The sequence below is a fragment of the Papio anubis genome, chromosome 7 (genome assembly GCF_008728515.1).
Source record: "Papio anubis isolate 15944 chromosome 7, Panubis1.0, whole genome shotgun sequence".
Taxonomy (NCBI): domain Eukaryota; kingdom Metazoa; phylum Chordata; class Mammalia; order Primates; family Cercopithecidae; genus Papio; species Papio anubis.
Genome location: NC_044982.1, coordinates 81,125,136 through 81,197,224, shown reverse-complemented (window position 1 = coordinate 81,197,224; position 72,089 = coordinate 81,125,136).

The window sequence follows — 72,089 nt, the reverse complement described above, 5'->3', positions numbered from 1 at the left end:
GCTGTGCACAACCCACTTTATGATTAGATGGATCAGAAACACCCAGTTTATGATAGGCAGTTCAGATCACAGGGTGACTTGATGGCCCATAGTCAAACGTTCAGTTTCCACCAAAGCCCAGTAACAGGCGAAGAGCTGTCTCTCAAAAGGAGAGTAGTTGTCTACAGAAGATGGCAGGGACTTGCTCCAAAATCCTAGAGGCCTCCACTGTGATTCATCTATGGGAGCCTACCAAAGGCTCTAAACAGTATCCCTATCTGCCACTGACACCTCAAGCACCATTGGATCTGCTTGGTCATATGGCCCAAGTGACAGAGCAACTTGCACAGCAGCCTGGACCTGTTGCAGACCCTTCTCCTGTTCTGAACCCAATTCAAAACTGGCAGCCATTTGGGTCACTTGATAAATGGGCCAAAGTAACACCCAAATGAAGAATGTGTTGCCTCCAAAATCCAAATAGGCCCACTAGGCGTTGTGCCCCTTTCTTGGTTGCAAGAGGGGCCAAATGCAGCAACTTATCCTTTACTTTAGAAGGACTATCTCAACAGGCCCCACACCACTGGACCCCTAGAAATTTTACTGAGGTAGAAGGTCCCTGAATTTTAGTCAGATTTGTTTCCCATCCTCTGGCTTGGAAATGTCTCGCCAATAAGTTCAGTGTGTTTGCTACTTCTTGCTCACTGGATGCAATGAGCATAATGTCATCATGTAATGGACCAGTGTGATATCTTGCGGAAGTGAAAAGTGATCAAGTTTTCTCCAGATAAAATTATGACACGAAGCTGGAGAGTCTGTATACCCCTGAGGTAGGACAATGAAGATATATTGCTGGCCTTGCCAACTGAAGGCAAATTTCTTCTGGTGGACCTTATGGACAGGAATGGAGAAAAAGACATTTGCCAAGTCAATGGCTACATACCAGATAGCAGGAGATGTGTTAATTTGCTCAAGCAATGAAACCACGTCTGGTATAGCAGCCGCAATTGGAGTCACCACTTGGTTAAGCTTACAATAATCCACTGTCATTCTTCAAGATTCATTGGTCTTCTGCACAAATGGGAGAGTTGAATGGGAATGTGGTGGGAATCACCACCCCTGCATCATTCAAGTCCTTGATGGTGGCACTAATCTCCACAATACCTCCAGGGATGTGATACTGGTTTTGATTTACTGTTTTTCTAGGTAGGGGCAGCTTTACTGGCTTCCACTTTGCCCTTCCCACCATAATAGCCCTCACCCTACTAGTCAGGGAGCCAGTGTGTGGGTTCTGCCAGCTGGTAGGTATGTCTATGCCAATTATGCATTCTGGCACTGGGGAAATGACCACAGGATGAGTCCAGGGACCCACTGGACCCACTCTAAGTTGGACCTGAGCTAAAACTCCATAACTTACCTGACCCCCATAAGCCCCTACATTAACTGGAGGACTACAGTGACGTTTTTGGTCCCCTGGAATCAACATCAGCTCAGAGCCAGTGTCCAGTAGTCCCTGAAATATCTGATTATTTCCCTTTCCCCAGTGCACAGTTACCCTGGTAAAAGGCTAGAGGTCTCCTTGGGGAAGGAAGGGAGAAAGATTCACTGTATAAATTTTTGGTAGTGTAGTGGGGTCCTTCCTCCAGGGGACTTGGCCTCCCCTTCATTCAAGGGGTTCTGGGTCTGTAAACTGGCTCAAGTCTGGAAATTGATTGAAGGGCCGTGATTCTCTGTTTTCATAATTCAAGTTAGTCTTTTGTCCATTCAACCTAGAAGTTTTCTGTTTGTATAATTAAAGTAGGAATGCAGTAGGCTTCCTATCAATTTCATTCTAAGAACACTGATTAATTAGCCAATGCCAGAGCTCTACATGATTCTGACTGCCGCTTTGCCTCTGCTGTCCATTATGGTAGCTATGCCCACTTTGCCTTTGATGGTTGAATACTGTCACTTGGCCTCTGCCTCCTGGGGAGTCAATTATTTCTGTTGTATTTAAATTTTGTAGTTGAGTGATTGTGGTTCCCACCATTAGATCTGACATACAGAGAAGAACAATTATAGGGTTCTTCAAAGATGCAGGTGCTGTCCTCACAAATCTGTTTTGCAAGGCATTTGTCAAGAGTATATCTTCTGGACCCTCCCAGCTGGAATGAGTAGGTCTAAAGTGACTAATCCACTCCAACATCCCAATTTCTCTAAGCCTTTGGATCCTTTCCTCTACATTAAACCAAGGGATATTAGGCATTTCCAGCTCCCTCACAGTGGGCCATCTTTTAATCCATATTTCAGCCAACCAAGCAAATAAACAATTATAACCTTTTTTTTTAGCTCCCCAAGCTGCAACCTTAAAAGCAGACTCCCTACTTTTTGGGCTCCTTTTTGAGGGTAGCACACCTCCTCATGGGTCACACTCTCAACCTCACTTCTAGGGGCCAGCTGGGATTTTAGTCTAGTTATAGGTCTAAAAGGAAACAGAGGTGTTGGGGGTGGCTTCTGAGGAGAATCAACATTTTCCTGCCTGGCAACTGCCTCAGGGGAGGCCATTACTGTTGCCTCAGGCAGCACAGGCTCTATCTCCTTAGACAAAGGTAGAAAGACTGATGACAGCATGGGTCAGGGAGGGGATGTTGCCACTACTGGGGATGGGGAAGCTGTTCCACCTGGCAAAAACTTTAATCAGAGTTCATAAACTCAGTGTACCCAGCTTCATCAGGGTCCTCCCACACATCCCCATTCCAAGTTGCAGAGTCCCATTCTCTTCCAATCAATGTCCTCACTTTAACAGTAGACACCTGGTGAGGCTGTGCGTGCATCTTTTGTTGAAGGTCAGTCACTTGCATGACAAGAGCTTGTGTCTATTTTTCTACAATTTCAGCTCTCACTCAAGGCTCTACAGAAAATAAGACTCTCATGCAAGATAATCGTAGCAGATTTGAGGCTCAGTATCTGCTTCTGAAGCTGGGAGGCAGAATCCCTGAGTTCATCATTTTCTTTTCTCACTTTGTCCACTGAACTTAGGAACAACCAACCAGCTTCATTATATTTCTTGGTTCTCCACATGTGGTCAGAGATATTATGTAGAGGGTCACTAAACCCCTTGCCTCTCATGAGTGGTGAATCAGGAGTGTCAAATCGTTTATTTTGCATGAGTCTCTAAACAGTTTCCACCAAGGACTATCAGTGTTCTACATGCTATTAGAAGAAGAGTCCTCTGTTCCTGTGGAACCACTCCTGGTACCAAAATCGGTATTAGTCAGGGTTCTCTTAGAGGGACAGAACTAATATATATGTGTGTGTATGTGTGTATATATATATGTATATATATGTGTGTGTGTGTGTATATATGTGTGTGTGTATATATATGTGTGCATACACACACACACACACATGCACACAAAGGACAGTTTATTAAGTATTAACTTACATGATCACAAGGTCCCCCAATAGGCTCTCTGCAAGCTGAGGAGCAAGGAGAGCCAGTCTGAGTCCCAAAACTGAAGAATTTGGAGTCCAGTGTTCCAGAGCAGGAAGCATCCATGGGATGCATGGGAGAAAGATGTAGGCTGGGAGGCTAGGCCCATCTTGTTGCTTCCCATTTTTCTGCCTGCTTTATATTTGCTGGCAGCTGATTAGATGAGGTCTACCCGATTAAGGGTGGGTCTGCCTTCCTTAGCCCGTTGACTCAAATGTTAATCTCCATTGGCAACACTCTCACAGACACATCCAGGATCAATACTTGCATTTTTCAATCCAAGTTGACACTCAGTATTAACCATCATACTTGTCAACCATATAAACCACAAATTCAATGAAGTTTAATTCAACAAATATTTATTAAATATTATTATGCCCAGTGCATTCTGTTAGATACTATGGATTAATATAAAGAAGTCTTAGGTTTTGGTATTTTATTGGGAGAGACATATATAAAATACCATTTAATTCAGTTCAATTGAGTAAATTTTACTGTGAATGAACCATGTGGTAGGCACCGTTTGGTGATGGAGACACAAAAAGAGCCTATGTGCTTGAGAAATATATAGTCTAGCAAGGAGAAAACAGAAATCTGTGGAGAACATTGATTTTTCTCCATACATGGAGAAATGGTGGAGAACAGTAATTTGTGTCATGATTGCCATATCCATAAACATTGTAGACACACACACACACACACACACACACACAACTTCAGACATCACTATTGCAATTCAGACTAGGCTTCATCTTGTTACAGATTGGTGATAAACATACTAAGAGTAGGAGACAACATTTCATCTGAGCCTTGTGCTATGCCTAGGACTGCGCTGACTGGACAAGAGAGAGAACGACATTCTAAGTAGATTGAACTGCATGAGTTAATGTAAAAAGGCAGAAAATATATTCCAGCCTCAATGCATGTGGTCTGAAATTGGTGAAATGGTAGAGCAGCAGACTGCCAGAAATCTATTTAGACAAAGAATTCAGGAGACTCCTGGGAGATAACTCATCCCAAGACGAGAACATCAAATGGACAAGCTTGACTCAGGAATAAACCACTCCCTCAGTTATTAAAAACTGACTTTGAATGCAGTTTCATGGATTGCTCTTGTCAAGGATGAATCAGTAATAAAGCATTTGGAAAATGAAAATAAGTTTAATTGCTAAGATTGCAAGAGAGATCAGGCTTTAAAATTACTGACTCACAAACTTAAATCTAAAGTGATTCTTTAAAGAAAACACTCTTTACAAGATTACTAAGGTGACCATGTTTATTAGCCAACTCTTATCAAAATGCTGTGGAAAAAACAACTACAAAATCCACTGGGTTAACAAGCATATAAGTATGTTAGCTGAGGTGTATTAGTTCTAGTCAGAGTTTGACTTGTGGCTCCAACCTTACGATTGGTCTCAAGCCTACTCTAAGTGTCTTGCATCCTGAATTCCTTGGTCCAGTGGGCTAGCTGGTGCCTATTCTCAAGTGATGGCCGAAGCTCAGGGGTGAATAGATAAAGGTGATGTCTCTCAAGGAGTGAGACCTAAACTGGCAAGCTGTCACTTTCACTTACTTTCCATTGGTCAAAAAAAATTATGTGATGAAGCCCAAAACCAATGGTGTGGGGAAGCATACTCACCTCTACTGGGTGAGACTGCAAAGCTACATGTCAAAAAGCAAGGTTGGAGGGAGGGTAAAGAACTGAAAATATTCTGCTATGCTGACAGTTCATGGTGCAGAACAGTAAGTTTTGTCATGATTGCAGTATTCATAAACATTGTACACACACACACATATACCTTTCAGACATCGATACTACAAAAGTTAAAAATAACTTTGTTTTTGTTTGGGAGACAGTTATGGGAAAAGCTTAAGGTTTCACTTATTTTGGAGACTAGAACTAGACAAGGCAACCCTGTTCTTTTAATTTTTTTTTTTTTTTTTTTTTGCTTATTTGGGGATTATTGCTTGTTTTTCCTCACTGTGAGAGGTGATGGTCATGCTTCTCCATAAAGGTAACAGGTACCCTCTATTCTGCGTAAAGACCTCCTGCCTCAAGCTGACTTAGGGGTTGGGATAGTATAACATGATATGAGGTTGGAAAAAAAAATTGACTGGGATCAGGACGTAAATTATACATATATCAGGTTAAGGAGGTTGACTTTACCCTCTGAGGAGTCTTCAGAAAGCTTTGAATACATTGAATTTGAATATATAAGATTTATGTTGTAGAAATTTGACCCTCATGATAATTGAATAAAGACACAAGGAGAAACACATGAATAGAGACAAATGTAATTTGGTGCAAGGTAGACAATAATTATTATTTAAAAAATACAGCAGAGGGAGAACAGAGAGCAGAAAAATTAATTCTATCGGGGAGATTTTGGGAAGATCAATAAATAAGATAGGCATCAAAATGACTTTCACAAATGGAAAACAAGTAATAGGGGAGGGAAAGCAAACAAGAAAGACAGTAGAACATTCATTTATTTAGCAAATAGTTACTGAGTGCTACTGGGTTCCGGGTACTGTGCTAAATATTGGGGTGTAATTTTAGGCAAAACCAAAAATATTTTTTGCCGTTCAAGAGTTTATTTCTAGTGGAGTCAGACATCAGCCAGACAGTAACTAAAAATAAATGTAAAACTGCATATGTAGCAAGCCCTGTGAATGAGAGCTACACAATGCTAAGACTCTTCAACAAAGAGTTTTCTGTGGTAGGGTCAGGGAGATCAGGGAATTCTTCCATGAGGAAGCAACGCTTAAGCTGAGACCTGGAGGATTAAAAGGGGTTAATTAGGTAACCAGCGGAGGGATGGTGTCTGACAATGTGGAGAGCTTACTCTGTACCAGATGTTTACTAAATGCCTTACATATAACAAATCTTTTCATTTTCAGAATAACTCTATGATATAGACTGTTATTATCCCCATTTTGCAGATATTGAAACTATGGTTTTCAGAGAGTTAAAGGTTATACAGCTAGTATAGGGTACACCTGGCATTTGAACCCGTACATTCTGTTTCAGTGATTCTGTTATCTCTGTGTTTACTATACCATCTTTCCAGGTAAGGAGGAGAATTTTAGGCAGAAGAAATGACATGTTCCAAGGTCTAGAGGTAGAGTTCTAAAATGATATGAAATGAGGCCATGTCAAGCAAGCAAAGGTAGTAAGCAGCAGGGTGTAATGTGATCAGGCAGGAAAGGCAGATAAGGAGTACGGATACAAGCTCTGTAGTCCAACTGAAGGACTCTCCTTCCCTCTCCTCCTCCCTCCCTCCCTTCCTCCCTCCCTCCCTTCTTCCTCCCTCCCTCCCTTCTTCCTCCCTCCCTCCCTTCTTCCTCCCTTCCTCCTTCCTCCCTTCCTTCCTCTCTTTCTCTCTTTCTCTTTCTTTCTAAAGGAATTATAAGATATTGAAGCATTTTACACAGAGTTCACATTTTTAGATACTCATTTTGAAAATATTGTGGGGAGAGAGTGGGGGGAGCAGCAGAGATACAAATGGGCCATTTCAGGGCCATCACATCATGCCAAACAAGAAGTTACGGTAGTTTGTTGTGGGAAGTCAGGTACCCCAAAAGGAGGGACCAGCTGAAGCCATAGCAGAAGAACATAAACTGTGAAGATTTCATGGACATTTATTAGTTCCCCAAATTAATACTTTTATAATTTCTTATGCCTGTCTTTACTGCAATCCCTGAACATAAATTGTGAAGATTTCAAGGATATTTATCACTTCCCCAATCAATACTCTTATAATTTCCTATGCCCGTCTTTAATCTCTTAATCCTGTCATCTTTGTAAATTGAGGATGTATGTCACCTCAGGACCCTGTGATGATTGTGTTATCTGTACAAATTGTTTGTAAAACATGTGTGTTTGAGCAATATGAAATCTGGGCATCCTAGAAGAACAGGATAACAGCAATTTTCAGGGAAGAAGGGAGATAACCATAAGGTCTGACTGCCTGTGGGGCCAGGCAGAACAGTCATATTTCTCTTCTTGCAAAAGCAAATAGGAGAAATATTGCTGAATTCTTTTTCTCAGCAAGGAACAGTCCTGGGAAAATAATGCATTCCGTGGGAGGTCTCTAAAATGGCCACTCTGGGAGTGTCTGTCTTACCTACTTGTAGATAAGGGATGAAATACGCCCTGGTCTCCTGCAGTGCCTCCAGGCTTGCTAGGATTGGGAAATTTCAGCCTGGTGAAATTCTAGTCAGATTGATTGTCTGCTCTCCAATCCTGTTTCCTGTTAAGATGTTTATCAATGACAACTCGTGCAGAGTGGGACATGAAACCTCATCAGCAATTCTAATTTCACCTTGGCCTTGTGATCTTGCTCTGCCCCCATTTGCCTTGTGATACTTTATTGCCTTTTGAAGCATGTGATCTCTGTGACCCACTCCCTATTCGTACACCCCTCCCCTTTTGAATCCCCTAATAAAAACTTACTGGTTTTGCAGTTCAAGGGGCATCACGGAACCTGCCGACATGGGATGTCACCCCCAGAGACTCACTTGTAAAATTTCTCTCTTTTGTACTCTTTATTTCTCAGACCGGCTGACAGTTAGGGAAAATAGAAAATAACCCACGTTGAAATATTGGGGGCTGGTTTCCCCCAATAATAGTTTAGACAAGGCTGCTTCCGCAAAAAATGGGAGGTTGGCATGGATCTGAAAGCTTTTCAGCAGGTAAAATTGCAAGGACTTTGTGAATTGAATTTTAGAGAGGCAAAAGAAGTGTCAAGAATTACTTGGTTTCTGACTTGTACAACTGGGTGGACAGTGACACTACTGAGGACAGACTTGCTTAATGGATTATTTTTGGGACTAGGTTAAGTCCACTCTGGAATGTTTGAGGATTGAAATATAGGGAAAAAATGCAGTCTAGGATAACTAGCAGAGAAACTCCTGTTTGTCTATGACTTTTCGTCTTACTGTTGCAAACTAGTAGTTGTCAGTTGCCACAAAAATATAGATACAATTAAAAATAGAAAAAGAAATTCACTTTTTCTGGTGAACAAAATTAAATATAGGGACAAGAATTACCTTATTAAGTTCAGGATTATTCTCATATCCATTATACAATATATGGTTTTATTTACAATGTAAGTATAGAATATATAGATCATATAAATTGTATATAGATTTTTTTACATCAATGGTAGAAGAATAATAAAGCTGGATAATTGTAAGTAGTTTTGATTCAAGATGAGTTGTATTTTTTCATTGTCTAGAATCTAATAAAATAGAGGGCCCTAAGATTAGATCACAGCTCAAGAGATTAAAGTGTACTGCTTTGCCTTCAAGCTCAAATGCATTCAGATTGCCACAAACTATTTTTTCCCCCTTAAACAGAGTCATAGAAAACTAGCATTTATTTACTTATTTATTGGCAAAGAGTATTTTCTTTCCAAAAAAGACAAGAAAAAAATATTGCTAGCTCCTTTCCGTATGAAAATCAGATTGATTGAAAGCAATGCTTTGCCTTAAAGAACAGACCCACTCTGTTGCAAAATTTTAATTTAGCTTAAAAGTGCTATGAAATGCAATTGAACATTGCAAGCAAGTGGACTGGAATAGTACCTTCAGGTGATAAAAAGGGTAGTAAATGTATTTCAAAGTAAGGTTCAGATATAAAAGAAACTGCCTCACTAGAAGCTATTTTTAATTAATGCTTTACTTTTGGCTCACTTGTATAAGAGCTAATAAGGATATTTAAACCCATAAATTTAACTTTGCTTTTATGCCCTTTCTTGAGACATAAATTCTCATGAACTGTAAAGCACATATGGGAGGTTATTTTCAAACTCTTGATTACATTCATTGCAAGAACTTCACAGCTCAATCAAAAACATGGTCTAGGCAGTTTTTCAGTGAATTTGGGTCACACAGATAAGCAAGATACTTTAGACCACTGGTTCTCACAACAATGCCGTTATGATCCTGTATGGATTGTTTTAGAAATTTGTGGAAGTCTTCTTTTGAAAAGTGTCTGTTCATGTCCTTTGCCCTGGGTATATACCCAAAGGAATATAAATCATTCTATTATAAAGACATATGCACATGTATGTTCATTGTAGCACTATTTACAACAGCAAAAATGTGGAATCAGCCTAAATGCCTAGAAATGATAGATTGGATAAAGAAAATATGGTACATATACACCATGGAATACTATGCAGCCACATAAAAAGAATGAGATCATGTCCTTTCCAGGAACATGAATGGAGCTAGAGGCCATTACTTTTGGCAAACTAACACAAGAACAGAAAACCAAATACTTAATGTTCTTGCTTATAAGTGGGAGTTAAATAATGAGAATACATTGACACGTAGAGGGTAACAACACACACTGGGGGCTATTGGGGAATTGAGGGTGGGAAGAGAGATATGATCAGGGAAAGTAACTAATGGGTACCAGGCTTAATACCTGGGTGGTGAAATAATTTGTACAACAAACCCCCATGACAAAAATTTACCTATGTAACAAACCTGAACATGTACCCCTGAACTTAAAAATAAAAGTTAGAAAAAACAAATATGTGGAAGTATTTTGGGTTGTCACAATGACTGCAACAGTTTACTGCTGTTCAGTGGGTGGGATCAAGATGTTGACTATCCAGCCATGTGCAGGGCAGTTTTATACATCATGTAATTTTACCCTACATTGCAGAATTTCTGAATATTCTATTGGTCATTCACATAGGTGAGAACCTCCTTTACACTTATTTGAATCTAAAACCTAACTTGGTTTTACATATCAACACAAAGTTCTTTTTTTAGAGCTTTAATATACACTGAATATTTCAGAATCACAGTTGCAATGTATACTGAAGAAAAATTTTATATTATTTTACTTTCAATTTTACAAAGATGTGTTTTCCACTTTGATAAATCATGCCATCGATGGGAATGCCTGCTGCTTATAGTAGATACCTGAGTAACTAATACACTGCCTCTCATCAGTCTGCATTTACTGCTATTGTCCAGTTCATGGTGATTCTATATAGAGGTATAAGAATCTGACTTCTTCATTACGCCTTCCAGAGTAGGCGCAGTATTGCAAATGTAGCTACCTGATCACTTATATCTCTAAATACCAATTATTTTATTATTCATTGTTTAAAAAGTTTAATATATGTTTATATATATTTGGTAATCATAAATATAGACAACTTATATTATCTATGAGAGTGCTCATTACAAAATGTGTGTTATAAAGGGGGAGTTTTTGGTCTAAAAGGGTTGAGTTTTAACATTATACAAACATATATGTGACATATATCAATTTTAAAAGGCCAAAGAGAGATATTTGAGCCCGCTGCAGTCAGAGACTAGGTTATAGACAGTATAAATCAATACTTGAGCTTTGAATATGGGTATTTGATTGAAATATCAAATTGAAGTAAAAAATACTAGCAATTATTTACATTATACTACACATATATACATCAGAATATTTTGAAGGTGAGCACATATTTGGCAAATCATGCATAAATCTGTATGCATTTTAAATGAAGGCACTCAAATTTCTACCCTTAATTAGACACTGTATTTAAATTTGGTTTGGATAGTTGCTCTGTCTTATTTTTAAAGCACTCCATCTGGAGGTAAAATTAAACTAATTTATAAAAAAGTAGTGTTTGACATATTATATTGAAAATGTTAATATTTATTTCAAAAATGTACTATTAAGCACTTAGAATATTACAATTGACATAAACATTGCATGTACATACCAAGATGATATAGGCACACTCTTTTTAGCCAAATTGTTCAAGTCTTGACTTCATGACTTTGATGCTTTATATGTATTATTTATATATAAAACAACACATGACATAATATATTTTAGATGAGGGAGTAGATTTGGAATATCTAAGACAAAATCTCCATTTCTTATCACAGATTTTTCTTCATTTAACCTCATTAATAATCTCAATATACACTTTGCTCGCCTAAAAGATTCAGGTCATGAACAAATGGGTGAGACAAATAAACTCTAAAATTTGGGAGCTGAATTAATACGTTAAATTCTGCTAGAGCTAATATTCAGACTGAGAATACATATCTCACTATAAAGTAACATGTTACAATTATGTAAGAAAATATGCAGCTCTCAACTCTCATAATTCAACATTCTTATAATCAACATTGATATAATCAACATAAGCATCTCTATACTGCCTTATCTATACTAAATGCTGTACATCAGCTGGACAATACATTTTTAAATATATTACACAGAGGTGACCAGTCATCACGCCATCTTACTAACTGGTTCCTTTGCTTACTAGCTATGAAATCATATGCAAATGACTTTAACTTACTAAGCTTCAGTTTCAAATGGATAATTGTGGCAACTCGTAGTATTGCAGTGTTAAATGGAATAATGCATATAAAGATGTTTTATATAGTCCTTACATAAAAGAAACTCTTAGAAAATTTTAATACTAGGAATATTAACTATTGGTAGTAGCAAAGTTCACAACTATCTGAACATTTTACTTTATTTTCTTATTTTTTTAAGAAACATGAGGAATAATAAAAGTTAAGGTGATTATATTATTGCTAAAATGCTTAGTCTCACAAAATTAAAATAACGCAGAGTTGGAAATTATTAGTTAAAGGCCTAATGTGTCGAGTTGTTATTATTAAACTCACACTCATGAATCTAAGCTCAAGTTTACATACACTGAGTTTATATGTGAAGGAAAATAACAGAATTAGAGGTGATGTATGAAATATGGAGGCTATATATTAGAAAAATGGTTTTGGAAAAATGGTTTATTTTTATAGCAGTTTTTAGCTCTTGGAATAAAAGTTTTATTATTATATCTACAAAATGTTTTCACAGTAATTGTTTTGTGTTTTAAAGGAATATATGATATATGAAAATAAAGAAAAGTCTGTATAGTAAATTCTAATTACAAATTTTTCTTTTCCCTCCCTCCCTCCCTCCCTCTCTCTCTCTCTCTCTCTCTTTCTCTCTCTCTTTCTTTCTTTTCTTTTCTTTTCTTTTCTTTTCTTTTCTTTTCTTTTCTTTCTTTTTGAGACAGAGTCTTGCTCTGTTGCCCAGGTTGGAGAGCAGTGGTATGATCTCGGCTTACTGCAACCTCTGCCTCCCAGGTTCAAGCAATTCTCCTGCCTCAGCTTCCCAAGTAGCTGGGACTATAGGCCCGCACCACCATGCCTGGCTAATTTTTTTTTGTATTTTTAGTAGAGATGGGGTTTCACAGTGTTGGTCAGGCTGGTTGTAAACTCCTGATCTCAAATGATTCACCAGCCTCAGCCTCCCCAAGTGCTGGGATTACAGGCGTGAGCCACCATGCCCGACCTTATTTTCATTTTTAACTCATGGCTGTGCTCTAACAATAAAATTCTGTTGCTAGTAGATGTGAACATACAACAGGAACTGAGATAATATACTTGTGCTAATGTAATTTCTTTCCTTTAAAAAAATGAAAAAAGTTATTAATGTAACTATCTTCTTATATACTTGCTTCCCTTGCAGAGGATGCTGCATAGGACACCCTATTTCTCATAATCGTATAGCATATTTTTTGAAATTCTGTATTTTACATAATATATGGCTTTAAATTAAAAAAATAAATCTCTTTCTCAATTACTTGTATCTTCCTGAGGGTCAAAGATGAAATGTTTTTAAAGAATATTACCATTATATTTCAAAGCAGCACATTTTCCCCCAGGAGTTTGGTTCTACATGGTTTCCAATGTGCCAAATTTTAAAAATATTTGCATGTACATTCTATTGAAAACCTATTAAGTACCTCTCATATAGTGAAACTAAGAAATATTCTTATTCTTCAAGGCAAAATTGTTATGTGGTAATTTAAAAAATTGCTGAGAGTGATAGTAAGCAATTATGTATATTACCTACTCATTCTTTTCTTTGAGTGAAGGGACACAATTAATTTGGCTCACGGTCCCATTGATGATAATGTATATGGATCTAGAAAGTCAATGGTCAAGTTTTTTATATAAGTGAGCCTATTTCTAAAGGCGACAAGCTGATAGATGGACTTAAAATATAGAATGTCTAACAAAGAGGTGGAAGAACAAAAATTAGAGAAGTTAGTCATCTTCCGGGGATGAATAGCAGAGATCATATTGAAGTTGTCACTGACAATGTAATGATCAAATGCTTGCAGATACTTCATGGCACAGACATGATAAAATCTATATATTTAATTGGCTCTGGTTTTAGGAAGTAATTTCTAAGTTCTGTATTTTAAACCATAATTGACTTAGGCAATTCTATAGAATGTACTGTTTGTAAACTGTTGATGTTTTGGTAATAATTAAATTTCCTGAACTATTCTCTCCACTTTCTCTTCATCTATAAGTGTGTGGGACCTGGAAGCCAATGTCAGGATTCTGCCGAGAGGTGGGCATGTCAAATTTCAATTACCTATTCAGGAACAGGGGATGCAACCACGGGGTCTGCACATGGAGACATGGGGCACACTGCAAATTTAGGAAGAACCTGAGGTTAAAATTCCAGGTATCACCAATTACTGGTGTATCACCACAGGTATCACTACTTTGACTGGTGGACCGACCACCTTGGTGCTTTGAATCCCTATGGAAAGGCCAGGCAGGCTCACGCCTGTAATCTCAGCACTTTGGGAGGTTGAGGGCGGTGAATCCCTTGGGATCAGGAGTTCAAGACAAGCCTGACGAACATGGTGAAACCCCATCTCCATTAAAAATACAAAAATTAGCTGGGTGTGGTGGCATACACCTGTATTCTCAACTGCTTGGGAGGCTAAGGCATGAGAATTGCTTGAACCCAGGAGAATCACTTGAACCCAGGAGGCAGAGGTGGCAATGAGCCAAGATTGTGCCACTGCACTCCAGTTTGGGCAACAGAGGGACACTCTGTCTCAAAATAAATAAATAAATGAAACTAAAAAAGAATCCCTAGGAAATAGTTCATTGAGAGCCTGTATCTAGAGACCCCTGAAAGATCTTGGTATTTCCTTTCTCCTGTGTGTAGTCACTTAAGAAAATGGGGAGTGACTTTAGGGAAGAAAAGAAAAAAAAAAACAAAAAACAGTATGCATTTGTATAGTGTTACACAGCCCTTCCTCAAGGGCTTCTTCAAACTTTTCTTCAGATAATAAACTTGAAGTCCATGAACTGGCTTCATTGTGAAAACTGAATGGGAGGTTTTGGCTCTCCTGTGTGAATCTTAAAGTCCAGTTTCTAGCCCTAGGTTTTCTATTAAACACATCAGGTGACATTTTAGAACCTATCCATCTATTTCCTTCCTAGGGAAAACATAATCAGTTAAGGACTGTCAGATCTATGAGGGTCAAAACATTCAGACTACCACATTATCTCTACTTTCTGTTGCCCCTTATAGAAATTATGTTTACTTTGCTTCTCATGGCTAACTATTGCCATTTGGTCTTTGCCACTTGGAGATCCCATCAGCTCCACTAACTCCAGGGACTACATCTCACTAGTGACACATTCTTCTTTCATCCTGGCCTACACAGACAAACCCCATAGAACTTTCCAAAGATATTGGTACTCCTATCACTGATGTATTTTTTCAATATCTTAATAAAGTAAGTGTTTTATTTTTTTCCAGGAAGATATAGTGGTCATGGGGATGTGCAGTTTCACAAGACAAATTTACTGCAACATCCCTATCTTCTTATCTTTTGGTTTCCTTCCTCTACCTGGTGTTAAGAAAGCTATGGCTTCTCAACTTTATCAAACAAACTGTTACAGGTACTTCCAGCTGCTAGAGCTAGCACATGCCATCCAGGATCTCTGGCAATGCCCTCACCTGTAAATTTAAACTTAATATTAAATTCCATTCTCCTTGATTTAACATTCTTAGAGTCCGTTCACATGTATTTCTCAGATGTCTGCCAATATAAATTGGTATAACCTTGCAATTCCTTTGAGTATAAGTTATTTTCTCCTGCTCATGCTTTACAGTTTTCTTTCCAGAGCATGATGAGATCTGACTCTTATTTATTGGTCTAATGGCCATGAAGGATGATGGGTGGGACTAGGGAGAATGAGCATCCCTTTGTAGGATGGAACTGGAAAGTTAGGATCAAAGTCACATGTGAAAGAGTTATCTTGTCTCAGCAGCTTCTTCCTCACCCTGGACAGTGGCCTGGGCCTCTGAGCTCATGTAAGCATCCCTGTGCTTGGAAAGGGAGTCTTACTGCCTTGGGGTTCTAAATGGTTACCTAGATTGATGGGACCCTGAAATCTTTTGAAACAAAATCTAAAAGCCTGATTCCACTGGTACTGTCAAGGAAGATTTGTTCTTGTCTGCAACTAATTGGCTTTTAAACAGCTTTGTATGTAAAATTCATCACAGTTTTATTAGAATTTGGGAAATGCTGAATCAGGGAATTGTTTGAATAAGAATGATGTAAAGGATGCCATCACAGAAGGATAATATCATTATCATCAACTAATGGTCAGGTAGTCCTCAGTGAATTAAAAGTACTGAGGCTGGGCTCAAGGAATATACCAAGGTTGCCTGACTCAGACACTGACTGACTGTGACTTTGGGCAAATCATTTAATCTAAGCCCCAAGTATTTTTTATGTGAGATGGTAAAGTAATGCCACCTGACTACCCACAAGACAATTATTAGGATAAAATAAGGGTGAGGTTTGCTAGAATGGTACATAGTACAGGGCAAAGGATTTAAGGATAAAAGTGTGGATATCTACACACAAAAATCTGTTCTAATTCTTATTTTCTGTTGTGAGACAAGAATGAGATTGATATATGATTGCAGTGGTCATGTACTGACTTTATTTTATCTTGAGGAATACAGCTACCTGCTGAAGCATATGGGAATTTGTTATAATATTCTGTTTTTGTGTATGTATTGATTTTACATGATAATGTTAAGAAGTTAAACTATAGGTCCCTAATTTAGAATCATTCTATATTTGGAGTGGTATTAAGGAATAAAGCTTTTATTACAAAAGAAAGATGATTAGAAACAAATATGAAAAAAGTAAAAGTATAAGAAGGAAGGTGATGAAGATAATAATGGATCAAAAAGTAAGAGTTATGCTTGATGCTAGAAAGGAACTGAAAAGGGGCACATGAAATCTGTTTTTTTGTAAAGAAACAAAGGGTAGAAAATAGTAGTAAAAAGAAAATAGAGGAAATCAAAATACATTAAATACAATAATTTAGTGGATGGACCGGCAAGAGGCTCCCCATCCATGCCCAAGATTTCTGCTACCATATATGTGTGGACGAGTTTCAAATCTATGAGACTTTAACTTGGAGTAGGTTCCAGAAGCCTATGCCCAATGGGTTACTGGATATGTCTTCTTAAAGTCCTGCAGTCTTTCAAACTCAGCATGTCCAAAGCAGCAATTATTTCCAATTCCTCACTGCCCCCAAATCACACACACTTGCAGATGCACATGTGCGCACACACACATGCACACATACTCACTTGCTCTTCATTCTTATTCTGCTTGTCCTGGCTAATGCCGCCCAAGCATCCACCTACCCACACACTTTTTCTTCTCCATTCCTCCCCATATCCAATTGGGTATCAAGTCTTACTGCTTCTGCCTTCTGAACATATTTGTCATATTTGAACAAATTTGTCATATACTTAATTTGTATTCTTTTCAGATGTATTACAGAATGTTCCTAGCTGATCATCCTACCTGATCATCCTTTCAGTGCTGACTTTGTCTGAACTGTGGTCTTTCGAAAGCCCAGATCTGACAGTGCTTCACCCCTGCTTAAAAGTCAAACAGTTTTGTTTTACATATGAGGCCCCCTATGATCTATTCCTTGCCTGCCTATTTAGCATTATTAGGTGCTAATTCACACTTGCCACCTTTCTACTGGTATAAGACTAACTGCAGTTTTTCCAACAGGGCATGCATATTTACACTTAATGTGTTTTTGCACCTGCTTTTTTTCTCCACATGGAATGTTTTTCTGTCTAGTTGATGGACTTTTGGTCAATCTTTTAAGAGTAGGTTTAATAACCCCTTTCTCTGTGAAGCCTTCACTGACACACATACCATGATAACTCAAGCATAACATAATTAATATTCCCTTTAAGCCAACCATTGTCTCTTTTACATACCACTGATGTGATATCTGATGCCATGTGTTTTCACGTCTGTCTCATCTTATAGTCTGAACTTGTCGAGGTCAGAAATCTTGTTATGGATATTTCTGTATCCTCAAAGACCAGCTCAATACCTGGTATATAAAAGACTTTCATTAGGTGTTTAATGAGGAATGAATGTATACCTTAAATATCTGATCACTGGCGTTTGACATTAGCAGATCCTATTGATGTTTTTATGTCTTGAGTATAGTGCCATTTGTAATGAGTCCACATTGCTGCTTCAAGACTCCAATGCCACCTGCTTTCATCACTGGTTATCTCTGGCTGCAGTTGCTCCATGGCATAAATAACATATATTTCATGGACAACAAAGATATTTCAGAGTGAGTCCTCAAAGCCAAAGCCCTTTCACTGGTCGTCCTACCTGTCTTTGCGGTCACTGATTGGTGACTGTTTAGAGTTATTTCCAGATATGAATCCTGTGCCATTCTCACTTAGGAAGTGATATTTTGTTGTTTATCCTGGTTTTTGCTGAGGTAGGGGAAAATCTCATGTTTAGCAGAGAAAATGCAAGTACTATAGATAGCCAGAAGAGAGAAGACAGTCCTAGATCTAATAGTTTATAGTGCCTATTTCCCAGCTACCCTCTCCTGATAGTTGACCTCAGTTCTGGTGAAAATGTTTTGCTGCATTTTTCCAGTCCCATCATAAATGTTAATTTAATCATCAAACACCAGTGATGTCAGCATTGTCACTCATCCTGCTTAGGCTTAGGTGCTTTTTGAGTTACTTTTGTAGTGCTTTTTCAAATGGTAGGTAAAGTAATTGGGAAAGGGTTGCATTTACAAGTTAGCCATGCTCCCTCCCTATGCTTTGTCTGATTTGCATGTATTTGACTTGAAAGTCAAAAGTCAGTGTGCAGTGGTACTGCTATTCATTGGCTGTGATATCTATTTTAAGAGATACTCACACAGGGAGGGAGTATTTTGAAATAGAGCTATTTACCTTTAGTAGCTCTAATGTATGTGCTCATTAAGGGCATTTTCTCATTATTCAAAATGGGGCACTTGAATTGATAAACTGATGCTGCTTGGTTTGGATAATCAACTTCTGTGAACTGAGTGTGCAATACACTTAGCAAGCACAGTGTGGGAAACTAGAATTTTCAGGAATATGCTTCCTAGGTAACTAGTTTTCAAAGCAGAATCGCTATACTTCTTTAATAAAAATAAGACCATAAAGCATGTGAAACATACTAATATTTTAGTTGATGTATCCTTGCTTCTTGGAAACACATAGCTAAAATTTACCTTTAAAAGTAATCTTGTAAAGAATTCTGAGATGGAAAATCTGTAAATGTTTGAAGGGCATGGAGAATCTGAGATATTTCCTAGCCAAGACTTTAGATGAAAATCTAGAAAATTATGGTGGCCTTTTATAGCCTTCAAGCATATCTAAAGACATATTAAGCACACAGTGCTTTGATGAAGCAGGGGAAAAATGTAAAGTAATTTGTTGAGAAATCTTTTCTAACTCATGGATTGTGGTATTAAAAAGTGAGAATGGATTAATATTTATTGAAATCTCAAAGGAGTTTATAAAAATCCTGTGGGTCAATCGAGTGACAGCTATAAGATGCTGGTTTAAAGATGTGATTATTTCCTTAAAGATGTGATTATTTCCTTAAACAAGGGGATCTTTGGAAACAAAGGATTCTAGGACTCTTGGTGCCAACAGAGCTACTCTAATATTTATTTGAAACCCATCGACTGAACCTACCTTATACCACAATCAAACCCCCAAGGGCAACAAATAGGATAAAAGAAAAAAACACCCATCCAAAAGATAACAACTTCAAAGGCTGAAGGAACAGCAGCCCACAAAAATGAAGAAAAAACAGCACAAGAACTCTGACACTCAAAAAGTCAGAGTGCCTTCTTTTCTTTACACAACCACAATAGTTCTCCTGCAAGGGTTCTTAACTGGGCTGAGATGGCTGAAATGATAGAATTCAGAATATGGGTAGAAACAAAGGTCACTGAGATTCAGGAGAACATTGAAACCCAATCCAATAGTAACAAAGATCATAAGATTCAGGAAAAAATTGAATCCCAATTCTTAGGAAGACAAGAATCACCATAAAATGATACAGGAGCTGACAGACAAAATAGCCAGGATAGAAAAGAATGTAACTGACCTGATAAAACTGAAAAATGTACTATAAGAATTTTATAATGCAATTGCAGATATTAACAGCAGAATAACCAAGGTGAGGAAAGAGTCACAAAGCTTGAAGACTGTTTTTCTGAAATAAGACAATCAGACAATAATTGTAAAAAAGAATAAAAAGGAACAAATAAAACCTCCAAGAAATTGGGATTATGTACACATACTAAATCTATGACTCATTGATATCCCTGAAAGAGGTGAGGAGAATGGAAGCAACTTGGAAAATATATTTAAGGATATAATCCATGAAACTTCCCCAACCTTGCTAGAGAGGCCAAAATTCAAATTCAGGAAATGCGGAGAAACCCCACATGACACTTAACTAAAAGGTCACCGTCAAGACACATAATCATCAGATTCTCCAGAGTCAAAATGAAAGAAAAAATGTTAAAGGCAGCTGGAGAGAAAGGACAAGTCACCTACAAAGGCAAATCCATCAGATTAACAGCAGACTGCTCAGCAGAAATTCTACAAGCTGGAAGAGATTAGAGGCCTATATTCAACATTCTTAAAGGAAAGAAATTCCAATTACAAGTTTCATATCTAGTGAAATTAAGCTTCATAAGATATGAATTCATATCTAGTGAAATTAAGCTTCATAGGAGAAATATGATCCTTTTTAGACAAGCAAATGCTGAGGAAATTTGTTACCACCAGACCTGCCTTACAAGAGTTTCTGAAAGAAGCACTAAATATGAAAGGAAAGACCATTACCAGCCATTACAAAACCACACTTAAGTACACAGAACAGTGACACTATAAAGCAACCACACAAACAAGTTGGCATAATAAACAGCTAACAACATGATGACTGGATCAAATCCATACATACTAATACTAACCTGGCATGTAAATGGGCTAAATGCCCCAATTAAAAGGCACAGAGTGGAAAGCTAATTAAAGAAGCAAGACATAATGGTATGGCCTTCAAGAGACCCATCTCACCTTCAGTGACACCCATAGGCTCGAAATGAAAAATAATTTACCCAGGAATTGGAAAACAGAAAAAAGCAGGGGTTGCAATCCTAGTTTCTGATAAAACAAACATTAAACCAAGAAGGATCAAAAGAGACAAGTGAGTTACATAATGTTAAAGTATTCAATTTAACAAGAAGACATAACTATCATAAATACATATGTACCCAATATAGGAGCACCCGGATTCATAAAGCAAGTTCTTAGAGGCCTTCAAAGAGACCTAGACTCCCACACAATAATAGTGGGAGACTTCAACACCCTACTGACAGCATTAGACAGATCATTGAGGCAGAAAATTAACAGAGATATTCTGCACCTGCACTTAACACTGGACCAAAGGGATGTGATATACATCTACAGAACTCTCCACCCCAAAACAAAAGAATACATTCTTCTCATCACCACATGACACATACTCTAAAATTGACCACACAATGGAACATAAAACACTCCTCAGCAAATACAAAAGAACGAAAATCATATCAACCAGTCTCTCAGACCACAGCATAATAAAAATAAAAAGACCAAGAAAATAACTTAAAACTATACAATTACATGGAAATTTAACAACTTGCTCCTGAATGACTTTTGGGTAAATAATGAAATTAAGGCAGAAGTCAAGAAGTGCTTTGAAACTGATGAGAACAAAAACAAAATATATCAGATTCTATTGGACACAGCTAAGGCAGTGTTAAGAGGGAAATTTACAGCACTAAATGCCCACAGCACAAAGTTAGAAAGATCTCAAATTAACAAACTAACATCACAACAAAAAGTACTAGAGAAGCAAGAGCAAACCAACCCCAAAGCTAGCAGAAGACAAAAAAATAATTGAAGTCAGAGCTGAAATGAAAGCGATTGAGACACACAAAAAAACGTCTAAAATATCAACAAATCCCAGCTACTACAGAGGCTGAGGTAGGGGAAACGCTGAAACCCAGGAGGCAGAGTCTGCAGTGACCTGAGATCATGCCACTTCAGTCCAGCCTGGGCAACATAGCGAGACTGCATCTCAAAATAAATAAATAAATAAAATAACAAATCCATGAGTTTTTAAAAAATTAATAAGGTAAATAGATCACTAGCTAGACTAATAAGGAAGAAAAGAGAGAAGATCCAAACAAACACAATTTGAAATGACAAAGGGGATATTACCATTGATGCCACAGAAATACAAATATCCATCAGAGACTATGATGAATACCTCTATGCACACAAGCTAGAAAATCTAGAAGAAACTGATAAATTTCTGGACATGTACACCCCCCAAGACTAAACCAGGAAGAAATTAAATCACTGAACAGACCAATAATGAGCTCCAAAATTGAATCAGTAATACATAGCCTAACAATCATAAAAAAAACAAGCCCGGGACCAGATGGATTCACAGATGAACTCTACCAGATGTACAAAGAACAGCTCATACCATTGCTACTAAAACTATTAAAAAACAATGAGTAGAAAGGACTCCTTCGCAACTCATTCTATGAGACCAGCATCATCCTAATACCAAAACATGGCAGAGCCACAACAAAAAAAGAAAACTTCAGGCCAACATTCTTGATGAACTTTGATGTAAAAATACTCTACAAAATACTAGCAAATGAATCCACCAGCACATCAAAAACCTAATCCATGATGATCAATTAGGCTATATCCCTGGGATGCAAGGTTGGTTGAACACACTCATATCAATACATGTGATTTATCACATAAACAGAACTAAAAATAACCACATGATTATTTAAATAGATCCAGAGGGGCTTTAGATAAAATTCAACATCCCTCCATGTTAAAACCTTTTGATAAACTAGGTGTTGAAGGAACATACCTCAAAATAATAAGCATTATCTATGACAAAACTACAGTCAACATCATACTGAATGTGCAAAAGCTGGAAGCATCCCGCTTGAAAACTGGCACAGGACAAAGATGCTCTCTCTCACCACTCCTACTCAACATAGTAGTGGAAGTCCTGGCCAGAGCAAACAGGCAAGAGAAAGAAGTAAAGGGCATTCGAATAGGAAGACAGGAAGTCAAACTATCCCTGTCTGCAGATGACATAATTCTATATCTAGAAAACCCCATAGTTGAGAACAAAAAGTTCTGTAAGCTGAGAATCAACTTCAGCAAAGTCTTAGGATACAAAAATCAGTGCACAAAAATGACTAACATTCCTATACACCAACAACACCCAAGCAAACAGCCAAACAAACAATTTCATTCACAACTGCCACAAAAAGAGTAGAATACCTAGGAATGCAGCTAATTAGGGAGTTGGAAAATCTCCACTATGAGAAGTAACAAAACATTGCTCAAAGAAATTAGAGATGATACAAACAAATGGAAAAAAAAATTTATGCTCATGGATAGAAAGAAACAATTAAAATGGCCATACTATTCAAAGCAATGTATAGTTTAAATGTAATTCCTATCAGACTACCAATGTCATTCTTCTCAGAACTAGAAAAAAACTATTTTAAAGTTTGTATGGAACCAAAAAAAGACCAAAATACTGTTCAAACCAGAAATCCCATAACTGGGTGTATACCCAAAGGAATATAAATCATTCTATCATAAATACAGGTGTACTTGAATGTTCAATGCAGCACTATTTACAATAGAAAAGACATGAAATCAACCTAAGTACCCATAACAATAGACTTGATAAAGGTAATGTGGTACATATACACCATGGAATACAATGCAGCCATAAAAAGAATAAAATAATGTCTTTCGTGTGAACATGGATGGAGATGCAGGTCATTACTTTTGGCAAACTAACACAGGAACAGAAAACCAAATACTGCATGTTCTCACTTATAAGTGGGAGCTAAAGGATGACAACACATGGACACAAAGTGGGGAACAACAGACACCGGGGTCTACTTGAGGGTAGCGGTTGAGATGGGGGAGAGGATCAGAAAAAATAACTATTTGGTACGAGACTTAGTATCTGGGTGACAAAATAATCTGCACGACAAACTCCTGTGAGTTTACCTATATAACAAACCTGCACATGTATTCCTGAACCTAAAATAAAGGGATTTTTTTTTTTAATGAAGTGAGAAAGGTCAGGACCTTCAGATTATGAGACTGATGGATTTGTTAATAAACTTGACTTAATCATTTCCCATGTATACATGTATTAAAACATCATGTTATAGACCATAGATACATCCAAATTTTGTCAATTAAAAATAAATAATTTTAAAAAGATATGTATGTAAAAAGTGAGAATGCAGAGATGTTACTTATGAATCTTATTGAAAGAAAAAGACAAGAATTTATAGTGCATATTCAAATTATGTTTAATCTTTTCTAAGTAAGAAATCTTGATTCAGTCCCATAGAAGTTGTAGTAAAAGCTCAGTCTTATTACACTCTATTGTGTTAATAATATATTCTTGTACTATTTATGGTTTCATGATCCTGTCCAGAGAATTAGAATAACAGGATACTAGATCCAAGTTGAGACAGGATGGACTTCAGGATTCCTGGTGAGGAGCAAGTACAGAGATATTCCAGGAGCAAACCTAAAGAGAAAGCACTGTAGGACAAAAGCCAAGACATCCGTCCATAGGGGCTTGGCTGATTTCATAACGGGCCTGGGTCTTTGATACACATGAAGGGTGAGCAGTTAAGAATCTTAAACCGTCTCAGACAGCAGCCAAATGTGTAGGAGATGTATATAAATTGCATTTAAAAGATAATTCTTGAATATTTTATATGACAATGATTTCAACATCAAAAAAATAGAATATAAAGTTGTATATGCAACATGATCCAGATTTTACACACACACACACACACACACACACACACACACACACACACACACGTAGCCACAGGGGAAAAAACTAGAAACCATCTCTAGGTAGCATTATGGTTATTTTTTATGACTTCTTTGGCAGGTTCTGTGTCCCAAATATTCTATTACAAGCACACATTACTTTTGAAATCAATAATTAAAAAGTGCAAGCGTAGAAACTAATGGAAAAATATCAGACAGGAGACAGGACTAACACACAGCTCGCACTTGGATGGACAGAACAGCATGTGGAGACTCACACTTTTGTTCCAAGAACCAGTGCAAGAACATACCAGGAAAATGGAAAGAATTCGCAGTGCCTTTGAAAGAAGCAACTTGCCACTGCAAACTCTGCAAGAGAGCTAAAAAACTGAATTTCCAAAGTGTGTGTGAGAGAAAATTTGTCTCTGAACACACATCCCCACTGGAGAACCTGAAAATACAGATTGGGGAGAAGGATTTAACGTTACCTAGAGCTGAAACAGATTTAGGGGGGCAAGTGAAATATAAAAATAGAAGAAAAGGCAGGAAGATCACTGTAGGCACTCCCAGTTCCTAGTTCAAACCCAGAGAAGTCATTCCTGGCTTTATCACACAGGGGTCCCTGGGGAAAGCAGCCAGTGGAATAGCGGAGAGGGCCACAGGATGAAGGAATCTTCCAACTGAATTTTGTAATAATTTTGACGCTGCATGAACTTTCCTGAGCAGAATCTGGGAGGGCAAATTGGAAGTGCAGATACAAGAGTAGAAGCTACAGTCAATGGTACAGGCAGGCAGGGAGGAGTAAGGCCTGACAGCCCTACTTGTTTTCTCAGCAGGGAGGCTCGTAGCCTGGAACAAGATCTCAGACCTGCTCCCGGCCGCTTGGATATAAACTCAGTGCTGTTGTTGGGCACTGGGGGAATGAGACAGGCCTTGCTGGCCGGCTGAGAGCTGGGTGAAGCCTGTCACTTCTGGCTTTCCCTCAATTCCCTTACGACCTGTATGATGCAGTAGAGGGAGCCATAATTTTCCAGAAAACACAACTCCATTGGCCTGAGAACTACCTCTTCATCCCCAACAGTGGCTGCAGCAAGCCCCAGCCAAGGAGAGTCTGAGCTCAGACCCACCTAACCCTGCCCCCACCTGATAGTTTTTCTCTACCTTCCTAGCAGCTGAAGACAACAGACATAAATTCTTGGGAGCTCTATGGCTCCGCCCACCACCCGAGAAAACAAATACTTATCCTGGCCAATGTAGGGAAATATTATATCCTTCTTCCACTACTGTAGCTAGTGCTCTCTTGAAAGCACCACCTTCTGGTTGAAGGTCAACAAATTCTAGTCATTACAGCAACTCATAACAGAACAACCCTGCTTCAAAGAAGAAAAAAACAACACCGTGGCTAATCAGAGGTCCTGAGTCTGTTCATGTGATGAATTCACTGCTAGCATTACCAGCATTTGAGAAAACCAGCACATTAAACCAAACTACAACCAAGGACTCCCAGACAGTCCACTTTACTCACCTCTACCGAAGTAGGTGCTGGTATCCACAACTGGGAGACCTGAAAACAGATAAAATCACAGGACTCTTTGTAGCTGTTCCCCAGCACCAGCTCAGAGCCCAATAGCCCAGCTGGGTGGCTAGACCAGAAGAGCAGTAACAGTCACTGAAGTCTGGCTCTCAGGAAGCCCCATCCCTAGGGGAAGGGAAAGAGCACCAAATCAAGGGATCACCCTGTGGGACAAAAGAATCTGAACAGCAGTAATTGAGTTCCAGATCTTTCCACTGAACTGGTCTACGCAGATGAGAAGGAATCAGAAAAGTAATTCCGGTAATATAACAAAATATGACTCTACAACACCCCTGAAAAATCACACTAGTTCTCCAGCAATGGATCTAAACCAAGAAAAAATTTCTGAGTTGCCAGGTAAAGAATTCAGAAGATTGATTATTAAGCTATTCAACAAGGTACCAGAGAAAGGTATAAACCAACTTAAATAAATTTAAAAATATATAGGATATTGATTAAAAAGTCCATCAAAAAGTGGGCTAAGGACATGAATAGACAATTATCAAAACAAGATATACAAATGGCCAATAAACATATGAAAACATGCTCAACATCACTGATTATCAGGGAAATGCAAATTAAAACCACAATGTGATACTACCTTACTCCTGCAGAAGTGGTAATAATTAGAAGATCAAAAATAAGAGATGTTGGTGTGGACGTGGAGAAAAGGGAACACTTTTACAGTGCTGGTGGCAATGTAAACTTATACAACCACCATGGAAAACAGTATGGAGATGCCTTAAAGAACTAAAAGTACAACTACCATTTGATCCAGCAATCCCGCACTAGGAATCTACCAAGAGGAAAAGAAGTCATTATGTGAAAAAGACTCTTGCACATGCATGTTTATAGTAACACAATTCACGATTGCAAAAATATGGAGCCAGCCTAAATATCCATCAACCAATGAGTGAATAAATAAATAAATAAAATGTGGTATATATATATACCATGGAATACTATTCAGCCATAAAAAGGAATGAAATAATGGCATTCCCAGGAACCTGAATGGAGTTGGAGACCATTCTTCTTCTTCTTTTTTTTTAATACTTTAAGTTCTAGGGTACATTTGCACAACGTGCAGGTTTGTTACATATGTATACATGTGCCATGTTGGTGTACTGCACCCATTAACTCGTCATTTACATTAGGTATATCTTCTAATGCTATCCCTCCCCTCCTACCCCCTCCCTACAATATGCCCCAGTGTGTGATGTTCCCCTTCCTGTGTCCAAGTGATCTCATTGTTCAATTCCCACCTATGAGTGAGAACATGCGGTGTTTGGTTTTCTGTTCTTGCGATAGGTTGCTGAGAATGATGGTTTCCAGCTGCATCCATGTCCCTACAAAGGACACGAACTCATCATTTTTATGACTGAATAGTATTCCATGGTGTATATGTGCCACATTTTCTTAATCTCTCTGGCTGTCCTTAATATTTTTTCCTTCATTTCAACTTTGGTGAATCTGACAATTATGTGTCCTGGGGTTGCTCTTCTGGAGGAGTGCCTTTGTGGTGTTCTCTGTATTTCCTGAATTTGAATGTTGGCCTGCCTTACTAGGTTGGGGAAGTTCTCCTGGATGATATCCTGCAGTGTGTTTTCCAACTTGGTTCCATTTTCCCTGTCACTTTCAGGCACACTAATCAGATGTAGATTTGGTCTTTTCATAATCCCATGTTTCTTGGAGGCTTTGTTCATTTCTTTTTACTCTTTTTTCTCTACACATCTCGCTTCATTTCATTCATTTGATCTTCAATCACTGATACTCTTTCTTCCAGTTGATCAAGTCGGTTACTGAAGCTTGTGCATTTGTCATGTAGTTCTCGTGTCATGGTTTTCATCTCTATCAGTTCTTTTAAGATCTTTTCTGCATTGATTATTCTAGTTATCCATTCATCCATTCTTTTTTCAAGGTTTTTAGTTTCTTTGCACTGGTTACGTAGTTCCTCCTTTAGCTCTGAGAAGTTTGATCGACTGAAGACTTCTTCTCTCAACTCATCAAAGTCATTCTCTGTCTGACTTTGTTCTGTTGCTGAGCTGCATTCCTTTGGAGGGGGAGATGCGTTCTGATTTTTTGAATTTCCAGCTTTTCTGCACTGCTTTTTCCCCATCTTTGTGGTTTTCTCTGCTTTTGGTCTTTGATGATGGTGATGTACTGATGGGGTTTTGGTGTGGATGTTCTTTCTGTTTGTTAGTTTTCCTTCTAACAGTCAGGACCCTCTGCTGCAGGTCTTTTGGAGTTTGCTTGAGGTTCACTCCAGACCCTGTTTGCCTGGGTATTGGCAGCGGAGGCTGCAGAAGATAGAATATTGCTGAACAGCGAGAGTGTTGCTGTCTGATTCTTGCTCTGGAAGCTTTTTCTCAGGGGTGTACCCAGCCGTGTGAGGTGTGAGGTGTTGATCTGCACCTAATGGGGGATGTCTCCCAGTTAGGCTACTCAGGGTTCAGGGACCCACTTGAGCAGGCAGTCCCTTCTCAGATCTCAACCTCTGTGCTGGGAGAACCGCTGCTCTCTTCAAAGCTGTCAGACAGGGACTTTTACATCTGCAGAGGTTTCTGCTGCTTTTTGTTTAGCTATGCCCTGTCCCCAGAGGTGGAGTCTACAGAGGCAGGCAGGCCTCCTTGAGCTGCTCTGGGCTCTACCCAATTTGAGCTTCCTGGTGGCTTTCTTTACCTACTTAAGCCTCAGCAATGGTGGGTGCCCATCCTCCAGCCTCGCTGCTGCCTTGTGGTTAGATCTCAGACTGCTGTGCTAGCCATGAGGGAAGCTCCGTGGGCGTGGGACCCGCCGGGCCAGGTGTGGGATATAATCTCCTGGTGTGCTGTTTGCTAAGACCGTTGGTAAAGCAGTATTAGGGTGGGAGTTACCCGATTTTCCAGGTGTTGTGTGTCTCAATTTCCTTTGGCTAGCAAAAGGAATTCCCTTCCATCTTGTGCTTCCCAGGTGAGGGGATGCCTCGCTCTGCTTCAGCTCTTGCTGATCAGGTGCACCAGCAGACCAGCATCGACTGTATGACACACCCTAGTGAGATGAACCAGTACCTCAGTTGAAAATGCAGAAATCACCTGTCTTCTGTGTCGCTCATGCTGGGAGCTGGAGTCTGGAGCTGTTCCTATTCGGCCATCTTGGGTGCCCCCCTGGAGACCATTATTCTAAGTGAAGTAACTCAGGAATGGAAAACCAAATGTTGTATGCTCTCATTTATAGTTGGGAGCCAAGCTCTGAGGACACAAAGACATAAGAATGATATAATGGACTCTGGGGACTCAGGGGGAATGGTGGGAAAGGGGTGAAGGATAAAAGATTACACATTGGGTGCAGTATGCACTGCTTGGGTGATGGTGGCACCAAAATCTCAGAAATCACTGCTACAGAACTTATCCATGTAATCAAAAACCACCTGTTTCCCCAAAATGATTGAAATTAAAAAAAAAAAAGCACGGAAGCTGAAATATCTAACATTTTGTGACACCACGGTTTGTGAATTTTAGGGGATGGCTCAATAGAAGATATAGACAAAAGGAAATTTAATTAGAGAGCTGAAGAAAAAAGTATGAGTTGGAAGTAAAGTAAGGATGTCTCCTTATGAGAGATAAAATATTTGGTCATTTTGATGAGGACTTAATTACATAGAGGCTGTTAAAGAGGGTGATAGCTGCACGTTTGTGGCAGTGGGTTATGGCGATTCACTGTTAGTTAAGATTACAGGAGGAATAAACTGTTTAAATATGCCATGACTTTTTCCACAGGTAATGAAGGCAAATTATAATGCTACATAAAAAAAGCAAGTAGCATAATTTAAAAGTAATAGGAAGATAATATCAAGGTAGGTCACAAAATGGATATGACTCTCTTTGAAGGAATAGCCATACATATGAGCACTGAAATGAGAGATTAGGAGCAAGTTTATGTGAGAAGAACACACGTTTCCTACTGTGCAATTTTGCCGGATATTGGCTCTAATAATATTGAAACTAATGATGTACGATTTGACCCTAAAGTCCTACTTAAATGAGTAATATTTTCTTCCAAATCATGCAGCTAGCAATTTTCTCAAAATAGAAAACAACTCATTTTTGAAAAATATAAGAAAATTAACTTAGAGATAATTTAAATTCCAATGAGGAAAAATGAAAATTCAATAATGGAGAAAATACTGTTCTAACTTTGATAGGAAGAATTATGTTTCTTTTTTTCCCCAAGGAAGTTCCTCAGAAAAATATTTAAATGTGTTAAATTTTTGCTCTGGATATCTTCTTTTTTCAATCCCTTAGCTACTTGACAATCTTTAGTTTTTCTTCTTCCCTCTTGAGTGGTTTATCTTTTGTCTCATCTTTCTTAGTTCACTCTTTGGAAAATGTCTACTGTTATTTATAATACATCCTGAAATTAAGTTAATTATTTCAGTAATATTTACTCTTTAGTCCTCAAAACTAATTTTTAGAAGAAGTATGTGGACTTCGCTCCTCATATTTTAAGTCTTAGGCAAAAGGAGGCTTGGATATGCAATGGTAACAAGAAATTCCAAAATCTCAGAGGCTTGAAAGAACCAGGTTTATTTCTTGCTCACACTGCTGGTTGGTTCATTATGGGTTGACAGGGTATCTGCCCATTGTAATCAGAGTTGCAGGCTAACAGAAGCTCCATCTCAACACATGCTTCCATAATAAGGACAGGGAAAAGAAAATATACAGTGTGTTCTGTATTCTTTTCTGTGATGATTAGTCAGGTGGGACCATGAGAGAAGATGCCAGATAGGCTGAAGAGAACAAAGTTTATTATACGCACAGGTCCTAGCAACAGGAGGCATGGCATATCACCAGGGCCACATGTGCAAATACCAGGGTCAGTCTGGAGGCAGAAGGGATAGGCATGAGGGGAAGGAATAGGACACAGTCTTTATTGTAGTTTTAGACGAACAGCAAGGCAGGACAGGGTAGACAGCTTAGGACTGGCTAATTAAAAAAAAAAATCCAGTGAGCTCTAAGCTATAAGAGTGGTCCCTAGTTGCCTGGAACCTAGCCCTGGGATGGTTAAGGTAGAGGAATATTGGCCCTTGAGGTGCATGGAACAGATAAAGGAGGTATGCATCTGGATTGGTTAGGTTGCATGTTGAAGGCATGCTCCCACATAAGCCCCTTGCTGTCTCTAAGGATAGACTAGCCCTGGGAGAAGCAAACTTTCCAGCCAGAAAGGCTTTTAAGATGTCAAAACCTAATATACAGAAAATAAAAATATAAACAATACACAGGGAAATACACAATGGCTTTAAAAATTTCTGCTTGGAAGAGACCCACATTATTCTTCTCACTTTTAATGGCCCAAGCAAGTCACAAGGCCATGCACGAGTTCAAGTGAAAGAAGGATATCTTCCCCATGCATGTGGATATTGATGAACAACGAGTTTATCATACAGGGGAAGTTGTGTTTGTTGCAAGTGTTTTCACCTAATCCCTTGCTGTTTCTCCAGTGCAAGATTACCTGTTGCTTCAGTTAGACTGATCCCTTGAGCATAGACACAATGGGTGCTATTTTACCCAGCATGGCCTTAAGAATTTACGAGGCCCATTACTTCCCTAAGAACTTGGAAGAGTGAGAATATTTTTCCTTGTGGGACTTCAGTGGTTGATAGAAAGTTACTTGAATACTAGGCAGGATCTGTCCCTACTTTCATTTCTGACTTTATTTGAGTACTCGTTCTTGTTTTTATTTAGTCTAGCTAAAGTTTTGTTCATCTTGTCAATCTTTACAAAGAACAGGTTTTGATGCCATTAATACTCTCTTTTGTTTTCTATTCTCTAGTTCCTGTACCACCATTTTAATCTTTATTATTTCCTTCCTTCTTCTAGTCAAGTAAAATAAATATCTAATTATTGTTTTATTCATTTTTCTTTTAAATTTTGTAGAGAACAAAAAGAGGAGTTACATAACAAAAATGCAATGTTAGTGGTTTCAAAGTTTATTTATGTATTTACCTTTACCTAAGTTTTTTATTTATTCATATGGCTTCAAATTACTGTCTAATACTTCTTTAATTTCAGCCAGAAGGACCCCTTTTATCACTACTTAAAGGGAAAGTCTGCTATCAACAAACTCAATTAAGGTTTATTTGGGAATGTCTTAATTTTCTTTTTCATTTTTGAAGGACAGTTTTACTGAATATAAAATTTGTGATTGATATGGTTTTTTTTCAGTTTCAGCACCTTCAACATGTTATCCTAATGTCTCTCGTCTCCATGGTTTCCAAAGAGAAATCAGATGTAAATCTAATCAAGGACCCCTTACATGAGATGAATTGCTTCCCTCTTGCAGTTTCCAGGATTCTCTTTGTCTTTCAACAGCTATAATGTGTTTCAGTATGGACCTCTTAGAGTTTATTCTGCTTGGAGTTCATTCAGCTTCTTGAATATGTAGTTTTATACCTTTTATTAAGTTTGGAAAGTTTTTATTCATTGTTTTTTCAAATATTCTTTCCTTTTTTGTCTCTTCTCTTTTTCTTTCAAGACTCCCATTATATGTATGTTAGATATGCATTGGTAACAAGAAATTCTATACAATTGTTGATGTACTAAAGTTTTCTTTGACTCTGTTCAATTATTTTTCTTTTTGTCTCCCTGCTCCTCAGACTGAATAATTTCAATTGACATGTTATCAAGTTCACTGGTGGTTTTTTTTTTTTTACCTACTGAAATCTGCCGTTAGAACGTTCTCAGCTTTCCATTTCAGTTTATAGTACTTTTCAGCTTCAAATCTTCTGTGAGTTTTTTGTTAATGCTTTTAAAAATTTGAAGTTCTTTTTTCTTATGCCATTCTCTTGGTGTTTAATTTTTTATTCATGGTTTAATTTAACTCTTTGAACATGTTTCAAACAAAAGTTTTGAAGTTTTTGTCTAGTAATTCCAACATCTGTGTTTCTTTAGGAATTGTTTCTGTTAATTTCTTCTGTAAATGGGCCATACTTCCTTATTTCTTTGATGCTATTTTTCACTAAAAACTAGATGGTTTGTTTTTATAGTGTGGTAACTCTGGATATCAAATACTTCCCCCTCCTTGGAGTTTGTTCTTGTTGTCTGCTGTGTGCTGTAGCTATTCATTTATTGACTTGTCTAAACTATTTTTGTAAAATATGTATTTGCATGTGTAGTCTCTGAAGTCTCTGTTTCCTTAGCTTATGTTCAGCTTGTGTTTTGAGGGACTTTTCCCTGAATGCAAGGAAAAAAATTAGGAAAGGAAGCAGTGAAGGAAAGAAGAAAAATAGAAATAGTAAAATGAGAAAAATACTTAATTCTTGATAATTGGTTTTCTGTTGGGGCACCTTTTTAATACTTAACCAGGCTGTTTATAGCTCTGCCTTAGCCTTTACTTACCGATGGTGCTGAGTCTAGAGATCAGCCAGAGGTTAAAACTTAGGGTATTTTTAGGAATTTTCTGAGCATGCCTTCTGCTCTGGTCATGCATGGGGCTTTCTGAATTCCCCAGCAGACACGGATATTATTGAACCCTAATTTCTCAAACCCCAGGTTTTCCTATAAGCCTTTCAGCAATCTATTTTTTTGCTTCAAATGTAATGTTTGACTCCAGGTGATAACTGGCTGTTTGTTTGCCTTACGATGTCTTTAAGAAATTTCTCTTGCTTTTTCTACCCAGAATGAGTTCAAGTTAGGTAGAAGTGAGTCGAGTGCTTTGTCTCAGTCCTTCTGGTAGTTTCTCATAGCATCCAGACAGGTAAAAATAGAGAACAACATTTATTTGAAAATAAGGTCTGCTTGGCTTCCTCCATAAATAGAGACCACACAGGGGAACATATGTTATCATTTCCTTGACCGATGGTAAGTCAGGGTGGTTGATGGGGTTAAGAACATATTAAAATAGCAAAAGGCTTTAGTTTTAAACTTCCTTTATTTGTGTTAAAATTTGTACTCTGTAAACATTTGACTATGTTCGAGAGTATTTATGACGGTGATGCTGACAGATTTTGATTTATATTTTCATATTTCTGTGGAGGGCAGACACTTAGAGCTATCTAGCCCTCCATTATTGCTGATGTCTTACCCTTCACATGCCTTTATAAATGAGCATAAGACCTGCTGGGTTTGTAAACCAATAATAGTAACTTTTTAAATGCATTCTATGTGGTGGGTATATATAATATTACATAGTGGTTTAACTATTTAGAATCAATAAGATATGAGATGAATACACCCCACCAGCAACAAGCAAACAAACAAAGCTCATCAAAATTGTGCAAATATGTAAAATCTTCTCATCTCCCAGGGCTTTGCTCAGGACTTGTCAGCTCTTTTCTAGTTTTCCTCTGAATGCAGATCAGAAAGAGCAAATTAAAAGGTTCAGAACTGGAAGCCTTAATAAGTAGAAAAAATCTGCACTAATGGAAGAAGTGTATAGATAAGTTAAAAGCAGACATGGACTCAAAATAAAGGAATTTGTTCAATTTTGTATTTTAATTTTTAATTTTTGTGGGTACATAGTAGGTGTATAGACTCACATCAGGTTAAATGGGGTATCCATTGCTTCAAGCATTTATCCTTTGTGTTATAAAAATATCCTATTATATTCTTTCAGTTATTTTAATATGTACAATTACATTATTTTTGACTACAGTCGCCCTGTTGACCTGCTAGGTCTTACTAATTCTTTCTATTATTTTTTGGGTTAACCATTAACTACCCCAGTCTCTCCCACCCTCTACTATCCTTGTTAGCCTCTGGTAACCATCCTTCTACTCTCCATCTTGGTGAGTTATATTATTTTAATTTTTACTTCCCACAAATAAGTGAGAACATGCTAAGTTTGTCTTCTGTGCCTGGCATATTTCATTTAACATTATGGCCTCCAGTTTCATCCATGTTGCTGCAAATGACAGGATCTCATTCTTTTTTATGGCTGAATAGTACTCCATTGCATATATGTACCATACTTTCTTTATCAATTCATGTGTTTATGGAAACTTAGGTTGCATCCAAATCTTGCCTATTGTAAATAGTGCTGCAATAAACATGAGATTTCAAATATCTTTTTTACATACTGATTTCCTTTCTTTCGGGTATATACCTAGGAGTGGGATTGCTGAATCATATGGAAGCTCTGTTTTTAGTTTTTGGAATCTCCAAGCTGTAGTGGTTGTAATAATTTACATTACCACCAAGTGAATGAGGATTCCCTTTTCTTTACATCCTCACCAGTATTTGTTATTGCCTGACTTTTGGATAAAAGCCATTCTAATTGGGGTGAGAAGGTATTTCACTGTAGTTTTGATTTACATTTCTCTGATGATCAGTGATGTACAGTACCTTTTTATATACCTATTTGCCATTTGTATGCCTTCTTTTAAGAAATGCTCTATTCAGACATTTTGCCCATTTTTTAATGGGATTATTAGATTTATTCCTATAGAGTTGTTTGAGTTCCTTACATATTCTGGTTATTAAACCATTGTCAGATGGGTAGTTTGCAGAATTTTTTTTCCTATTTTGTGGGTTGTATCTTTACATTGTTGATTGTTTCCTTTGCTGTGCAGAAGACTTTTAACTTAATAGGATCCCATTCATCCATTTTTGCTTTGGTTGCGTATGCTTGTAAATCTTTGCCCAGTCCAATATCCTGGAGAGTTTCTCCAATATTTTCTTGAAGTAGTTTCATAGTTTGAGATCTTAGATTTAAGTCTTTAATCCATCTTGATTTGATTTTTGTATATGGTAAGGGATAGGGGTCTAATTTTATTCTTTTGCATATAGATACCCAGTTTTCCCAGCACTATTTATTGAAGAGACTGTCCATTGCCTAGTGTATATTCTTTGCACCTTTGCCAAAAACAAAATCACTGTAAATGTGTGGGTTTATCTTTGGGTTCTTTATTCTGTTACACTGATCCATGTTTCTGTTTTTATGCCAGTTCCAAGTTGTCTTGGTTACTATAACTCTGTACTATATCTTAAAGTCAGGTAATGTGATACTTTCAGTTTTGTTCTTTTTGCTTAAGCTAGCTTTGACTATTCTGCATCTTTTGTGGTTTTACATAAATTTTAGGGTTGTGTTTTCTATTTCTGTGAAGAGTGTCACAGATAGTACTTTGATAGAGATTGCATTAAATCTAAAGACTGTTTTGTATAGTATGAACATTTTAATAATATTAATTCTTCCAACCCATGACTATGGAATATCTTTTCGTGTGTCTTCTTCAAGGTCTTGCTTCAGTGTTTTATAGTTTTCATAGTAGAGATCTTTCAATTATTTGGTTAATTTCTAACCTGTTTTACCTTATTTGTTTCTGTTGTGAATATGATTACTTTCTTAATTGTTTTCTTCAGATTGTTTGCTGTTGGCATATAGAAATGCTCCTGATTTTTGTATGCTGATTTTGTATTCTGCAACTTCACTGAATTTGTTTATTAGTTCTAATAGCTTTTTGGTGGAGTCCCTAGGTTTTTCCAAATGTAAGATTATATAATCTATAAACAAGAATAATTTGACTTCTACTTTCCAATTTGGATGCCCCTTTTGTTTACTCTTGTCTGATTGCTGTAGCTAGAAATTCCAGTCCTGTGTTGAATAACTGTGGTGAAAGTGGGCATTCTTTCTTTGTCCCTGATCTTAGAGGAAAAGCTTTTATTTTTGTATCATTCAGTATGATACTAGCTATGCTTCTGTCATATATGGCTCTTATTATATTGAGGTATGTTCCTTCTATACCCATTTTTGAGGGTTTTTATGATGAAGGGATGCTCAATTTTATCAGATGTTTTTTCAGCATCAATTAAAATGATAATATGGTTTTTATCCTTCATTCTGTTGTTATAATGTATGACATTAATTGATTTGCATATGTTGAGCCATCCTTGCATCACCCACTTGGCCATGATAAATAAGTTTTTAATCTGTTGTTAAATTTGGTTTGCTAGTATTTTGTTGATAATTTGTGCATCAATATTTATCAGAGATGCTGGCTTATTGTTTAATTTTTATATATATTTTTGTCTGGTTTAACTATCAGGGTAATGCTGAACTTGTGTAATGAATTTGAAATGATTCCCTCTACTCTATTTCTCAGAACATTTTGAGTAGGATTGGTATTAGTTCTTTAAATGTTTGATGTCATCCATCAGTGAAGTGATCAGGTCTGGGCTTTATTTTATTTTTATGTTTTTGCTGGGAGACTTTTTATTACAGCATCGACCTCATTACTTTTTATTTATCTGTTTAGGTTTTGAATTTCTTTGTGTGTTCAATATTGGTAACTTGTGAGTGTCTAGAAATTTATTCATTTCTTCTAAATTTTCCAACTTACTGGCATATAGTTGTTCATAGTAGCCACTAATGATTCTCTGAAATTCTTAGGTATCAGTTGCAATGTCTTCTTTTTCATCTCTGATCTTGTTTATTTAGGACTTCTCTCCTTTTTTTTTCTTAGTCTGACTACATGTCAATTTTATTTATCTTTTCAAAACACCAGCTTTTTGTTTGTTGATCTTCTGCTTTTTTCTTCGTTTCAAATTTGTTTATTTCTTCTCTTACCTTTATAATTTGTTTCATTCTCCTAATTTTGGGTTTGCTTTGCTTTTGCTTTGCTAGTTCATTAACAGACATTCTTAGGTTGTTTATTTGACATTTTCTCTCTCTTTGATGTAGGCATTAATGGCTATAAACTTCCCTCTTAGTACTACTTGTATTATATCCCATAGGTTTTGGGATTTTGTGTTCCTATTATCATTTGTTTCAAGACAGTTTTCAATTTCATTCTTAATTTCTTCATCGAACTACTGATTATTCAGGAGCACATTGTGTAATTTCCATGTGTTTGTATAATTTTTAAAATTCTTTCTGTTATTGATTTCTAGTATTATTCCATTGTGGTCAGAGAAGATATTTGATATTTCAATATTTTGAATGCTTTTAGACTTGTTTTTTGACCTAGGATATGATCTATCCTTGAGAATGATCCATGTGCTAATGAAAATAATGTGTATTCTGCAGCTGTTGGATGAAATGTTGTGTAAATATCTATTAAGGCCATTTGGTCTATAGTACAGATTAATTGTGATATTTCTTTTTTTGATTTTCTGTCTGGGTGATCTGTTCAATGCTGAGAGTCGAGTGCTGAAGCCTCCAGCTATTATTGCATTGGGATAAATCTCTCTTTTTTGCTCTGAAACTGTTTGCTTTAATATATCTGTGTGCTCCAGTGTTGGGCGCACATATGTTTGCAGTTGTTACATTCTCTCTTGCTGAATTGACCCCTTTATCATTATATGATGACCTTCTTTGTCTCTTTTTATATATTTTTTTGTTTTAAAATCTATTTTTTTCTGATGAAAATATAGCTACTCCTACTCTTTTTTGTTGTTTGTTTCAGTTGATGTGGAGTATCTTTTTCCATCCCTTTGTTTTCAGTCTATGTGTGTCTTTATAAGTGAAGTATGTTTCTTGTGGGGAACAAATCATTGGGGCTTTTCTAAAAAATGTATTCAACCACTTTATGTCTTTTGATTGGAGAGTTGAGTTTAGTTACATTCAATGTTATTATTGATATGCAAGGATTTACTCCTGCCATTTTGTTATTCAGTTTCTCTTTTTTTTGTGGTCTTCTCTTCTTTCTTTCTTTCTTTCAATCCTTCCTGTCTTCCTTTTAGTGAAAGTGATTTTCCCTGGTGGTATGATTTTATTTCTTGCTTTTTTATTTTTTCTGTATGCATTGTATGAATTTTAATTAGAGATTACTGTGAGGCTTGCAAATAATACCTTATAATTCATTATTTTAAGCTGATAACGCTGTTTGCATAAACAAGCAAGGAAAGAGAAAACTAATAAAAATGCTACACCTTAACTTTGTCCCCTTTTGGCTTTTTAACTTTTTGCTCTTTTTATTTATATCTATTGCACTGTCATGAAAAACTGTTGTTGTTATTATTTTTAATTGGTTCATCATTTAGTCTTTCTTAAGATAAAAATAGTTTACACACCATAGTTACAGTGCTATAATATTCTGTAGTTTTCTGTGTACTTACTATTGCCAGTGAGTTTTGTATCTTCACATGATTTCTTCTTCCTTATTAATATCATTTTCTTTCTGATTGAAGAAGTCTCTTGAGAATTTTTTTGGACAGGTACTGTGTTAACGAAATCACTCAGTTTTTGTTTGTCTGGGAAAGTCTCTATTTCTCCTTCATGTTTGAAGAATATATTTTGCCAGATATACTATTCTAGGGTATAAGTGTTTTTTTTCAGCACTTTAAATATGTCATGCCACTCTCTCCTGGCCTCTAAGGTTTCCACTGAAAAGTCTGCTGCTAGATATACTGGAGTTCTATCATATGTTGTTTCTTTTCTGTTGATACTTTTAGAATCTTTTCTTTATCCTTGATCTTTGGGAGTTTGGTTATTGAATGCCTAGAGCTCATCTTTGGGTTAAATCTGCTTGTTGTTCTATAACCTTCCTGTACTTAAATATTGATCTCTTTCTCTAGGTTTGGGACATTTTCTGATATTGTGTCTTTGAATAAACTTTCCATCCCTATCTTCTTCTCTACTTCCTTTATAAGGCCTATGAGTCTTAGATTTGCCTTTCTGACATTATTTCCTAGGTCCTGAAGGCATGCTTCAGTTTTTAAATTTATTTTTCTTCTCCTACTGTATGTTTTCAAATAGCCTGCCTTCAAGCTTACCAATTTTTTTTTCTGCTTGATTAATTCTGCCATTAAGACTCTGATGCATTCTTTCTTATGCCAATTATATTTTTCAACTCCAGAATTTCTGCTTTATTCTTTTAAATTATTTCAATTTCTTTGTTAAATTTATGTGATAGAATTCTGAATTCCTTTCCTGTGTTATCTTGAATTTCTTTGAGTTTCCTCAAGAGAGCTATTTTTAATTCTTTCTCTGAAAGGTCACATATCTGTTTCTTCAGGATTAGTCCCTGGTGCATTAGTTAGTTCATTTAGTGAGGTCATGTTTTTCTGGGTGTTCTTGATGCTGCTGGGTGTTTACTTGTGTCTGGGCATTGAAGAGTTAGATATTTATTGTAGTCTTCACAGTCTGAACTTCTTTCTACCCATCTTTTTGGGAAAGGCTTTTCGGGTATTCAAAATGACTTGGCTGTTTCAATCTAAGCCATATCTCTATTAGGGTGCACCAAAACTCAGTAATGCTGTGGTTCTTGCAGACTCATAGAGGTACTACCTTGGTTATCTTGGATAATATCCAGAAGAAATATCTACGTTACCAGGAAAAGACTCTAGTTCTCTTCCCTTATTTTGTCCCAAACAAGCAGAGTCTCTCTCCCTGTTCTGAGCTGCCTGGAGCTGGCGGTGTGGTGTTACAAGTTCCCCTGTGGCCACCACCACTGACTGTGATGAATCAGACCTGAAGCCCACTACCTGTCCTTTGCCTATGTTTGTTAAGGCACTGGACCTCTACTATCACCAAGTGGTGAAGCTAGCCAGGCTTGTGTCCTCTGTTTCAGGGTAATGAGCTCTGTCAGGCCCTGAGTGGGTGTAGAAGTGCCATCCAGGAGCCAGGGACTGGAGTAAAAAACCTGGTGTTCTACTTTGCTGCAACTGAGCTGCCACTCAAACCATGAGATGCAGTCCTTCCCACTCTTCCTCCCCTTTCCACAGGCAGAGGAGGTTCACTCCATGGCCACTAGTGCCACAGGCCCATGGGGAGTACTGCCAGACTACCAGTGACGTTCCCTTCATGCCCAAGGGCTCTTCAGTCAACTTGCAGCAAATGCTGCCTGGTCTGGGACTCACTCTTCAGGGAAGTGGGCTTCCCTGTGGCCCAGAGAAGGTCCAGAAATGCCATCCAAGTGTCAAGGCCTGGAATCAGGGACCCCAATAGCCCTTGTGGTCCTCACAACCCTGAGACTGAGCTAGTACCTAAGATGCAAGACAAAGTTCCTTTTCTTTTTCTTCCTCTTTTCTCAAGCAGAAGGAGTCTCTCCCCATAGCTAACATACCTTGGAATGTGCTGAGTCTCAGTTGAAGCCAGCAAGTCTCAGAATCTCAACCAAGTCCCATGGTGTACTACCTAGGTATTGCTGCTGGTTATTCAGGGTTCAAGGGGTCTTTAGTCAGAAGGTGATGGGTCATCCCAGGGCTGGGTGATTCCCTTCAAGGCAGTGGGTTTCCTTTTGGCCTAGGATGTGTCTAGAAGTGTTATCTGGGAGTTAAGGCCTGGAATGGGGGACTCATGACTCTGATTGTTGCCTTATCTTACTGTTGCTGAGCTGGTATCCAAGATGCAAGACAAATATCCTCATCATTCTCCTCTCTCCTCTCCTCAAGTGAAAGAAAGGGATCTCTTTTGGAGTCATGAGCTGTGCAGCCTGAGGTTGGGGGGTGGGTGAAACCCTGGCAGGTGTCTGAGTAGGTCTCATGCCACTAAAGTCCACTAGTTCTGAGCCCAGTTCAGCACTAGAACTCACCTAGAAGTTGCATTCCTTGTGGCCTAAGGTACCTTTCAAATTTATTTATAGTCCCTGAGCAATTTAGCCCACAGTGGCAAGGCTTACTGGAACTCAATTTCTGACCACTGGGATGTACAATTTCCCTCTTGATAGGCCTGGTTTAAATAATCCTTCTGTGAACAGGCATAAACTGAAGTCACCCAGGTTTTGCTTTCTGCTGTGACAAGGCAGCACTGAGTTTAATGTAATGTCTCACAATTGCTACTCTTTTCCTCTCCCAAGAGCACAAATTATCTGTGCTGTGTGGCTGTTGCCAGGAGATGGGGGAAGGGTGGCATTGGTGATTTGAGACTCTTTCCTACCATCTTCAATACCTCTTTCATCAATATGAAGTTAAAACCAGGTACTGTGAGTGCTTACCTGATTTTTTGGTTCTTATAAAGGTACTTTTGTGTGTGTGTGTAGATAGTTGCTAAATTGGTGTTTTTGCAGGGGGAATAATTGGTGTAGCCTTCTATTCATGCATCTTGCTGTGTCTCCCTTTTCAAGATACAGATATTTGGGTGGTACATGTAATAGATGAGTGAAAAATCAGTTGCCATCAATGATATTATTGTACAGTAGGGCTCAACTAAAAATTGAACAACTGATATGTTTTGCAATGTGAGATCTCGCAGTAATAAGTATAGACTAACGATGATAACAATAATAATAGCTAATGGTTTGATGTTCACTCTGTTCTAGACTGTGATCTAAGAGTTCTATATCTATAAACCTATGTAATCATCATCAGGTGTACTGTTAGTAGCCCCTGTTTACAGTGAATGCACAGACATGTCACAAGGTCACATAGCAATGTCAGAGAATGGCCGAGAAGGGTTTCAGACCCAGGCTTTAGAGCCCATGATTCCAAACATTTCAGTATGTCAATAAACATGGAATTTGAAATCTGTGATTATTATACCAATGACTGCCAAGATCATAGTATATCCAATTCTCAAATGAATTATACCTCCATTTATCTCTTGGTCCCTTTCCCTTTTCTCACTGCCACAGAAAAATTATAATTTTTAATAGTTATTAATAATAAAATTTTATCCTTAGTATTATACTTAGATAGACCTCCTGGAACCTCACCTCCACTCCAACACAATGCTTGAACATAGCCCATTTTATGCAGAGTGAGGTTACCAATAGACTGGGAAGATTAGCTCTGAATACAAAAAAGAGGTGAAGGGTGGTTTCTGGGTCAATTGCATGGAGTATTCCAGAAAGTTAGAAACAAATCATAGTAGGTTATTCAAAGTCCTAAGTTATAATCTTACACCATTTAATCAAGCTGTTCATTTGTGCAGGTTACTAAACCTCTTCTCTGATATTTCCTCAACAGTAAAATGAGGATGCTAATACTTAACTAGTGACTTAATTATTCATTTTATAAACATATTTTCAGCATCTACTATGTCCAGGAGTACATTAAACCAATCATATTTGGGCCCTCACTCAACTTACAGTCCAGTTGAGAAGACAGAAAAAGTGTAAGCAAATCAGTAATTTCAAAGAATGATAAGTACTCTGAAAGAAATTCAAGAACAATGGGATGAAGTGACTAGTGGGTGAGGTCAGGGATAACTTATTAGTTAAATGAAATTTGAACTGATAAATAAATGATGTGATGGAACTGATACAATAACGATGAGAGAGAAGACAGCAGAAACAGAAGGAATAGCCTGAGGAAAAGCATCAAGGTGGGGATGCACTTTACACACAGAAAATACAAAAATAGGCCAGATAACTCAGATGACATGACCCAGAGGGAGTAGCAAGGGTGGTGAGGTTGAAGAGAAAGCCAGAGCCAAACCATATTAGTTGGAAATTAGGATAACATTTGCTGTGAAATCATGATATTCATCATTGTTTCCAGAACATGGTAAATTTATCAACAATTTTATATAAAATTTATCTTGGAGAAGATGGGTTAAAGGTGGGTTGCACTAGCCTTCCTTATATGTGGTTATCCTCTGTGTAGCATCAGAGGTTATTTTCTTGGCAGTTCCTATGTCTCTGCACATTGACTGTTGTTGCTACTACCTATGCTATCATGCTTATTTGGTATAATTCCCATTTTAGTACTTCACAGAAATTATATAATCTTAATGCTGGAAGGCTTCTAGGGATCAGGTCGGCCAATGTCTTAATTTTACAGATGTGGAGACAGAGACCCAAAAGAGAAAAAGTTTTCAGTTTTCAATGCTTTTTGCAGAGCCTCTGCAGTCTCTATGAGAGTTTTTTTCTTCTGTTTATGAACGTTTAAATCCTTCAGTACTTCTGTGCCTTTAATGGTTCTGGTCATTTCCACATCCCCACGGCAAGCATCCTGAATACTGATTCTTTCAGATATTTCGCAAACTCACTTCCCATTTTAGATAGGACTACAAGAGCAATTTCTCCCTAACAACTTATTATTGTACCTGCTTCTGTTCAAATTTAGTTAATTTTCTCATGAATAGTAAAATTTCCAGCACCTTAAGCCAGCTCCTTTTTTTCCTTCTCTCCTTCATGTTATGGCTGCTTAGTGAAGGCAGAACCTATTTTTTTTGTAGAGACCTGTGGATTTATCAATTGTCTGCAGGAAAAGTTCTTATTCACATTGCTCCTTTTGCCTGAGCTATAAGTTGTTGTAAATATCTAAAGTCTCTGGCCTGGGTGGGAAAATAAAGTGATCTTTTCTCATTTGTTCGGTCTGACTCCAGCAGTTTGCAGATTTGAAGTGAAACATTGCTTAACTTGTTCCCAATTTTATTTGACATTGCCAGAAAGGCAGAGTTCAGGCAGGTATTTTCCATTATCATTCTTTCTTGGCTTGTACCATTTCTGGTTGTGTTGAAGGAGGTTGATAGACACCAGCATAATATCTCACAAATGGAACTGTTGTTGAGAGACTGTTTCTATGTGTGGCACTGGGCTCATTCTACCTGAGTAAATGTTTCTAAACCACCTGCTTCAGGCCTGATCCTCATATTTGTCAAGTAGAAAGTATTGTTCTACTAGCTCTGGATCTGAACTCAACTTTTAAGAACTTCTTGAAAAAAGGAAATCAAGACTCTAGACATGACATGATATCTAGTTCACTTATTTATTAAAAATAAAACTTTATAGAAAGTTTGCAAACAAGTAAATTATATAGAATAGGGAACACATGATGGACCTATGTAGAAAACCAATTGACTTGGGTACAACTTCCCAAATAATACACAGTGTCCCTTTGCATCTTTTCTTTATTGTTATTATTATTGTTGAACTTTAAGTTCTGGGGTACATGTGCAGAACATGCAGATTTGTTAAATATGTATACACGTGCCATGGTGGTTTTCTGCACCCATCAACCCATCATCTACATTAGTTATTTCTCCTAATGCTATCCCTTCCCTAGCCCCCCAAACCCTGACAGGTCCCAGTATGTGATGTTCCCCTCCCTGTGTCCATGCGTTCTCATTGTTCAACTCCCACTTATGAGTGAAAACATGTGGTGTTTGGTTTTCTGTTCTTGTGTTAGTTTGCTGAGAATGATGGTTTCCAGCTTCATCCATGACCTGCAAAGGACATGAACTCATCCTTTTGTATGACTGCATAGTATTCCAGAAAGAATACATAGTATTACAGAAAGAAAGAAAATGTGCCACATTTTCTTTATCCAGTCTATCACTGATGGGCATTTGGGTTGGTTCCAGCTTTTTGCTATTGTGAAAAGTGCCACAATAAATATGTGTATATGTGTCTTTATAGTAGAATGACTTATAATCCTTTAGCTATATACATAGTAATGGGATTGCTGGGTCAAATGGTATTTTTGGTTCTAGATCCTTGAGGAATCACCATACTATTTTCCACAACGGTTGTACTAATTCACACTTCCACCAATAGTGTAAAAGCATTCCTAGTTCTCTACATCCTCTCCAGCATCTGTTGTTTCCTGAGTTTTTAATGATTGCCATTCTAACTGGCGTGAGATGGTATCTCATTGTGGTTTTGATTTGCATTTCTCTAATGACCAGTAATGATGAGCTTTTTTTCATATGTTTGTTGGCTGCATAAATGTTTTCTTTTGAGAAGTGTCTCTTAATATCCTTCACCCACTTTTTGATTTTTTTTTTTTAATTTGGTTAAGTTCTTTGTAGATTCTGGATATTAGCCCTTTGTCAGATGAATGGATTGCAAAAATTTTCTCCTGCTCTGTAGGTTACCTGTTCACTCTGATGATAGTTTCTTTTAGTGTGCAGAAGCTCTTTAGTTTAATTAGATCCCATTTGTCAATTTTGGCTTGTGTTACCATTGCTTTTGGTGTTTTAGTCATGAAGTCTTTGCCCATGCCTATGTCCTGAATGGTATTGCCTAGGTTTTCTCCTGGGTTTGATGGTTTTAGGTCTTACATTTAAGTCTTTAATGCATATTGAATTAATTTTTGTGTAAGCTGTAAGGAAGGGGTCCAGTTTCAGTTTTCTGCATATGGCTAGCCAGTTTTTCCAATGCCACTTATTAAATATGGAATCCTTTTACCATTGCTTGTTTCTGTCAGATTTGTCAAAGATCAGATGGTTGTAGATGTGTGGCATTATTTCTGAGGCCTCTGTTTTGTTCCATTTGTCTATATATCTGTTTTGGTACCAGTACCATGACATTGTGGTTACTGTAGCCTTGTAGTATTATTTGAAGTCAGGTAGTGTGATGCTTCTAGCTTTGTTCTTTTTGCTTAGGATTGTCTTGGCTATACAGGCTCTTTTTTCATTCCATATGAAATTTAAAGTAGATTTTTTCAATTCTGTGAAGAAAGCCAATGGTAGCTTGATGGGGATAGCATTGAATCTATAAATTACTTTGGGCAGTATGGCCATTTTCACAATAACGATTCTTCCAATCCATGAGCATGGAATGTTTTTTCATTTGTTTGTGTCCTCTCTCATTTCCTTGAGCAGTGGTTTGTAGTTCTCCTTGAAGAGGGCCTTCACAGCTCTTGTACAAACTACCATCAGAGAATACTATAAACACCTCTATGTAAATAAACTAGAAAATCTAGAAGAAATGGATAAGTTCCTGGACACATACACCCTCCCAAGTCTAAACTGGGAAGAAGTCAAATCCCTGAATAAACCAATAAGAAGTTCTGAAATTGAGGCAGTGATTAATAGCCTACCAACCAAAAAAAGTTCAGGACCAGACGGATTTATGACTGAATTCTACCAGAGGTACAAAGAGGAACAAAGAGCTGGTACCATTCCTTCTGAAACTATTCTAAACAATAAAAAAAGAAGGAATTCTCCCTAACTCATTTTATGAGGTCAGCATTACCCTGACACCAAAACCTCACAGAGACACAACAAGAAAAGAAAATTTCAGGCCAATATCCCTGATGAACATCGATGCAAAAATCCTCAATAAAATACTGGCAAACTGAATCCAGCAGCCCATCAAAAAGCTTATTCACCACGATCAAGTCAGTAGCATCCCTTGATGCAAGGCTGGTTCAACATATGCAAATAAATAAACATAATCCATGACATAAACAGAATCAATGACAAAAAACACACGATTATCTCAATAGATGCAGAAAAGGCCTTCGACAAAATTCAACAGCACTTCATGCTAAAAACTCTCAATAAACTTGGTATTGATGGAAGGTATCTCAAAATAATAATAGCTATTTATGATAAACCCACAGCCAATGCCATACTGAGAGGGCAAAAACTGCAAGCATGCCCTTCAAAAACCAGCACAAGACAAGGATGCCTTCTTACCACTCCTATTCAACATAGTATTGGCAGTTCTGGCCAGGGCAATCAGTCAAGAGAAAGAAAGGGTATTCAAATAGCAAAAGAGGAAGTCAAATTGTCCATGTTTGCAGATGACATGATTGTACATTTAGAAAACCCCATCATCTCGGCCCCAAATCTCCTTAAGCTGATAAGCAATTTCAGCAACCTCTCAGGATACAAAATCAATGTGCAAAAATCACAGGTATTCCTACACATCAATGACAGACAAACAGAGGGCCAAATCATGAGTGAACTCCTGTTCACAATTGCTACAAAGAGAATAAAACACCTAGGTATACAACCTTTGTATCTTTTCTCTGCATCTTTTGTTTTAGTATCTGTAGGACTTGGAATAAGAAATGTTTATTTAGGAGGGGCTTCAAGATGGCTGACTAGATGTATCTGGTACTCACCTCTTGTATAGAGGGGAACCAAAATAGCAAGTAGATCTTCAAACTTCAAATAGACCATCTAAGAAAGAACACTGGAAATCAACAAAATGATGAGAAGTCCTAACAGCAAGAAAGGAGATGGAAACAAGGCAGCCTGTTTGACCAGGATCCACTGGGCATCTGAAGTGGCTCCCTAATAAGGGGGAAAAGTAAGTGAAAATCCCCCAGCAGTCCATGTTCCTGCATGAACTCCTATAATATACACTGTTGGAGAGCCCGTCAACCCTCTTGAGCCTCTAGGGAACTGCCTGGAGACTTGGAAAAAGCTTTGCTCCAAAGAGAGAGCTCACACTGGATCTCACAAACCCCTAAATCCTGAGCTGCTGCAGCACAGCACCATTTTGAAAGCACAGCCCCTGGCAGCCTACATCCTGCCCTGCTGCCAGGGTCAAGGAAGGAGCCATGGGCAGCAATCTCATTTCCCCCTACCCCCAGCAGAATGGCAGCCATTACATTTCACATGCCCTAAGGACAAATTCCACTGCCTGTGCAACACCAAGACTGCAGGCTACTACAGGGCTGAGGAGCAGCTGCCTGCCTATGGCTGCACCCAGGGATAACATCCCTCCTATATCTAATAGCAGGGCTGCAGTGCAGCTGTGACCACCCCTACCTGAGCATTCCACTGGTTTCCTGGGGATCACCCCATTCTTATCACAAGGAGCACCTGCATGGACCATGAGGGAGCTTGAAGGCAGGTCTGCCCAGCTTTGCTCCACTGCCTCCAGTACCTGAGCACACTATCCAGGGGTCTTGCAATTACCCTCACACACTGTCGAGGGGCTTGGGGAATCACTCAACCGAGTTTACTACCAGTGGCACCTGAGCACTCCTCCCAAGGTTTGAAATCAGACCCACTCAACCTGCCACTACCCCCATAGCTGGCACCCACCCACATGCACCACCTATAGGTTAGAGGAATGGCCCACCCAACACATTACAGTCACTGCCAACATCAGTGTGGGCTGCTTGGGTCCCTCAGGGTTGTTCCACTACTGTTACTGTCATTGCCCATGCCATGCTTGTTGCCCAGGGGCTTGAGAAACCGCTCACCTATTTGACCCACCATATCCAATTTTTGTACCAAAACAAAACAAACAAAACAAAACAAAAAACCTACCTGGGGGCTTAAGAACTGACCTGTCTATACCCACTAATACAAATACCAGGGCATACACTGCCCTGGGTCCCATGAAAAGGCACTCTCAGTCCACAGCTGCCATTCTTGGGGCCTGAAGACTGGCCCACTCAGCATCCCAGTCCCCAGAAAAAATTCATCACAGCCTCCACTAACAATCATACCCTAAGGCACTAAGGAAATCACAGACACCACTGACACTGTTTACAGCTAAAAAAAACAGAGACTACACTACTGAACACACCCATAATAAAAACCAAAATGCCCTACCCATCTATCACTATAGATATATCTTCAGGAAAATTTCTTCCCCTATGACAGAAAATTTAAAAAATTGGAAGAAGTTACTGTTAGAGCAGATGCACAGGTATCAATTTAAGGAAACAAGAAACATGATAAAGCAAGAATATATGACATCTCCAAAGGAAACTAATAATTCTCCAGTAAGAGATCACAACTAAAAAGACATTTAGAAAACCCTGAGGAAATAATTTGAAATATTAGTACTAAAGAAACTCAGTGAGATACAAGAGAATTCTGGAAAAACAATGCAAAGAAACCAGAAAACCAATTTGGGATATGAATGAGAAATTTATCAAAGAGATAAATATAAAAATGAACCAAACAGAAATTGTGGAACTAAATAACTCATTGAATAAAATACAAAATACATTTGAAAACTTCAACAACAGACTAGATTAAGCAGATAAAGAATCTCAGAACTTGAAGACAGGTCTTTTGAAATAACCAAGTCATATAAAAAATAAAAAAATAAAAAAAGAATGAGCAAAGTATTCATGACATCTAGACATATGGGACACTATAAAGTGATGAAATATTAAAAATTTTGACATCCGAAAAGGTGAATAGACAACAAAAGGGTTAGAAAAACTATGTAACAAATAATAGCTAAAAACTTCCCAAGTCTAGCAAGAGATTTAGACACCCAGAACAAGATTTCCAAATAGATACAATGTAAAAGGTCTTCTCCATGGCACATTATAGTCAGTGTCAAAAGTCAATGACAAATAGAAAATTCTAAAACAGTAATCAAAAAGTATCTGTCACCTATAAAGGAATCCTTATCAGCAACAGCGAATTTCTCAGCAGACACTTTAGATGCCAGGAAAGAATGAGATGATATATTCAAAGTGCTGAAGGAAAAACAAAATAAAACCAAAAAAACACTGTCAGCTAACTTACTCTCTTCCCCCTTAGAAGACACAGAATGGCTAAATAAATTTTTAAAAATTACCTAACTGTATTCTGTCTACCAGAAACTCATCTCACCTATAAAAACACATATAGAAAAATAATGAGACAGAAATAGATATTTCATGCAAATGGAAGCCAAATGTGAGCAGGAATAGCTATATTTATGTCAGATAAAACAGATTTTAAGTCAAAATAGTAAAAAGAGACAAGGTCATTATACAATGATAAAGGAATCAATTCAACAAGAGAATATAATTCTGAACATATATGTACCCAACATTGAAGCACTCAGATATATAAAGCAAATATTATTAGATCTAAAGCAAGAGATATATTCCAATACAAGAGTATTTGGGGACTTCAACACTTCACTTTCAGCATTAGACAGCTCACTCAGACGGAAACATTGCACTTAAATTGCACATTAGATCAAATTGTACCTAACTGATATTTATAGAATATTTTATCCAACAGCTGCAGAATATGTATTCTTCTCTTCAGCACACAGAAATTTCTCCAGGATAGACCGTATGTCAAAACACAAAACAAGTCTCAACAAATTTTTTACAGTTAAAATCATATCAGGTATCTTCTCAGACCATAGTGAAAAAAAATTATAAATCAATACTGAGAAAAATTTTGAAAATTATAAGCACATGGAAATTAAACACTATACTTCTGAATGACCATAGGGTCAAGAAATAAGGAGGAAATAAGAAAACTTGAAACAAACAAAAATGAAGATGCAACACACTAAAAACCTATGCAATACAACAAAATCACTGCTAAAGAAGAAGTTTATAGTAATAAACACATATCAAAAAAATAGAAATATTTTAAATAAACAACTTAAGGATGCACCTCAAGGAATTAGAGAAGCAAAAACAAATCAAACTCAAAAATTAATAGAAGGAAAAAATAATAAAGACCACAGCAGAACTAAACAAAATAGAGACTAAAAAAAGTACAAAGAATCAATGAAATAAAAGGTGTTTTTTGAAAAGATAAATACAATTGATGAACACTTGCTACAATAATCACAAAACAGAGATACCCAAATAAAACCAGAAATGAAAAAAGGAAACATTCCAACTAATACCATCAAAATACAAAATACCTTCAAAGATTGTGATAAACAACTGTACACTAACTAGAAAACCTATAAGAAATGGATAAATCCCTAGACACATATAACCTGCCAAAATTGAATTAGAAAGAAATAGAAAACCTGAACAGACCAATAATGAATAATGAGATGGAATCAGTAATCATCTCCCAAAAAAGAAAAGTCCGGGGCCAGGTGGCTTTACTGACAAATTCTACTAAACTTTCAAAGAAGATCTAACACCAGTTCTCCTTAAATTAGTCCAAAACAATTGAAGATGAGGAGTTTCTCCCTCGCTGATTCTATATGGCCAGCATTATCTTGTGTCTTGGTTTATTTGTATTGCTATAAAGTATTATCTGAAGCTGAAGCTATGTAATTTAGAAAGAAAAGAGCTTTATTTAACTCATCATTTTGCAAGTTGTACAAAAAGCATGACACCAGTATCTGCTTCTGGTAAGGACCTTAGACTGCTTTGGCACATGACAGATGGTGAAGGGGAGCCAGAATATCACATGGCAAGAGAGGGAGAAAGAATGACAAGGGAGAGTGGTGCCGGGCTATTTTTATACAATCAGTTTTCACAGGAAGTAAAAGAGTGAGAAGTCACTCATTATGGTAAATATGGCACAAAGCCGTTCATGAGAGATCTATCCCCATGATCCAACCACCTCTCACTAGGTTCCTCCCTAAACATTGAGGATTAAATTTCAACATGAGATATTTGTGGAGGGACAAATATCCAAATTATATTACTCTGCTACCAAAACCAGACAAAGGATACAACAACAACAACAACAACAAGAAAACTAATATCCCTGGCTAACATAGCCTCAAAAATTCTCAACAAAATATTGCATCCAACAACATATCAATAAAATAATACACCATGATCAAGTGGGACTTATCCCAGGGGTTCAAGGATAGTTCAACACATGCAGATGAATAAATGTGATATATCATTACACAATGAAGGACAAAAACCACTATGATCATCCTAAAAGATGTAGAAAAAGCATTTGGTAAAATTCAACATCTTTTTATTATAAAAGTCTCAACAAACTAGGCAAAGAAGGAACATATCTCAATATGATAAAGACCATATATGACAAACAATGGCTAACATCATACTTGCTGCAAAAAGTTGAAAGCCTTTCTCCTAAGAACTGGATCAAGACTAGAATGCTTGCTTTTATCACAACTATTCAACAAAGTACTGGAAATCCAAGCCAGAGCATCAGGCAAGAAATAAATAAATAAATAAAAGTTGTCCAAATTGGAAAAGAGAAAGTCAAATTGTCACTTTTTACTGATGATTTAAACTAAACACCGCATGTTCTCACTCATAGGTGGGAACCGAACAAAGAGATCACTTGGACTCCAGAAGGGGAACATCACACACTGGGGCCTATTACGGGGAGGGGGGAGTGGGGAGGAATTGCATTGGGAGTTATACCTGATGTAAATGACAAGTTGATGGGTGCAGCACACCAACATGGCACAAGTATACATGTGTAACAAACCTGCACGTTATGCACATGTACCCTAGAACTTAAAAGTATAATAATAAAAAAATTTTTTAAAAAAATATTATATCTAGAAAAACCTAAAGGCATTTCCAAAAAAAGCCTCTTAGGTCTAATAAATAAATTTAGTAAAGTTGCAAGACACAAAATCAACATGCAAAAATCAGTAGCATTTATATATACCAATAATAAACTATCTGAGAAAGAAATCAAGAAGACAATCCCATTTACAATAACTACAAATAGTAAAATTAAATGCCTAGGAGTACATTTAACAAAGGAAGTGAAATACAAAGAAAACTACAAAACACTAACAAAAGAAATTGAATAAGACATAAATGGAAAAAATCCCATGTTTATGAATTAGAATAAATACTGCTAAAATGATCATGCTGCTTAAAGAAATCTACACAGTCAATATAATTTCTACCAAAATAGCAATGTCATTTTTCACAAAATAGAAAAAACAATCCTTAAATTTGTATAGAACCAAAAAAGAGCCTGAATAGCCAAAACAATATGGGCACTGTATTAATCCATTTTCTCTCTGCTAATAAAGACATACCCGAGGCTGGGTAATTTATACAGGATAAAGATTTAATGGACTCACAGTTCCACATGGCTGGGGAGGCCTCACAATCACGGCAGACAACAAGGAGGAGCAAGTCATGTCTTATGTGGATGGCAGCAGGCAAAGAGAGAGCGAGCAGGGAAACTTCCCCTTCTAAAGCTATCAGATCTTGTGAGACTTATTCACTACTACGAGAACAGCATGGCAAAGACCTGCTCCCATGATTCAATTAACTCCCACTGGGTCCCTCCAACAATACGTGGGAATTCAAGATGAGATTTGGGTGAGGACACAGTCAAACTGTATCAGGTACAAAGAACAAAGCTGGAGGCATCATCACACTACCTGATTTGAAAATACGTTTCAAGGCTATAATTAACCAAAACAACATGGTATTGACTGCCCCCCCACAGCAAAGAAAACCCACAAAAAACAAACAAAAAAAACCCAGACACGTAGAATGATAGAACAAAATAGAGAATCCAGAAATAACTTCATTGATTGCTCTTACAGCAGACTGTTTTTCGACAAAAACATCAAGAACCTACATCAGGGAAAGGACATACTCTACAATAAATGTTGCTGGGGAAAATTGGACATCCATATGCAGGAGAATGAAACTGGCCCCCATTTCTCATAACCTAAAAAAAAAAGATGGACTAAAGACTTAAATATAAGATTTTATAAAACTATAAGCCACTAGATGAAATCATAGGGAAAACACATTTTAGGATATTGGTCTAGGCAAAGATTTTATGGATAAGACCTCAAAAGCACAGAAAACAAAAACAAAAGACAAATGGGACTAAATTAAACTATTAACTTGGTGCAAAAGTAATTGCAGTTTATACTGTTACGTTTAATGGCAAAAACCACAATTTCTTTTGCACCGACCTAAGATAAAGCTTATGCAAATAAAATTAGTCAAAAGAGTGAAGAGACAGTCTGTCGAATGGGAGAAAATATTTGCAAACTATGCATCTGACAAGGAATTTTTATCCAGAATACACAATAAATTCAAACAATGCAACAGAAAAAAAAAGAATTCAATTAAAAAATGGGCAAAGGACATGAGACATTTCTGAAAAGAGGACATACAAAGGCAAGCAGGTGTATGAAAAAAATGTTCAACATCAGTAATCATCAGAGAAATGCAAATCAAAGCTACAATGAGTTATCACCTTACCCCAGTTGGAATGGCTGTTATTTGAAAGTCAAAAAACTACAGTTGCTATTGAGAATGTGGAGAAAAGTGAACTCATGCACTGTTGGTAGGATTGTAAATTAGTACAGCCACTTTGGAAAACAGTATGTAAATTTCTCCAAAACTAAAAATACCATAAGATTCAGTAATCCCACTATTGAGCATTTATCCAAAGAAAAAGAAATGAGTATATCAAAGGGATGCTTGCACTACCATGTTTATTGCAGCACTATTCACAATTGCAAAGATATGGAATCAATCTAAGTGTCTATCAACAGATGAATGGATAAATACAATGTGCTATACACACACAGTGGAATACTATTTGGCCATAACAAAATGAAATTCTGTCATTTACAGCAAAACAGATGGAACTGGAGATTATTATGTTAAATGACATAAGTTAGGCAGAGAAAGACAAATTTCCTCCATGTTCTTATTCAAATGTAGGTGCTGAAAAAAATTGACCTCATCAAGGCACAGATTAGAATGATAGAAACTACAGGCTGGGAAGGGTGTGTGGGTTGCGCTGGGTGTTGGCGATAGAGACTGGTCAATGGCTACAAATATACAGTTAGATAGAAGGTATAAGTTCTAATGTTTGAAAACAGCAGGATGACAATGGTTAGCAGCAATGTATTGTATATTTCACAGCAGCGTGAAGAGAAATCTTGAATTGTTCCCAACACATAAAAATGATAATTACTCAAGATGATAGATTTGCCAAATACACTGACATTATCATTACACATTCTATGCATGCGAGAAATATCACATGTACCCAGTAAATACGTAAAATATTTGTATCAATAAAAACTATTATATTGTATTGATATATGTATCAATAAAAATAAACTTATCAAATAAAAAAATAATAATTTATTTGGATTAGTTAATTATGAATCAAAACATTAATTCATCAGATCATCAGATCATCTCTTTTTTAATTAACTAATTTCTTTTTAACATTTAACAAGTCATTTATTGGAAATTTTTTTAATACTTTAAGTTCTGAGATACATGTGCAGAACATGCAGGTTTTAAAAATAGGTATACATGTGCCATGTTGTTTTGCTGCACCCATCAACTCATCATCAACATTAGGTATTTCTCCTAATGCTATCCCTCACCTAGCCCCCCACACCTCGACAGGCCCTGGTGTGTGATGTTCCCCTCCCTGTGTCCAGGTGTTCTCATTGTTCAACACTCACTTGTGAGTGAGAACATGCAGTGTTTGGCTTTTTGCTCCTGTGTTAGTTTGCTGAGAATGATGGTTTCCAGCTTCATCCATGTCCCTGCAAAGGACATGAACTCATCCTTTTGTATGACTGCATAGTATTCCATGGTGTATATGTGCCACATTGTCTTTATTCAGTCTATCATTGATGGGCATTTGGGTTGGTTCCATCTCTTTGGTATTGTGAAAAATGCTGCAGTAAACATATGTGTACATGTGTCTTTACAGTAGAATAATTTACAATCCTTTGGGAATATACCCAGTAATGGGATTGAAGGGTTAAGTGGTATTTCTGGTTCTAGATCCTTGAGGAATCACCACCCTGTCTTCCACAATGGTTGAACTAATTTACACTTCCACCAACAGTGAAAAAGTGTTCCTATTTCTCCACATCCTCTCCAGCGTCTTTTGTTTCCTGACTTTTTAATGATCACCATTCTAACTGGCATGAGATGGTATCTCATTGAGGTTTTGATTTGCATTTCTCTAATGAGCAGTGATGATTAGCTTTTTGTTTCATGTTTGCTGGCTGCATAAATGTCTTCTTTTGAGAAATGTCTGTTCATATCCTTTGCCTACTTTTTGATGAGGTTGTTTGTTTTCTTCTTGTAAATTTGTTCAGTTCCTTGTAGATTCTGGAATTAGCCCTTTGTCAGATGGAAAGATTGCAAAAAAATTTTCTCCCGTTCTGTAGTTTACCTGTTCACTCTGATAATAGTTTCTTTTGCTGTCCAGAAGCTCTTTAGTTTAATTAGGTCTTATTTGTCAATTTTGACTTTTATTGCCATTGCTTTTGATGTTTTAGTCATGAAGTTTTCACTCATGCATATGTCCTGAATGGTATTGCCTTGGATTTATTCTAGGGCTTTTATGGTTTTAGGTCTAAGTTTACATATCTTATCCATCTTGAGTTAATTTTTGTATAAAGTGTAAGGAAGGGGTCCAGTTTCTGTTTTCTGCATATGACTAATCAGTTTTCCCAACACCATTTATTAAATAGGGAATCCTTTTCCCATAGCTTGTTTTTGTCAGGTTTGTCAAAGATCAGATGGTTGTAGATGTGTGGCATTATTTCTGAGGACTCTGTTCTGTTCCATTGGTGTATATATCTGTTTTGGTACCAGTACCATGCTGTTTTGGTCACTGTAGCCTTGTAATATAGTTTGAAGTCAGGTAGAATGATGCCTCCAGCTTTGTTCTTTTGCTTAGGATTGTCTTGGCTATACAGGCTCTTTTTTTGGTTCTATGTGAAATTTAAAGTATTTTTTTCTAATTCTGTGAAGAAAGTCAGTAGTAGCTTGATGGTGATAGCACTGAGTCTATAAATTACTTTGGGCAGTATGGCCATTTTCACAATACTGATTCTTCCAATCCATGAGCATGGAATGTTTTTCCATTTGTTTGTGTCCTCTCTCATTTCCTTGAGCAGTGGTTTGTAGTTCTCCTTGAAGTGGTCCTTCACATCCCCTGGAAGTTGTATTCCTAGGTATTTTATTCTCTTTGCAGCAATTGTGAAATGGAGTTCACTCATAATTTGGCTCTCTGTTTGTCTATTATTGATGTATAGAAATGCTTGTGATTTTTGCAAATGGAATGTGTATCCTGAGACTTTGCTGAAGTTGCCTATCAGCTTAAGAAGATTTTGGGCTGAGATGAAGGGTTTTCTAAATACACAATCATGTCAACTGCAAATAGAGACACTTTGACTTCCTCTCTTCCTACTTGAATACGCTTTATTTCTTTCTCTTGCCTGATTTCCCTGGCCAGAACTTCCGATGCTATGTTGAATAGGAATGGTGAGAGAGGGCATCCTTGTCTGGTGCCGGTTTTCAAAAGGAATGCTTCCAGTTTTTGCACATTTGGTATGATATTGGCCATGAGCTCGTCATAAATAGCTCTTCTTACTTTGAGGTATGTTTCATCAGTACCTAGTTTATTGGCAGTTTTTCACATGAAAGTCAGTTGAATTTTATCAAAGGGCTTTTCTGCATCTATTGAGATAATCATGTAGTTTTTGTCATTGGTCTGTTTATGTGATGAATTACATTTATTGATTTGCATATGTTGAACCAGGCTTGCATCCCAGGGATGAAGCCAACTTGATCGTGATGGATAAACTTTTTGATATTTTGATGGATTCTGTTTGCCAGTATTTTATTGAGGATTTTCACATTGAGGTTCATCAAGGATATTGGTCTGAAATTTTCTGTTTTTGTTGTGTTTCTGTCAGATTTTGGTATCTGGATGATTCCTCACAAAATGGGTTAGGGAGGATTCCCTCTTTTTCTGTTGTTTGGAAGAGTTTCAGAAGGAATGGTACCATTTCCTCTTTGTACCTCTGGTAGAGTTGGGCTGTGAATCCATCTAATCCTGGGCTTTAATTTTGGTTGGTAGGCTATTAAATACTGCCGCAATTTCAGAACATGTTATTGGCCTATTCAAGGATTTAACTTCTTCCTGGTTTAGACTTGGGAGGGTGTGTGTGTCCAGAAATTTATCCATTTTTTATGGATTTTCTAGTTTATTTGCATAGAGGTGTTTATAGTATTCTCTGATGGTAATTTGTATTTCTGTGGGATCAGTGGTGATATCCTCTTTATCATTTTTTATTGCATCTATTCGATTCTTCTCTCGTTTCTTTTTTATTAGGTCTGGCTACTGGTCTATTTTGTTGATCTTTTCAAAGAATCGGATCCTGGATTCATTGATTTTTTGAAGGGTGTTTCATGTATATCTCTCCTTCTGTTCTGCTCTGATCTTAGTTGTTTCTTGTCTTCTGATAGCTTTTGAATTTGCTTGCTCTTGCTTCTTTATTTCTTTTAATTGTGATGTTAGGGTGCTGATTTTAGATCTTTTCTGCTTTCTCTTGTGGGCATTTAGTGCTATAAATTTCCCTCTAAAAACTGCTTTAGCTGTGTCCGAGATTCTGGTACATTGTGTTTTTGTTCTCAATGGTTTCTAAGAACTTATTTATTTCTGTCTGAATTTCGTTATTTACCCAGTAGTCATTCAGGAGCAGGTTGTTCAGTTTCCATGTAGTTGTGAGGTTTTGAGTGAGTTCCTTAATCCTAAGCTCGAATTTGATTGCACTGTGGTCTGAGAGACTGTTTGTTATGATTTCTGTTCTTTTACATTTGGCCTTCAGACATTTTTAAGTTTTTCTTTTAATTTCTTCATTGATGCATTGGTTGTTCAAGAGTCTGTTGTCTAACTTCCATGTGTTTGTGAAGTTTTTGAAGTTCCTTCTGTTATTGAGTTCTAGTTTTATACCATTATAGTAAGAAAAAGTATTTGATATTGTTTCAATCTTCTTGAATTTGTTAAGACTTGTTTGTGACCTAACATATAATCTGTGTGTAGAATATTCCATGTACTGTTGAGAAGGATGTGCATTCTGCAGCTGTTGAATGGAATATTCTGTATGGTCTGTTAGGTTCATTTGGTCTGGAAGAGTGCTTAAGTTCAATGTTTCTTCATTGATTTTCCTCTGGATGGCCTGTTTGTTGCTGAAAATGGGGTGTCAAAGTCCCCTGCTACTATATTGCAGTCTCTGTCTTCAGATCTATTAATATTTGCTTTATATATTAAGGTGCTCTGGTGTTGGATGCATATATGTTTTAAAGTGTTATATCCTCTTGCTGAATTGACACCTTTATTATTATATGATCTTGTCTCTTTTTGCTGATTTTGACTTAAAATCTATTTTGTCTGATGTAAGTATAGCCATTCCTGCCCTATTTTGGTTCAATTTGCATAAAATATCTTTTTACATTCCTCCACTTTCAGTCTATTTGTGTCCTTGAAGGTGAAGTGAGTTTCTTAGAGGCAGGTGGCTTATGGTTGGGTCTTTTTTGTTTTGTTTTTTTTTTATCCATTCAGCCACTCCACGTTGTTTGATTAAATAATTTAATCCATTTACATTCAAAATAATTATTGATAGACAAAAGACAATGTTTCTACTTTGTTAATTGTTTTCTATTTGTTTTGTGGATTTTTTTTTTTTTGTTACTTTCTTCTTTTGTGGCTAAGTGATTTTCTCTAGTGGTGTGTTTTCATTGCTTTATTTTTATTTTTTGTGTATGTACTATAGGTTTTTTCTTTGTGGTTAGCATGAGGCTTAAAAGTCATCTTAATAAATAGATTATTTTAAGCTTATAACAACTTAAGCTTTTTTTTTTATCTTAAGCTTTGATCACAAAATACTTTATAATTTTACTCCATATCCTCACCAACATTTTAATTTTTGATGTTACATTTACATCTTTTATATTGCATATCTCTTAACAAATTACTCTAGCTATTATTTTTCATAGTTTTGTCTTTCACTATTTATACTAAAGATATAAATGATTCATACACTATCATTACAGTATTAAAATATTGCAAATTTGACTGTGTACTTACTTTTACTAGTGAATTTTATACATTCAGCTATTATCTTACTCATTAACACCCTTCCTCAGCTTGAAAACTCCCTTCAGCATTTCTTTTTTTTTTTTGAGATGGAGTCTCTCTCTGTCACCCAGGCTGGAGTGCAGTTACCCGGTGGCTCACTGCAACTGCACCTCCCGGGTTCAAGCGATTCTCCTGTCTCAGCCTCCTGAGTAGCTGGGATTACAGGTGGCCTGTACCTGTACTAAATTAAAATTTAATTTAGCCACCATGCCCGGCTAATTTTTGTCTTTTTAGTAGAGACAGGGTTTCACCATGTTGGCCAGGCTTGTCTCGCATTCCTGAACTCAGGTGGTCCGCCCGCCTTGGCCTCCTAAAGTGCTGGGATTACAGGTGAGAGCCACCGTGCACGAACAGCATTTTTAGTAAGACAGGTTTGGTGATGATAAACTACCTTAGCTTTTGTTTACCTCTCCTTTATTTTTGATGCACAGTTTTGCCAGTTATAGTATTCTTGTTGACAGGGTTGGTTTTTTTTTTTTTTTTTCTTCTTCAGCAGTTTGAATTTATCATCCCACCATCTCCTGGCCTGTAAGGTTTCTGATGAGAGGTGTACAGCTAGCTGTATCAAAACCCTTTTACGTGTGATTTGCTTCTTTTTTCTTGCTGCTGTCAGAATCTTCTTTTCATCTTTGATTTTTGACAGTTAGATTGTAATATGTCTTGTGGTAGTCTTATTTGGATCAAAACCGATTAGAGACCTTCTTGTACCTGGATACTTATATATTTCTTAAGGTTTGGATACTTTTCTGTTATTATTTTTTAAAATTATATTTCTACTCCTTTATCTTTATTTTCTCCTTCTTCTTTAGTTTCTCCCTATGACTTGAAAATTTTCTCCTTTATTTCCTCTTATGACTTGAATATTTGCTCTTTTGTTGCTATACCATAAATCCTACATGCTTTCTTCATTTCCTTTCATTCTTTGTTATTTTCTCTCCTCTGACCGTATATTTTCAGATAACCTGTTTTTGATTTCATGTATTTTTTCTTCTCTAAGCAGAAGAAACAGTTCTGCTGTTGATGCTCTCTATTGCATTTTCCATTTTGGTCATTATATTTTTCAGCTGCATAATTTGTTTGATGTTTTAAAATTCCAATATCTTGGTGAATTTTTTGTTCTGGCCACTTACTCTTTTCCCCCTTTGGTTAAATTGTTTCTTTAGATTTTCTTGAAGTTTGCTGAACTTCTTTAAAGAAGTTATTTTGAATTTTTTGTCTAGGAAGTTCATATATCCATTTTTATGGGGTAAGTCATTGACATTTTATTTTGTCCCTTCAGTGATGTTGTATTTCCCTGATTGTTCTAGATCCTTGTGACTATGCACCAGTGTCTGTGCATTTGAAGAAGTAGGTACTTATTTCAGTCCTTGCAGACTGGCTGTATCTGGAAAAGACTTTAAATAGCTTGTCTAGCGGGACATGGTGGTGGGCACCTGTAATCCCAGCTACTTGAGAGGCTGAGGCAGGAGAATCACTTGAACCCAGAGGCGGAGATTACCATGAGACGAGATCACGCCACTACACTCCAGCCCGGGGTAATAGGAGGTGACTCTGCCAAAAAAAAAAAAAAAAAAAAAGTTTGTCCAGAGATTCTGGGCAAATCAAAATTACCCTGCGGCCACTGGGATGGTGAGGTGTTGGAGCACAAGAGAATCCTGCAGCCTCTGAAGCTGTGGTGATGCTGGAGCTTGCCTGGGCTTGCTGCAACTGGCAGAACCCTGAGGTGGGTCAGAGGTTGATTGTGCACTTCAAGCATGAAGCCTGGGACTGTGTGGTTCCGCTTGGCATTGAGATTGGTCTGAAGGCTTTGTCTGCTGGTATCAGCCTGGAGTTTGGGGCCAAGAGGGGCTGCCTGGTGCTGGGTTTTACTGTGGTGGGCCTGGCGTTGAGGTCTAATACAATGTCCTGTGCTCATTTTTCTCTCTTTGTTCCCATTGGATGGTCAGTCTTTGAGGTGAACAGAAGGGGAATATAAGTAATATAAAACTCCTTCCTTCCCTCTTCAATGCGTCTCTTGTGTTATACCAGGTACTGTGATCTCTCACCTGGTTTTCTGAGCTCTTATGAAAATATTTTTCTGCATGGGTAGTTGTTCTAATTGATGTTTCTGTGGACGGACAGTTACTGGAGAGTCCTATTTCACCATCTTGCTCTACCCCTTTCTAATCTCCATTTAAAAGACAAAATTGAAAAATAGACTGATTAAAAAGCTTGCTTGGGTCACATGTTTCATATTTGCTGGGTGGCTACAATGGCTGTGCTCTGAATTTTAGATGCTTTTCTGAACTTTAATGTTTGTTGTTCTAAATACTTTTTAGACCACTTGAATATAGATTAATCTCCATGTATTTAGAAAGGTTAAGGTTGACCTTTGTGCCAGTCATTCATTTGTTCACATGGTTTTGGTTTAAACTTGACCCTAATGCCATTTAAGGTTGAAGGTTGAATTGGAATGGCTTTTTCTCATTAAGGAATTAAAAGTAAGAAAATTAGTGCATTTCAAATATGGCCATGTTTTAACTCTTCTATGATAACATATATGAAGCCAGACTTTCTTTTGCAGAGGAAATTACTTCTATAGAATCTGCTTATCATTATGCTGTGACAAACCCAGCTACTGTGACAAATCCCAAATCACCACACACATTTGGTAAATGTCAACTGACTTTACTGGCTTTCTAGGTTTAGGAAAACATAAAGTCATAAGTAAGAAGAGAATTTTTATTCCAACTGCAAGAGTTCTGAGCTACAACATTACTAGAATTGAGTAACTGCCAGTAAAGCTTCTCTGTTTTATCAAAATTCTTCATTTGTCTGAAATTTAGAAGCATTTGCCATATCAAGTTCAGGCTAGGATCCGAGTTTATGACAGGAACATTTCTAAAACTGCAATTCTATATAAGTCAATCTGATTTATTAATAGTCCATTATTCAGTAAGACAACCCCAATATGAATGCCATACAGGAATTTATGGAACCAATTACTCTTCAGAGATTGTCACTTGTTTACTGTGTGCCATGCAGTAATGTTTGGTTAGGAATAATTCATAAGTCAACATAAATGTAGTATGCAAGTAAATCAGAGAGGAAAAGTTTTGGAATGAAGAGAGAAAACTTCCACGATAAAGGGTTACAATATAAAATTGAAAAGACATGAGAGTCCAAGGCAGGAGGATCAGTTGAGACCAGGGTTTGAGACTAGCCTGGGCAATATAGCAAGATTCCATTTCTTTATTTTTACTTTTATTTTAGATTCAGAGGGTACATGTGCAGGTTTTTTATACAGGGAAACTTGTGTCATGGGGTTTGTTGTACAGATTATTTCATCACTCAGATACTAATCTTAGTATCCAACACTTATTTTTTCTGATCCCCTCCCTCCTCCCACCTTCCACCCTCAAGTCAGCCCCAGTGTCTCTTGTTCCCCTCTTTGTAAGACCCTATTTCTTAAATATATATATATATGTGTGTGTGTGTGTGTGTGTGTGTGTGTGTGTGTATGTGTGTGTGTGTGTGTGTATATATATAGTGGGCATGGTGGTGCACACCTGTAGTCCTATCTGCTTGAGAAACTAAGGTGGGAGGATTGCTTGATCCCAGCAGTTCAAGGTTATGGTGAGCTATGATTGTACTGTTGTACTCCAGCCTGGGTGACAGAGTAAGACCCTGTATGAAAAAAAGATTGAAAAGAAGGTCAACCAGAATATTAGGGAACAGAATAGGATAATTACCTATAAAATCATTAGAGTATGAATACTCTCTGTTTCTGATGAAATAGAAACTCTTTGGAAAGGTTTGAGAAACATTGAGGCCATAGAAATAAAGTAACAATAAAAGAGTGAGAAGTAAATTAGTGTATTTCAGCCCTGGATGAACATTAGCATCACTTGAGGAGCTATTAAAAAATACTAATTAATCTGAGACAAGACTTGAGCACATTATTTGAAAGTCCCAGGTGAGTCTCATGTTCATCTAGAGTGAAGAAACTCTAAATTAAATGATGCTTTGAAGGGTATTTATAGGCCTCTTACTTTTGAAAGATCAAAAGTGAGCCATAAACAGCTTTATATCAAATTTTATCTTCAAAACATTTCATAACATTTCAAAATCTTTGTTTTTTTTGTGAAAGTCCTTAAAAATAAATCTGACTTACTAGACCAATAACAGCCCCCGATGGCTTATATTTCATAAACTTTTATATTTTATACTTTCATTAGGGTGATATATTCTTTAAAATTTGTGGTAACCCTTTCTTATTCATAGTAGCTTTGGAAGAAATTAAATAAAAACGCAACCCTCACTTTAGAAAGAACTTTAGAAAGACTATAGCTCTGTTTCTTCATGTTGATTTAAATAACAGCTACCCTGCTTTTTATTCTTCTTTCTAAAGAAATCATGAAAAATCCTCTTTGGTATTTATATGGTATGAAACATTTATTTTGTGTAAACATAGAATAACTTTCTACATGACATTATTCATTTGTCAAAACACATAGAATATGTAACTTAAGAGTAAATCCTAACATGAATTATAACTTTGAGAGATAATAATGTGATAATATTAGTTCATCAGTTGAAACAAATGTGTCACTATGGTGGGGGATGTTGATAGTGTGGGTATGTGGGGGTTGGGAGTATATGGAAATTCTCTGTATTTTACACTCAATTTTGCTGTGAACCTAAAACTGCTCTAAAATTAGAGTTTATCAGTTAATTTTTTTCTTTACTTTTCTTAGGAATTTAAATAGTAGTAACCAGGACTATTGGCTTTTTAAACTAATTTATAGCCAGTTATAATTATAATGGCCAAAGATACTTTATTAGTTTTCTACGATTGCTGTAACAAATTGCCAATAAACTTGGTGACTTAAAATAATATAAATTTGTTCTGTCACAGTTCTGGAGGCCAGAAGTCCAAAATCTGTATCAGTAGGCTAAAATCAAGGTATTGGCAGGGTCATGTTTCCTCTGGAGGCTCTAGGGGAAAATCTATTTCTTGCCTTTTCCAGTTTCTGGCAGCCATCAGCATTCCTTGAGTCACGGCAGCATCATTTCACTCTCTGCCTCCATAGTCACTGTGTGTGTAATCTACCTCTGTTTCCTTCCTATAAAGATACATGTGATTGCATTTAAGACCCACCTGGATAATCCAGGTTAGTCTCCCCGTCTCAAGATCCTTAACTCCATCACCTTTGCAAAGACCACTCTGATTTTTGCCATATAAGATAACATTCACAGGGTCCAGGGATTAGGAAATGAATATATTTGGGAGTGGGGAGAGACACATTTTTCAGCCTGTTGCAAATACCAGGTAAAAACTTGACCTTAGGAAAGTTTACTTTAAAACGTGACCCATGGACATAGATAGTAGAAGGATGGCTACCAGAGTCTGGGAAGGGTAGTAGGGATTGGGGGGATGGTGGGGGTGGTTAAAGGGTACTACAAAAATGGAAATAACAAATAAGATCTATGTGATAGGCACAGTAGGGTGACTATAGTCAATAATAATCACATGTTTTAAAATACAGAATGTAATTGGATTGTTTGTAACTCAAAGGATAAATGCTTGTAGGGATGGATACCCCATCTAAAACAATGAAAAATAAGGCCAGGCACAGTGGCTCATGCCTATAATCCCAGCACTTTGGGAGGTCAAGGTGGGCAGATCACAAGATCAGGAGATTGAGGCCATCGTGGATAATACGGTGAAACCCCATCTCCACTAAAAATACAAAAAATTAGCCAGGCGTAGAGGCGGGTGCCTGTAGTCCCATCTACTCAGGAGGCTGAGGCAGGAGAATAGCATGAACACGGGAGGTGGAGTTTGCAGTGAGCCAAGATTGCACCACTGCACTCCAGCCTGGGCAACAGGGCGAGACTCTCTCTCAAAATAAATAAATAAATAAATAAATAAATAAATAAATAAATAAATAAATAAAATATGTCCCAGGTTAGAATGCCACCTAGTGTCCTTCCATCATTCCTGATGCATCGATGGGAAGCATTGGTAATGTTCTCTTTTTATCCATTGCCTGGGCTTGTCTGTCTCTTTACATGGAAACCTGAGTGTGTCCTCTCCCCATCTCCAGTGACAGCTTCTGAGGAAAGTGTTATATTTCATAAATGCTTACCTTCTACTGTGTTTCCTAGGCACATGGTGATTATATTTATAATAATTATAATTACAATAATAAATATTTATTGCATTAAGTAACAAGTTCTCCATCCTTATCCAGCCTTATTTAATGGGAAAGGCAAATCTTGATGAGGTATTCCTGTATGTATGATATCCAATGTAATAGAGAAGCCTCAAGTTTGTAGGAAACAAAGGAAATGTTTCCATTTAGAGTAGCTGCAAGATAAAATTTAATGCAATTTCCAAGAACTCTGACAGTATGAAAGTTGCTGCGTGTCGGTCTTGTCAGCCTCTTGCCTCTATAATATAACCAGTAAAATTAATTAAAATAAAATGGACTTTCAACAGAAATCATTCGGGAATTAGAAACAAGTGTTAATCATTGAGCTTTTTAGGTTGTTAAAGCATGACCTGAAAATGCATAAACCTGAGTGAATTTGGCAACTTGAAAAAGGCTTGGGAAACTTTTTGAAGCATCAGAAGCAGTCTGACCCCTGGTTTCAGAAGATACTATTTCCAGTACTTCAGAGGCGTGTGGGTGGTCTGAGTCATTCTCATTCCTTCCCAGTGCAATCTCTCCTTTCTGTCTTCCCCCAGCACCCATGAACAATTGGCTCCCTTCTGTCCAGCAGACGGCAATAACTTACTGATAATGCTTCTGAAGAAAAACTTAAAAAGCCAATCACACATATAAATGTATAGCAAATCAGGATTCATTAATGTACCATTTATCAACTCTGCTTCCTTCCACTACTCTTATCCAAGCTGGAATATCAGCAAGAACACTTGGATATATCAACATCAATAATGCCAGGCCATTTTTCAGGTTAAACCCTACTGTAGGGTAAGAAGATGAAAAATGAAGCATAGAACAAATGGCACTGGGTGCTCTGTTCTATTGGCACTGTTGATTTTCTTTTATGCATTCTCAAGAGTGGGATTTAATTCCGAGAGAACCTGAAGGTCTTTGCATGTGTGAATCATAAAGTCTCAGCAACCCACAAAGCCCCAGGCTCCTTTCAAAAATATTTGTTGGACACCCCAGGAGATTCTCTATACCAATGAGGGCATGGTCAGAGATGACATTTTGCTGTCACTTTTGTGCTGCCTTCTCTGCATCTAGAAGTTATGCTCCTTGGGTAGCGCTTGTGTCAATTAATTAGATATTAATAGCGGAACATATGTGCTGCTCTCCCCTGCTGCCTCTTGGCTTTAAACAGGCTGCTGAGGGTCGGTGAGAGACTACTGATATGTATGAAGACTTTGGAAGGATGAGAGAGGGGAAACATATTAGGCTTCCAACCTGGGGTTTGACTGCTTGTTCCCAGCTCCTGCTGCTCTGCTTTGCCAGAAGATGACTTCCTCCTGACCCTGCCTGTCATCATTTTTGTCCTTGAAACTCTCCCATAAACAGTCCATTGAATCAGAGATACTGTGGCTTTCCAGAGGCCTGCCTCTTATAATGTTCTTGAAGATGAATATTTAGGGAAAACAAGAAAGGCCATTAAGACTTTGTTTTCAGGGACATTGAGTTGGGAAAGCTAAAATGTGCCTCAGTGCCTGACAGACAATGGGACATCCTCCATTCCTGTGTTTCCTAATACTTGCATGCCAAGTACAATCGCTTGAATGTAGCTTCCTAATCAGGTTTGAAGTGGAGAGTCTTCTAGGGAAAGACCTAAAATTCCACTTTTCATTTGTTCTTTTGGCAACCCCTATTGTGATGGTTAATATTAGGTGTCAATTTGATTGGTTTGCAGGATGCCTAGATGGCTGTTCAAGTATTGTTTCTGGTTGTGTCTGTGAAGGTGTTGCCAGAGGAGATTCACATTTGAGTCAGTGGACTGGGAGAGGAAGACCCACCCTCAATGGCGGTGGGCACCATCCATTTGGCTGCCAGAGTGGCTAGAATAAAACAGGTGGAAGAAGGTGGGATACGTTGGCTTACTGAGTCTTCTGGCTTTTATTTTTCTCACATGCTGGATGCCTCCTCTTATTCCTCCTGCCCTTGGATATCAGACTTGAGGTTCTTCTGTTTTGGACTCTTGGGCTTACACCAGTGTATTGCCAAGGGCTTTTGGGCCTTCAGCCACAGACTGAAGGCTGCACTGTCAGCTTCCCTGCTTTTGAGGCTTTTGGACCTGGGCCGAGCCACTACTGGCTTCTTTGTTCCTCAGCTTATGGACAGCCTATCATGGGACTTCACCTTGTGATTTTGTGAGTCACTTCTCTATAATAGACTCCCTTTCATATATACATAGACCCTATTAGTTCTGTCCCTCTGGGGAACCCTAACTAATACACCTATTCTGTTTATCTAAAAGTCTAGCTAGTGGTCAGATCACTCACTGTGCACTGCCTATGCTTTACCCTGCCTCTTTCAATAGTTGACAAATCCTCAGAATGATAGCCTATTCAAAAAAGAGCTGTTTTGTCAAAATGTTCACAAGACTACTTTAAGTCTGCTGCTCATGGAGACTGGGACTGCCTCCTTTCATCACAAACATACTTCTTTTTTTGCAGTATCTTTGCCGTGAGTGAAGCCTGTCTGCCCCAATCTAGTCTGGGTGATTCAGATATGAGGACGTTGGGAGGCATGTTGGCTGGTTCCGTTTCTGCACCACCTTCATGAGTTACTCGGGTGAGTCAGTTTTGAGTTCAGTCTTCTGATCTATTAGATTATTGGATTGGATCAAATGATGTTTCAGTTTCCTTCCAACTTGACTACATTTGGATCAAAAGAGATTTTTGAGTTGCTTGGTATATTCTTAACAGCTGTTCACTGATTTGTTATATGGAAGTTTCTAGGAAAAGATCTAGGACCATCCCTATTCTTAAAAACCTGATATGTTCAAAAAATGGTGATAAACTGCATGTTCATCACCATGATAATTCCTACATTTATACAGAGATGAGTAGTTTTGTAAAGTGTGTTCACATTTATTATCTCAAATGGCCTGCTTAGGGTATGCGAAAGCTGAGGTTCAGAAAAGGTGCTTATTCAAGACCTCGAGGCTAGTTGTTTCCATCTATTTTGTGTTACTATAAAGGAATACCTGGAGCTTGGAATATATAAATAAAAGAAGTTTACTTATCTCAGTTTTGTAAGCTCTACAGGTATGGTGCTGACATCTGCTTGGCTTCTGGTGAGAGCCTCAGGCTTCTTCTACTCATGGTGGAAGGATAAGGGGAGCCAGTGTGTGTAGATATCATATGTCAGGAGAGGAAGCAAGAGATAGAAAGGGGAGGTGCGAAGTCTTTTTTAACAACCAATTCTCATGGGAACTAATTGAGTAAGAACTCATCACTGAGGAAAGGGCATTAATTTATTCATGAAGGATCTTCCCTGTGACCCAAAAACCTCGCATTAGACCCTACCTCCAACATTGGGAATCAAATTTCAACACGATTTTTGGAGGGGTCAAACATCCAAACCATAATACTAGTAAATGAGCTGGGACTAGAACCCACTTTTTCTCACTTGAAGTTTGGCACTCTTTCTACCTCACTGTAATAAAATAGTACTGAAACAATACAAGCCAGAAGGCAGTAATATCATCCGAATGGTATAGGCTATGCTCTGTGAATGTCTTCTGCAAAGAAGGTAACAAGTGAGTAGAAAAAGCTTACATTTTAGTTTCTCTTAAAAGATATTACAAGTGTCAATACTATTGCCATGGTGAACATTCCTGTAAGTTACATTTCTTTTTAAGTACCACAGTCACCAATACAGCATTTGTTTTGTTTTTATGAGCTAGACTTTATAGTGCTGGTTGTTTTCCTATTCTGGGCTGGTTTTTCCTCCACCAAGGATCTTTATTTGTATACCATTTTCTTATTTTGGTGCTTGAAATAAATGATAAGTAACCTTGATAGAGAACATAGATACCTGTACAAATTAGCTTTTCTCCTACTGCATAGAGGCCATCCTTATAAGAAATCTAATCTATAGCACTCTTCTCTGTTCTAAGAAATGATATAGAATCAGATTGGCTAGATTATTATTTAAGTCTCATCAAAGACCAGTTGGTAACATATCTCTTGACTTGGCATGACTAAGCTTACAAGCACTAGAGGGGAGAAATTGATAAGCAACTTATAGTTGTATAATATTTTTCTTATTAGAATTGACTGCTCTTCTAATATTATTTTTTATTCTGTGCCTTTGTAAAATTTAATTGAATTAAATTTTACCAAATGAAGGACAGTAGCATTTGAGGTGTACAGAAATGTTTAATACATTGGGGATGGGAAAAGAGAAAAAAAATAATAGCGAGCCCAATTAATTTCTTCCCTGTGAACTCCCTATGAACCTTCTACAGTTAAGAGAGCAAATTGTACTAAAAACTCCATTGTTCAGGAAAGTCTTTGTTTAAAGAACGAATGCAAATTCCAAGACTTCGGCTTATTGAATTTATTTCAATGGCTTGTGGCCAAAAATTTAATGAGGACTGAAACAGCTGATATCTCCCAGCATTCAACTCTGTACCACCGGGACTACAGCTGAGAGAGAGAGTTGTCTTAAAGTTCAAGACAGAGTTAATATATTCTGTCTATTTGCAACTTTCATCAGAATGAAGTCACCTTCATAACAATGACTTGTAACATGAGTTTGTCCTCATTTGCCATTTTTAGCTGAAATTTTGAGTGAAAATAAAGGAAAATAAATCACTCTGTCCTCTTCTTTCTCTTTTTACCTTAAAGATTTGGGGACTGCTTTTAAATTTCACAGTGACAGGGATGACAGCAAAGGAGAAAATATCCTTTTAGGAGTTTGCAAAGCTAATTTGAGTGATTAGCTTCATGAATGCTAGAAGAGTAAACTTGGAATTCTTAGTCTCACTGAATAATTAATAAGTAACTTTGAGTGGACCAAACCAAGATGAAGAATGAAAAATGAGAAGGCAAGGACCACACAGTTCTTAGATGTCTCTGTTTATCTCTCTTTATAAGCAATACACTGCTTTCAACATTTTTCAGTGTCTACCATTTATTGAATACTTAGAAGATAATTCACTACTATGTCATGCTTAGGGTCTCTGAAAGACAAAGAAATGTGCATCCCAGTCCTTTCCATGTGGAACAGAACTAGATTGATACAGAGAAATTAGGGTATTATTAGCCATTGTATGAGCGTGTGCATATGTGTTTATGTGTGTGTATATATGTGTTTATGTGTATGTATGTGTACATATTTTCCTTCTGGGATCTTGACAGGTATCTTGGGAATTACAAATTGTATTATTTTCTCAAGATCAAAATGAGTAGGAATATTAGCAATCAGTATCAAACTCATGGATTTCTTTTTAGCACAAGAAGAGCAGGAAGCCTCCTTCCTTGCTCTGTGCCTTACAGAATCTGGATAGGGTAAAATATTGGGCATTAGATGAAAATAGGAGATAAACCCGAGATTAGAATGTTACTTGGGATCTTCTAGCTTTTTTCCTAGGGATGTATTTTTCATGCTGAGCATACAGCGCTAACTCTAGTCAAATTAATACCAGCTTTTAATCTGAATTGAAACTCTAGAGATGATGGCTCTAATATTCACACATAGAATAGCTGAACCTCAGGCACTAATGCTTTAACAAACAACATAGTTTAGCTGAAATAGACTTTTACTGTATATTATCAAGCAGGTGAATTTAATGTGAAAGTTATTTCCATAATT